Raw genomic sequence first — 72,089 nt, forward strand, 5'->3', positions numbered from 1 at the left:
ATAGTCAAGGCCCTTTTATGCAATAATCTTTCAGGAGGATCTTCTGCTTTTGCAGAAAAGTACACATTTGACATTTTCCAATATGTAATAGGAGTCTGACAGCCATTAAAGCAATCTTAACCTGTACTCAGGAAACTGTAAGCTCTGTGATTTACACAGTCATTTGCAGAGATGTCAATTGCTAGAATTAACATTCTTAAACATTCAGAACCTACGTCCTCTCAGAGAACAGAACGTGAAAAAGACTTTTAGCTTCACCCCCATGTGTCCTGATTTGTTATATTTCAAAAAGTCGTTTTGAGATTAGACCTATTTCATTTGCCATCATTCTTAGATATGCATACCCTAGGCATTCTCTGATCTAATCAGGAAGCAAAACCACAGTAATATGCTTGCTTCCAGCTGACTTTTTTTTTTTTAAAGATTTTATTTATTTATTTGACAGACAGAGATCACAAGTAGACAGAGAGGCAGGCAGAGAGAGAGAGGGAAGCAGGCTCCCCGCTGAGCAGAGAGCCCAATGTGGGACTCGATCCCAGGACCCTGAGATCATGACCCGAGCCGAAGGCAGCGGCTTAACCCACTGAGCCACCCAGGCGCCCCTGCAGCTGACTTTTTAAAAAGGACTGACATATGCTAAATATCCTACAGCTACAATCTTTCAGAGAGGAGTCTTGCTCTGTAAGAAAAAGAAACTAACAGTTCTATGGAAACCTTTTCAATGTAAAATAACTTGTGGGAGTACTCTTGAAAGCATTTGAAAATTGTAATAATCCAGCTACCCACCCACATCAACACTGTTAATTAGAGCCTCTTTATACTTGAAAGGAAGTATAACTTTTAAAAAATCATAAGAAAAATAAGATTCAGCCAAGCATACATACCAACTCCACCTCTCATTGATAACTGTATCAACCGAAATTTAAGTTGTCTTGGACTTTTGGTTACAGCCATGACAGAATGGCTGGTATTAGACTTAGCCTTCCTGATATAAAATAGACAAAATACACAACTATAATAACCATTCTCAGGATTGGACAGCAACCAAAACAGAGCCATGATACATGAAAGAAACAAACACAGTGAGTTTTACATTGACCCTGCTTGGGAAGTGGAATCCAAGAATAAAGTTACATCCTCATCAGGCAGAGGAAACAGACTGGAGTTTGAGACTGCCACAGTGGCTGGGATCAGGAGGTCAGGTAATGGAGAGTACTGAGGTACACAGGAGAGGACTTCAGAAGAGGAACTCCTGAAATTTTACAGAAATCTCCTATCCTTGGTTCCAAGCTGTGTGACCAAAGGGGGAGACTCCAGAGGCCTACCAGAGAATAGCTGCTGAGAGCCTGGAGAGCTAAGCAGAAATTTCAGAGGCTGCACAGTGCTGGAAAGATGATGGAGTTCAAATCCAGCCAGAGTAGAGGGATAGTGATTCCTAGGCTTTCAGATGAGTCGCAGAAAATGTCATGCCCTAGAAATAGAGATCATGCTCTAGGAGGAAGGGCTATACCCTACAAATAAAGTCAAAACTGAAATAAACCGCCCAGAACAGTCTAAATTCAATCTCCATCAGAATTTAAGTGAACTGCCAGTAATTTAACGGGCCACTTGAACTAAATTCAACACTTTTTAGAAGAAGAGAACATTATCCAGAACTTCTACAAAGTATCAACCCACAATATCTACCATGAAAAAAAAATATTTACCAGGTAAGAATTGTCAGGGTAAAGTTACTAATAGCCAAGAGCTAGAAAAAGGTATAGAAATGATCCAGACGTTGTTAGCAGAAAGGATTTCAAAACAACTATAATGAATATTAAAGAAAATCAAAGTAAAGACTGACAATGAGGATGACAAGATGGAATCCATCAAAGAGAATTAGAATTTTTTTTGAGAGAGAGGATGTGTATATGAGTCTTAAGAAGAGACCCAGAGCTCAATCTCATAACCCTAAGTTCATGACCTGAGCCAAAACTAAGAGTCAGATGCTGAACCAACTGGGTCATCCAGGCATCCCTAGAATATTTTTTAAAGAAACCAAGTACACATCCAATAATTGCAAAATAAATATCAGAAGTTAAGAACTTATCAGATGGGTTAGCAGTACAACAGAAAACATAATTAACAGATTTGAAAACAGGCAATAAAATATAACCACACTGAAGCAAAGAGAGAAAAAAAGTAATAGAAAAAAACAAGTCATCTTAAATCCATTATTGGGGAAATACTCTCTTATTTACCTTTCTTTTTCTTACCCTTGCTCCCAAACCAGTTATTCTTCTAATAAAAGAAAAAGTACGGTTAGGAGTGGATTTAAAATAATACTTACCTAGTAAGAGAAATAACTAACATAATAATTAAGAATTAGCCTTGATTCTGCACAGTGAAGGAAACAACAAATTAAAAGGTAGCCTGCGGAATGGGAGAAGACATTTGCAAATGACATACCTGATAAAGGTTTAATAGCCAAAATATATAAAGAACTGATACAACTCAACACCCAAAAAACAAATAATCCAATTAAAAATGGGAAAAGACATGAACAGACATTTCTCCAAAGAAGACATATAGGGCAGGGTGCCTGGGTGGCTCAGTGGGTTAAGCCTCTGCCTTCAGCTCAGGTCATGATCTCAGGGTCCTGGGATCGAGCCCCAAATCGGGCTCTCTCTCAGCAGGGATCCTGCTTCTCCCTCTCTCTGCCTGCTTCTCTGCCTACTTGTGATCTCTGTCTGTCAAATAAATAAATAAAATCTTAAAAAAAAAAAAGACATACGGGGCAAACAGACACATAAAAAGATACTCACCATCACCATTAGGGAAATGATAATGAAAACTACAATGAGTAACACCTCACACAAGTTAGAATGGCTAAAATAAAAAATAAAAAAATAAGCATTAGCAAGGATGTGGAGAAAATGGAACCTTCTTGCAGCATTGGTGGGAATGCAAAGTGGTGCAGCCCCTCTGGAAAACAGTATGGAGGTTCCTCAAAAAATTAAAAACAGAACTACCCTACAATCCAGTAATTGCACTACTGGGTATTTATTAAAAACAAAACAAAACACTAATTCAAAGGGATATTTGCACCCCTGTTTATTGCAGCATTATTTACAATAACCAAACTATGGAAGCAGCACAAGTGTCCATGGATAGGTAAATGGTTAAAGAAGATGTGGTATATATAAATGGAATATTATTCAGCCATTAAAAAGAATGAAATCTTGCCATTTGTAGTAACATTCATAGAGCTAGAGAGTATTATGCTAAGCAGAGTAAGTCAGTCAAAAACAAATACCATGTGATCTCACTCATATGTCAAATTTAAAAAATAAAACAAACAAAGAAGAAAAAGGACAAAGCAAGAAACAGATTCTTAACTGTTGAGAACAAACCAGTGGTTACCAGAGGGGTGGTGGGTGGGAAGATGGGTGAAATAGGTAATGGGTATTTAAGAATACACTAATCGTGATGGGGAAAAAATGGCGGGGGAAGAAAAAGAAAAGAATTAGGCTTGGGCACAGAATTAAACTGAAAGAGTGCCTGGACAATTCAAAATCTCCCTCTTTCCACCCTTTCCACATCCAGAAGCCAAACCATTCCCTCTTCTTCAGCAGGCTCTGGTCCTTTACTGGGCTGCCTGCTCTCCCAAAATTGGGTCTCAGATCTTCCATTAAAAAGGTGCCCATCCAGGGGTGCCTAGGTGGCTCAGCGATTAAAGCCTCTGCCTTCAGTTCAGGTCATGATCCCAGAGTCCTGGAATCGAGCTCCGCATTGGGCTGTCTGCTCAGTGGAAAGCCTGCTTCCCCACCGCCCCTCCGCCCTCTCTGTCTGTCTCTCTGCCTACTTGTGATCTCTGTCTGTGAAATAAATAAATAAAATCTTTAAAAAAAAAAATTTTTTTTAAAAAATAAATGAATAAAAAGGTGCCCATCCAGTATCACATTCCTTCAAGTTTTGGATATTTAGCAAATGGCTATCCTAATTAACGTAACACAATTAGCCTATTAGCCCCTATAGATTATCATTTAACATGACAAACCTGAAAATACAGTACATAACCTAGAGAAGTAAATTACTGAGGTTGGAATTTGATACTCTGAGACATGCCAATAAAGGATGGCAAAACTTTAATATAGAAATCTTATTTTAAATAATAATGGTAATAAGGATGAGAATGATAATAAAAGTAGTAACAATACTTCCTTTTTCACTATGCTAAATCCATATAAAATCTTGATCCATGTGGCATTTGAACTAATATCAGAAAAAATGTAAATGGCATAATCTTAGGTATTTCATTTTCCTTCCTTCAATCTAATATTCAGAAGACCCAAATAATAAAAAAATACATAAATAAACTCCGGAAACTGGTCCTATTAAAGATATTCAATATTAATGTCCTATCACAGTGAAGGAGTTCTACAAAGACAATAAGTACTTTTAATCTGTTGAACAAAGCATTTCATGGACAGTTACTCTAGTTCTAACAAAACACCCTTGCAGCTTTTTAAAATTTGTAATAGATAATAGCTCTCCGATGCCTTTCAGAAGACATCCAGACTCTTCCACACTCCTAGATTCCCTATTTTCCACTTCCATCTAACTCACCCAAGTGTCTCTAACTACAGACCCCCATATACAGTTCTCCTCACATTAGTACTGCACCTGTTTCTTGCATATACTACTCATTTAAAAAAATGTATTCAATGATGAATCTTTATAGAGACTTCAATCCTTGGTCTCGAGCTGTATGAGACTCCTAGATGCCCATCACAGAACAGTTGCTGGGATACCAGAGAACTGAGCTGAGCAAAGATTTCAGAGACTACACAAAAATGGATTTTCAGTAGGCAACTATATTCCATGCCATGTCTACTTCTTTGCCTACCAAAGATTAAGACCCCACTATGTGCCATGCACTATTCTAGGTGTTAGGGATACAGCAGTAAGCAAAATTGACTAGGTCTGACCATTATGGTTAGAAATCTAAGCAAATGGGTAGGGTTGGGAGAGGGATAAGGAATAGTGAGAAAGAATTAATGGGCATTTGTTGAGGCCCAAAGGTAAGAAACAGTATGATGCCCACAAGAAACTAATTTGATTCTTCTGAAATTTATTACTAAAACTTGTTCTCACTTCACTACGCCCACCACCTTCTCTAATTGATCCTATGTATGCTAGATGATCTATTTGATCTTATGTCCTCCCTGGAACCAGGAGTCAAGGTAGTAGATAAAAATCATTAAGGGGAGTTATGGTGAAGTAAAATGAGAAACTGTCTTAGTTATAAATTAAAAATGCAAAAATGAGGTGCCTGGGTGGCTCAGTTGGTTAAGCATCTGCCTTCAGCTCAGGTCATGATCCCAGTTTCCTGGTCCTTACTCAGCAGGGAGCCTGCTTCTTCCTCTGCCTGTTGCTCCCTCTCTAGTGTTCTCTCTCTCTCTCTCTGACAAATAAATAATAAAATCTTTTTTTTAATGCAAAAAAAGAAAAATAGAAATGTAAACCAAAATATAGCAAAATTTGGGAAAATATCTTTTCTAATCTCAAGATAGAAAAAGACTTTATAAATATGATATAAAGTTCTTGAGGCAATTAAAAAAGTCAAAAATCTGATTAACAATTCAAAAACTTCTATGTTTGATGAGAATGGTCATATGTAAATTCAAATGACAAACTGGAGAAAATATCTACAACTCATACCACAGATACATATTCCCTGAAATATAAAGTGCCTATAAGCCAGTATGTAAAAGATCAATCAATATTCCAACAGGAAAATGGGCTAAAGGAAACACAAGTGGTCCTTAAATATATGAAAATATGTTCTACTCAACTCATAAGAAAAATGCTAATTAAACCTACAAAACACCGTGTTTCATTTGTTTGGAAAGACCAGGATATCTGGTGACACATGAGTCAGAGAAAGTGTGAAAATACATCTTCACAGACCTAGACCCCTAACAGCACACACTCTGCCATTTCTAGGGCCTGGCCTTTATCTTCATAGCCCAGAGTAGCTGCAAGCCTGTCTTTTCATGTCCTTTCCAAGAAACATACCTCACTAAGGAGACTTCTCAAAAGTACCACACAACACTTCTGCTTACATCTCAATGATCAAATATTAGTTATGGAGTCACAACTAACTGCAAAGAAGTCTGAGACCCTTTCAGCTTGACTGCATGAGCAGCTACATGTGACAATCTGAAACATAAAGTGCATCTTTGATAGACAACTAACATTCTCTGATACGTTTCTTTGCTGACCAAATATTTATACATACTAATTCTCACATATAAAACCCAGTAAATCCTCTCATCTTATCTAGACCTTGTGTCCAAGTCAAAGTTCAGAAAGTGTGGGAAATGTGCACCTCCCATCTGCTCCAGATGGCTCTCCACAGTCCAGCAATCTAAGAACTTAAAGGCAAGTTAACTGCCCAACTTACCCAACATACAAAAAGGTGGCATAGGACCAAGATAACCACATTAAAATTGTGATTCAGAAAAAGGGAGAAAGGAAAATCTGTTGTGGTCACTGGTCTGCAGCAATATGAAATTCCACTAGGCAGAAATAGAAACTTCCTTTCCTGGTATTTTCTGGGGGCCTCAGTTCTGCTTTCTAGGAAACTCCTTCTGGAGCCTCTAATTTAATTCCCTGGGGTGTGCTTCTTTCTAATCTCTGATCTCACCCTCAAAATGTACTAGGGAACACCAGGGAGCTGCTGACATTTCATAGCTTATTTTCTGTTAACAGTACAAGTCTATTTTCCTCAGGAAGAAAAATGTTCTTTTTTCCCTGGTTCCATACCCTCTTCCTTACTTCCTCTTTTGGACTGTCCTTGACACAACAGGAAAGAAAATGCTGCAGACCTTTCTTTTCCATCATCCCAGTTTTGAATAAACCTCTGATTATTATTTATCTTTTAATATCTTTGCTTCTTACAGCAAAGAAAGGGAACATCAATTCAGACTTTCCTATTACAATTCATCTGTCAGTCTCAAAAAACCTTTACACCTTTTACTTAAAAACATTTGTTGAGCACCTACCACATCTGATACACTAAGGATCCCAGGTTCAAGGAGGTCCTGGTCCCCACCTTGGTGTGGTAGTTACAGGGTATATATATAATTGACAACACTTATCAAAATATACATTTAAGACCTGTTCATTTTATTATATGTAAAATCTACCTCAATAGAAATGGCCATTCAAGGAAAGATAATACAAAGAAATGTTTAAGGTTTGTTATAGCTGAAATGGTAATTTCGAATAAGTTAAATTTAGGACGTGAATGTGACTAACATTTTATAGTTGTTGTAATTATCTATTGTAGCATTTCATCAGTTGCAAAAATTATTTTTGAATGTGGCATATATCAGTACTAAAATCATAAGCTTTTATTTAGCAAATCTGGGTTCAAATCCAAGCTTTCTCTGTGATTTAGGGGAAACAACCCAAGCCCATTTCATCCGCAAAATGGAAAGAATGTCCTACTTCACAGGATTGTTGTGGCAGCTGAGTAAGTGCCAAGGCATAGCAAACATTCCTTTTCCCAAGTTACCTCCTCCCAACATCCTTTTGATGTCAAGTCCTTGGCCAGGACTGTATTACCAATTATGGCTAACACAGAGAAAAACAATGGTTCTTTACAATGATCCATGCTATGCACGCTTCCACTTCTCAAGGCATTTTAAACTTCATACATACAATCCTACAATTCATTCATCATTCTTATTGAATAGCTACTATTATTGGGACCTGTGCTAGCCTTTAAAGATACAAACACAGCCCTGCATTTACAAAGTTTACATTCTAGGAGTTAAGATTATCTACATGCACACACATATAAAAACAGGTGGGAAAAAAGTTCTCTAAAAAAAGTAAGATGGGGGCACCTGGGTGGCTCAGTGGGTTAAGCCTCTGCCTTCGGCTCAGGTCATGATCTCAGGGTCCTGGGATTGAGTCCCGCATCGGGCTCTCTGCTTGGCGAGGAGCCTGCCTCCCTTCCTCTCTACCTGCCTCTCTGCCTACTTGTGATCTCTGTCAAATAAATAAATAAAATCTTTTTAAAAAATAAAAATAAAAATAAACACATACTGATCAAAGAGCTGTACACAAATATTTGTAGCTGCTTTAATCCTAACCGCTAAAAACTGAGAACCCAGATGTCCTCCATGTACATCCATACCATGGAATACTACTCAGCAATAAAAAAGAATAATCTGATACACACAACCTAAATGACTCAACAAATAAGTATGCTGAGTGAAAAAAGCCAATCCCAAAAAGTTATTGTGTAATTCCATTCCTATAACTTTCTTGAAATGACCAAGTTATAGCTATGGACAACAGACTACTAGTTGCCAAGGGTTGAGGGGGTGAGTTGTGGATGAAGGTTGGCTATAAAAGGGCAACATGAGGCATCCTTGGGGTGGAAAAATTGACTCATCAATAATCAATACCTTGATACCGCACTATAGTTTTACATGTCCTCATTGAGGGAAACTACATAAACGGTACAGGGATCTTTCTGTAACATTTCTAACACAGCATGCAACTCCATGACTATCTGGAAATAACAGGTTAACAATTCAAAACAATGGCTTAAGTACTTAAATCAGAGATTGCCAGGCCTCACCATTTCCAGGCCTGAAAATGTATGCTTAGAACAAGTTTCTAGGTGATCTTAGTCTGGGAACCACTTTGAGAACCACCAATTTAGAAAATAACACCTTAGGGCAAGTACTGTTATTCTTATTTTGTGGAAGAAACTGAAGACTCAAGAATAAGTGACTTCACCAAGACCTAGGAATTAAGTGGCAGGACCAGGACTCAAACCAGATCCTATCAGCTCAGTGTTTTTGCCTAAGCAAATCAAGGTCAGAAATAATCTTAATTATTGGATTGCACTGCCCAGAAACAAAAACTGTATAAAATGTAGCTTAGTTGTAAACATCTCACAAACTTTAAGATATACACACACATTCAGGTGTGTACTAGTCTTAGCTCTTACCTGTACTTTGAACAAGTGCTTAAACTCTGTTCCTTAGTTTCCCCAGATAGATGATCAAGGAACTAGTAGTCCCTTCCTACTTAACTCTGGACTCCTCGCTTTAAAATCCACTGGGACTTTTTTTTTAAAATTTTTAAAAGATTTTATTTATTTATTTGACAGGCAGAAATCACAAGTAAGCAGAGGCAGTGCTGCTTACTGCCTCTGGTGGGGTGGAGGTGGGGGACCAGGCTCCCCACTGAGCAGAGCAATCCCAGAACCCTGGGATCATGACCTGAGCTGAAGGCAGAGGCTTTAACCCACTGAGCCACCCAGGCGCCCCTCTACTGGGATTTTAAGGACAGCTACAAGTTAACCCTCAATGAACACAAAATCAGTTGTTTGCTATCCATGCAAGTATTTTATCAAAATGGACACCTAACATAATTTTAATTTCTCAATTTCTGAAACTCCTGAGCAACAAAGAGAAGTTAATGTGCACCACAATTCTAACTAAACAGAAGTTCACAAACAACACTAAAATTTAGCCAGGGTTGGGGCAGGGGGTAACTTCTTAAGCAATTCTATGGGATTTAAAAACTGCTAAGAGTTTTTAGCAAAATCATTAAGTGCCTAAATTCACAGAGATGTTGAAACAATTACATCAAGTGCTTGCCAAAAATGACTTTCCTGCAGTTAGCTCTCAGGAATTTCACTTTAAAATCCCCTTATGAATAAGCCTCCATAATTGTCTCCTATGTCTCCATGGTAAAGTTAACAAAACTTGAGGAAATAGGCTTAAATCGTTCTGAGGGTTTTACATCAGAAATAAGGAAGAATTTTCTAGGAATGACAGCTCTAGTCACCTGAGATTACATTGATGATCATTCTCTACTTAAACACTGAATGTTTAAAACATTGAAGCCAATGGGCTCCTCCCCAAACCTATCGTATCTTACTTTAGGCCTACTTTCCTCCATTAATTACAATTCTCAAAACTAGGGATGTCTAGTGGCTCAGTCATTAAGTGTCTGCCTTCAGCTCAGGTCGTGATCCCAGGGTCCTGGAATCAAGCCTCACACCAGGATCCCTGCTCAGTGGGAAGCCTGCTTCTCCCTCACACTCCTGTTGCTTGTGTCCCCTCTCTCTTGCTGTCAAATAAATAAATAAATAAACAAAATCTTAAAAAAAAATTCTCAAAACTAAGCAAATAGAGCTATTTTGTTAGATTTATGGAAAAAGCTTAATTAAAATAGGATTCAGATATATACTGGTAGAGAGGGGCACCTAGCTGGCTCAGTCCATGCAGCATGCAAATACAGGTAGAGGTCCCAGCAAACCAAGATCTGGTACTGAAAACTAACTCCCATTATTGAATTTAGTAGGAAGTACTAATATTCTGTGTAACTATCCATGAGCTCTTGCCCAGACCACTCTAGATTCCCAACACCAGTGAGGAAAATCTTGGGACTCATTTAACTGACAGATAAGTCAGGCACACAACTCCCCAAAGCCATCCCTATCCCCTACCAAGAGAGCCACAGAATGCATTTCCTTCAGTGGCAACTTTACTCCAATGACTTGCAGAAAGGGCCAGTTCACCACAAATTGAGAACTGTCTCTACTTTTACTACCTTCGAAAATCCCAGGGGGAGTTATTAATTCAATGCAAAAGGAAGTGGAATCCACTTGTTAAGTGAATGGCCAGGAATTAACTTGAAAGTTCTACTTTTTAAGGTTGCATCTAGGCATATATATATATAAATTCACTGTTTTTTTGAAAACCTATAGAAGGCTAAATTTTTACCTAATAGACCACTATGTTTGATTCAAAAAGGACTCAAGACATAACATTGTTAAAAACATTTATTTTGATACAGTCTATGATAAGTCAGTAGAGGTTCCACTTTGCCACAGATTCATCTGAGAAGAGCCCTGTGTCATTCAACTGGTGAATGTCTGAACGCCGTCCCATCTCTTATCCCAGCCAGAGCGCACACCTTCCATGTTGTTCCTGTCCATTGATTGCTTCAAAATCCAGATGACCTTTATCCCCAAAGTAAGCTAAAATGTTTGTGAAAGGAGAAATAAATTAAACCCCAAAGTAAAAATTTAAATACAGTTTAAGAACTAGAAGATTTTATACATTTATGTTTGTGTTTATACTCATCAAATTCAGAGACACTATAAGACAAGGATCATTCTCATGGAGCAAAAAAAAAACAAACAAACAAAAAAAACACCAAAAAACAAACAAACAAAAAAAAACCCAAGAGATATATATTTAAGGAAATACAGGTTACTTTTGAGTGTGGTTACCTATTACAAACAAAAAGGAAAATATAAGTTGGTCTGTCAAAAAGGTAAATAATTAATGATTTTCATTAACATGAAGGACTGATGAACCCACAATATAAAACTCTATCATTATTAGATACCACATCAGTAAATCTGAAAACAACATTTACTGAATGCTTTCAATGGGTCAGTACCATGTAGAACATTCCCAACTCCCAATTATGACCTTTATTTTAAATACACAGAAACTAAGGCTTTGTGATGGTTACCCATCTTAAGTGGCAGTGTGATGTGACCCAGGTGCCTTTTTTTTTTTTTTTTTTAATTTTGGGTGGTCTTACATTGCTTGTTACTATGTAAGCTATTTTTTTTTTTTAAAGATTTTATTTATTTGACAGAGAGAAATCACAAGTAGGCAGAGAGGCAGGCAGAGAGAGAGGAGGAAGCAGGCTCCCTGCTGAGCAGAAAGCCCGATGTGGGGCTTGAACCCAGGACCTGGGATCATGACCTGAGCCGAAGGCATCGGCTTAACCCACTGAGCCACCCAGGCGCCCCGCTTTTTTTTTTTTTTTAAAGTAGGGTCTATGCCCAATGTCGGACGTGAACTCATGACCCTGAGATGAAGACCTGAGATGAGATCCAGAGTCGATGCTGAACTGACTGAGACACCCAGGTGTCCCTGACCCAGGTGCTCTTAACCATTACAACACACACATCCCAGGAGCAATTATTAGTCTTCATTTCAGCCTCAACTCTTACCTCAAACATTCCAGCCACTAACTAGGCCCAAATTCCTAAACCATTTCCTGACTAAGTAACAGGATTCTGGAAGAAGACAAGAGGTGTTTCATTTCTGTCTTGCTGATTACAAATGTGGTTTCCAAACAAACAAAAAACCAAAAAACAAATGTGGTTTCTAGTAATATGTCACATAAAATAAAACTGCATTACAAAATGATAACCTGAACATTCTATGAAGTTGTTTTTTGTTTTTTTTTTTAAGTATTTGCCTTTGCCTGGGAAAAAGCCCAGAATCCATCTAATTCCAATTTTCAAAAGTGTATTAAAATCTCCCATTAAGTGCCAAGTAATTTTTGCATACAGTTAAGAAATAAAAATGAACTATTCATCTATTAAGGTCTCCTCCTCAGTGGTAATGAACATTCAAAATAAAAAGATCTTCCTTGGCCTTACACAATGTGAACAAAGATTTTCTAAATTAACCTCAGTGTTCACATATTTTGCCTAAATAATGTTTTACTAATTACTGTTCTGTGTTCATTAAAGTACTGCATTTTGTATATGGACTCATATCAACCAACATTTGTTGACCACGGATAATGCATTACCTGGGTGAAAGAGGACACTAAGACCAATATGGTCCTAATCCCCAGGAACCCAACAATTTAGCAAGGGAAGCAGACCAGTAAATCATGAACTATATTTAGATACCAGTAAATCATGAACTATACTTAGGTAAGAATCATATAAATAAATTTATATATAAACAATAGGGGCACCTGGGTGGCTCAGTGGGTTAAATAAATTTATATATAAACAATAAACTTGGCATTAATGAACAATAAATTTTATATTAACAAAACACTCACATTAATAAAAATCCTATCAGATACCATTCTCTCTCTTTTAGCGTCCAGTACAAGCAACCCAGGAAGGCCTCTCCAGTCAGCCTCCACAGCGCAAACAGTATGGTATATGAAACACTAGAGCTGAATAACCCTTTCCAGGCACTCAATCAATAATTCCCTAAATTGCAAATATTTCTGGAAGGAAATCAGAAGATGCCCCTAATGACAGGAAAGAATGAAGAAGCACCAGAGAGGAGAGCACCACTAAAACATACGATGAAGAAATGAAAAAGCAGGAGGTGGCTGTTCCATCAGAACGGCAACTTTGAAGGGTCAACTCTTGGAAAAAGTGAAGCCCAAAAGTACAACAGAAAGGCACATTCCATCTCCGCCTCTGGATCCTGAATCACCTGGGGCACAAAAAATGCTATTTCCCAGCTTGCAGATCCAGCCTAGAAGTCCCACCATAAGATGCAATGCTGTATTAATTCCTGTCCAAAAAATCCACCAAGAGGTCAGAGTCATTTAATTAAGTTAATTCAACTCTTGTTGGCAGCTACTTTAGGTGCTTACAGGATATAACGTTATGTAAATAAGCAACAAGCACAATATGAGGCAGAGAACAATGCACACAAATGAGTATTATGAGAACACAAAAACTGGAGAGGTTTCAGCTTAGGGGAAGGGGGAAAAGATTTAAGGAAGGGATGACATTTGAGATTGGGCTTTTCTAGACGTTGAGTTTTCATCAAATGGAAACAAGGTAAAGAGCATTTCAGGCTAAGGGAGCACAAGCACTGGGATAAAGGCACAAAAATATACAATTTATTCTGGGATTAGCATGCAGTATCTTGTAGCTGGAGCAAGTTCTCACAGGAGAAAGAAGTGAGCTAAAGAAGATGACACAGAAAAAGATTAAAAATTACTATTAACAGTTTATTGCTCACATATTACTTGTCAAGTACTCATTTTACTTCATATACAATGTTCTTCCTCAATCCTCATGAAAACTTTATGAAGCAGATATTATACCCAACTTATAAAAGAGGAAACTTCACTCTAGAAGGAGGTATTTGATAATTTCCAGTACTTGGAAAATGTTCACACTGATTGACCAGACAGTCCCTTCTCCAATGTTTTCTAAAGACTTCCCTATGAAAATAACTACTCTGAGGTCAATCAGCTAGTAAACAGCAGATACATTACCTCAAGTCTTTTACAGTTCAAAAGGGAGAGGCTAAGAAAAAAGGAACTTTAACTAGAGATCTCTGAAAGCAGTTTTGAGAAGCCACACCATAAATGTTTAAAGGGAGAGGAAAGTGAAGAAAGCAGTGAGCAAAGATCACTTACTGAAGAACTTTATCAGGGAAAAAGAGTGATTTCAGAAATGGACAAACTGAGGGGCACCTGGTTGGCTCAATCGGTAGAGTGTGCAACTCTTCATCTTGGGGTTGTATGCTCAAGCCCAGATTGGATGTGGATACTACTTAAAAATAAAGTTTAGGGGCGCCTGGGTGGCTCAGTGGGTTAAGCCGCTGCCTTCGGCTCAGGTCATGATCTCAGGGTCCTGGGATCGAGTCCCGCATCGGGCTCTCTGCTCGGCGGGGAGCCTGCTTCCCTTGCTCTCTCTCTGCCTGCCTCTCCGTCTACTTGTGATCTCTCTCTGTCAAATAAATAAATAAAAATCTTTTAAAAAATTAAATAAATAAATAAATAAATAAAGTTTAGAACCACACACAAAGATAAACTCGAAATGGATAAAAGACCTCAACGTGAGACAGGAATCCATCAGAATCCTAGAGGAGAACATAGGCAGTAACCTCTTCGATATCAGCCACAGCAACTTCTTTCAAGGTATGTCTCCAAAGGCAAAGGAAACAGAAGCGAAAATGAACTTTCGGGACTTCATCAAAATCAAAAGCTTCTGCACAGCAAAGGAAACAGTCAACAAAACAAAGAGGCAACCCACGGAATGGGAGAAGATATTTGCAAATGACAGTACAGACAAAAGGTTGATATCCAGGATCTATAAAGAACTTCTCAAATTCAACATACACAAAACAGATAATCATATTAAAAAATGGACAGAAGATATGAACAGACACTTCTCCAATGAAGACATACAAATGGCTATCAGACACATGAAAAAATGTTCATCATCACTAGCCATGAGGGAGATTCAAATTAAAACCACATTGAGATACCACCTTACACCAGTTAGAGTGGCCAAAATTAGCAAGACAGGAAACAACGTGTGTTGGAGAGGATGTGGAGAAAGGGGAACCCTCTTATACTGTTGGTGGTAATGCAAGTTGGTGCAGCCACTTTGGAGAACAGTGTGGAGATTCCTTAACAAATTAAAAATAGAGCTTCCCTATGACCCTGCAATTACACTACTGGGTATTTACCCCAAAGATACAGATGTAGTGAAAAGAAGGGCCATCTGTACCCCAATGTTCATAGCAGCGATGGCCACAGTCACCAAACTATGGAAAGAACCAAGATGCCCTTCAATGGACGAATGGATAAGGAAAATGTGGTCCATATACACTATGGAGTATTATGCCTCCATGAGAAAGGATGAATACCCAACTTTTGTATCAACATGGACGGGACTGGAAGAGATTATGCTGAGTGAAATAAGTCAAGCAGAGAGAGTCAATTATCATATGGTTTCACTTATTTGTGGAGCATAACAAATAACATGGAGGACATAGAATAGAGAGGAGAAGGGAGTTGAGGGAAATTGGAGGGGGAGGTGAACCATGAGAGACTATGGACTCTGAAAAACCACCTGAGGGTTTTGAAGGGGTGGGGGGAGGGGAGTTGGGGGAGCCAGGTGGTGGGTATTAAGGAGGGCACGTATTGCATGAAGCACTGGGTATGGTGCAAAAACAATGAATTCTGTTATGCTGAAAAGAAATTAAAAAAAAAATAAAAATAAAAAAATAAAGTTTAGAAATGGACAAATCAAGGGCACATACAGTGGAAACTTACAAGAGAAAAAACCCCTTCCTCTGAGAAAGGAGAGGCCAGTAAGGCAGAGGGGGTGAAGGAATTTTGTATCGGATGGCACTGTGCTAAGAAAAAAGGTAGGATTAGCTAGGGGAGCCCACATGACCCAGTGGAAAAAGTATAGGCTTCGGAGACAGACATACTTCACCACCGTGCTCCATGGTATAGAAGTGACAATTAGAGATACTGGATATAAAGCACCTAAAACAGTTGCTAACCTATCATAGGTAACTGTTACAGGTATTACTATTACTTTCTGCCCATTCTAGAAACAAGTGGCTTCGAGTAGGAGTTGGAAGAAACAAAATCTAGAAGAGCCAGTACAAAGTCTATTAGGGCAATGCACAAGGTCTGTAAGACAGAGGATCAAGATGAAATCACAGAGCACCCATGCAGGTCCTGGTCATCACTGTGCCACAAATAATCAGTCCTTCCTAAAGAGCAACCCTGCCCACTCAGATTCTGCCTTTATATGTATGTATGTGCACACAGGTACACATACAGCTTTCACAAGTACACATATATACATATACTTGTGAGTACAGGACTATGTATAGTGTGTGTACCTGTGTGTGTGTGTTCACAAGTGTTTATCTAACACTGGCAAGGCTGCTTCTGAAAAAGCAATTCGACAGTGCATTTTCAGGGTCATAAATGTCCACATACTTTGACTTATTATTCCCATGAGAATTTCTCATAAGGAAATAAATCAAAACTTATAAAAACTATCTAAAAATGTTCACTATACTGTAATGTAAACTACTGAAAAACCTAAGTGATCAACAGGTTAAAAATATATGGGATATCAACTGTAATTTTAGGTGAAGAAAATAAAATCCTACATATTCTTGTTAAAATCATCCAAAAGGCTGTACGTATCAGAATGAAGATAAAACAGAAATATGGGTAATTAAAAAGAATTCATTCACCTTTCAATGTGGTAGGATGATAAATGTGTTGTTTTTCTTGTAAATATGTTTCATTATGGTTATAATATGGCACAGCAAATGCAAACTATGAAGGGGAGAGAAAGCAATTACCTGCTAACACAAACTAGACTGGTATGCAACGAATGCAGTTCCCCAAAAGCCCAAAACCATACCGACTAGTATAGCTCCATTACAATAAATACCACTATGACTCTTTTGCTTCCCGGTGATTCAGGACTAAGAGATGAACATTTGCCCTGAAATGTTTATTTGTAAGAGCAGTACCTCAAAACAGTTGGTTCAGGCATTCCAGGATCTGCACCCCTCTTGAATCCTGGGGGAGAAAGGAAAGGAGGAGAAAGAGAATAAATAGCAATTAAAACCCTAGCAGACAAAACATTTATCACCAAAACTTTTCAAATCAGCCTAGGGTAGCTAGAATAATCTACTAGCACCGTCTAAATATACTTGTGTGCTACAGAACAGTCTTGAATTTTAACTAGAATACGAGATTATGTCCAGGACTAATCAGTAGGGAGGACAAATGACCTTACTCTGATTACATACACAATTAGCACTATAGCCCTTAGCATGCACTGTCACTCTTACTCATCACCCAGAAAAAACATGACACAACTGCTAAATCACCCTGGATAAAAGACTACAAAGAGCAAAAAGATTTTTTTAAGAAGTACATTTTTAAAAAACTGAGAATATTTTATTGCCTACAAACCTCTTTTTATAAAGCAATCAAAGATTGGAAGAAAAAGAGTGGGGGAAAAAAACAAGTTATTGTTGAACAACCTAATTAAATCAATACTTCTATTACAACTATGATTAAATAAGCCTTTTATCACTAACTGGATAACATATATGCTAATTTGCTGATTAAAATTAGCATCAAGAACTGTGGGGATATGAAATTTTACTCCATTCTCAAGACAACAAAGTAGGCTGCCAGTTTCACAGATGCTGGTAGGAGACACAACATCCTGAGTCAGAGAGGAGAGTTTATCACTCCCAGCAGTAACTATAGTCAGAATGTCATCATTTTTAGATGAACCCTGAGTTTAGAGAACCAGTCTTTTGTAATGGGCAATGAGCACTGTCTCCCCTTCTCCCCTTTGCTCTAAAAGGAAATACTATTTTTCAAAAGTTGTTCACTCCACAAACATCCTTAAGAAGATAATACAGAAGGGGTGTTTGGGTGCCTCAGTCGTTAAGTATCTGCCTTTGGCTCAGGTCATGATACCAGGGTCCTGGGATCGAGCCCCGAATCACACTCCCTGTTCAGCAGGAAGCCTACTTCTCCCTTTTCCACTCTCCATGCTTGTGTTCCCTCTCTTGCGGTCTCTCTCTGTCAAATAAATGTTAAAAAGAGGGGGGCGCCTGGGTGGCTCAGTGGGCTAAGCCTCTGCCTTCGGCTCAGGTCATGATCTCAGGGTCCTTATAGTCATGATCAAGTCCCACATCGGGCTCTCTGCTCAGCGGGGAGACTGCTTCCCCCTCTCTCTTCCTGCCACTCTGCCTACTTGTGATCTCTCTCTCTCTGTCAAATAAATAAATAAGTTAAAAAAAAAAAAAGAATATGGAACAAAGGGTGGTCAGAACCTCTGCTCACAAGATTCAGAGACATTCAAGACACCATGGAGAATGGTCTTCCAAGAGGTCATTCATTAAAATCTTGTGTTAGTCAATGTCCATTTTTTAATTATGTTACCATCTGTTCTGCTTTACACCACTATATCTCCACAGACGCCCTGAAGCCCTAGAAGTTATGTATAAACCTAAATTACCCCAAAAATTCAAACCAGTTGTAGGCTTTTGTGAGCACTGAGGTGGAGAAGAAAAAGAAACTACCTGGGAACTAGACATGAAATTAAATTTCTATGACGTGAAAAGAAAAAGACAATGATTAACAAGGAAGAAGTACTAAAAAGATAGCTCTAACATTACTCTCAACCCGAGCTGGAAGCTAGGATGAAAATCACCATAATGATATCCTAAGAAAGAGAATATAGCCAGCGTGCACAAAAAGAAAAACTCTAGGGTGGAAGGAAAAAAAAAAAACCATTCTCTTCAAACCAAAGCCCTTGATACAGAGAATGCAGCAAACAGCTACACCTTTCTGCTTTCTGGCTTTGTGAAAAGGAATCACAAAAAAAGGAGAAGGAGGGAAAGGTAGATGTAAAAAATTATAGAGCAGCAAAGAAGCCAAAGGGACCAAAAAAGCAAGATTAGACTAAAGAAGGACTTCTTCCCGTCCCCCCACACACAACAGTGGAAAAAAGAAGCACAAAGATGGGGCAGGATCGAAGTCCATTACCTTTCTTGGCTCAAAGGAGAACTAGACCTGGTGTTTGACTAAAACAGCCCCTTCTACCATTATGTGAAAGCTTGGGGGAGGGGAGAAAGGGAAACAGAGCCTATAAGAGCAGGGTATCATAATTATGTGCTCTAATCTTGGACACCTACACAAGATTGATAAAATCTGGGAGAATATGCTTTAAAAAAAAAAAAAGCATATGAAAGAGATAGGAAAAAAGATCTTTTTAAGTCCTTATACTCAAGTATCCCCAGGTTACCAGCCGGCTTGCATTTCATGGAGAAATCGGGAGCCACAGCTACCTGGAAAACATCCAGCAAAATCAAACACTCTGTCAAGACTAAGAGGGACTATACTTTATCTTGAACCGATACATGACACCTAAAATAAATAGGAAGCAGCACCTTGTTAAAATCAAAGGGTTTTAAAGCATGAAACTGAGTTTTAGGAAATTTCAAACTTGATGCCCAAATGACAGAGCTGGCGTTTTCCCTTTCCACTGTACACCTAAAACACTGTGTGTCAATTATACGTCAACTTTAAAAAATTACAACGAAAAACCTATTCTGGCAAGGAATGCGATAAAGTTCCAGTGTGGAGGCTTCGTTGAAAATATCTGCCGGAACACTTACAAATGTTTGCGGTAGAGCATGGCATAGTGCTTAAGAGTAGGGACCATTACTTGAGTTCAAAGCTCCCCACTTAACAGCTGTGTGGCCTTCAGCAATTAACAATATTTCTCTATGACTCGATTTCCTCACCTATAAAATGGGATCTATAAAAAAATCATTCAAATCTTAATCGTACAGCTGGAGCAGCAGAAAAATGCAAAAACTAATGTCAAAATCATACTTCAACGCAGTGGCATACTGAAGAGATCTACAGACCTCTTTCCACTTAGGACTACCTGAAAAGGTGAGAACAAATATATCCGAAAACCCACCTAGTGACAGAGTGAATGAGTCGCTTTCAAATACATCATGTCGTCTAACTCTCCCAACAATCGTCAAAGGTCACCTCCATTTTTAAAGATGGAAAAACAGAACGGGATTACGTGATTTGTTAAAGACCATAAAAAAACAGTAAATAAAAGACCAAGAGCTCTAACTCGGGTTAGACCGACCCCACTGACTAAACATCATCAAAGGACGTGCACGGCGTGGGTGGGTCTAGCTCTCCCGCCCTAGAAAGCCAAAAATGGGAGTCGAGGCCTCCGCACACCCTTCCCTCCCGGCTCCTCCCAGGTTCTTCTCCTACTGACCCAGGTAAATCACGAGAGGAATAAAGCCCCAGCGGATAGCAAACTGGCCGCCCTTAAAAAGCTGCTGCAGCCTCTGCTTGGCCTCTTTGCTCAACTTCACCATGGCGACAACCGGAGCGGCGTAGCGAGAACCCTCAGCACCAACCGCGGCGTAGGGAATCCGAAAAAGAAAGGAGATGCGCAAGCGCCGAACACGGCATTTACGGCAGGAGTCGTGAGCGTCGCCAGCAGAGGTCGTAATTCACCGCTGGTCCGAACCTACCTCTCCCCTCTACGGCACCACCTACGGATGGCGCATGCGTGCCTGGTTCTCCCGGGTCGGAGTCTCGTCCTTACTTTCCTTACGTTTTAAGAATCACGCTTTTGGGGGCACCTGGGTGGCTTGGTGGGTTAAGCCTCTGCTTTCGGCTCAGGTCATGATCCTAGTAGTCCTAGGATCGAGCCCCATGTCAGGCTCTCTGCTCAGTGGAGAGCCTGCTTCCTCCTCTCTCTCTCTCTGCCTGCTTCTCTGCCTACTTGTGATCTCTGTCAAATAAATAAATAAAATCTTTAAAAAAAAAAAAAAATCACGTTTTTGATGACTGTGGGATACCGAAGGCAGTGTTCTTAAGCTCCCCTCAGCCTGAACGCCCTTTCTCCTCCCACAGTCTTATCCATTTGTTAAAGTGCACCTCCAAGTGTTCCTCGCCTGATACAGGAGGAATATTAAATTCGAAAGGAGTATATTTTAGTCCTGACTCTATGCTGTCTTGCTGTGTAGTCTTGGACAAGTTACTTAACCTCTCTCAGTATCAATTTTTTCAGGCGAATGCTGAACTGCAAGGAAGGTTACGAACTGGTGTCCAGTAGGGCCCCTATCCATGCTTTCTTTGACTCCCGCGCTGTTTGGTTGTTTTTCTCTTTTTTTTTTTTTAACATTATAAATTACTAGACAGCATTTTAAAGTTTGAGAAATTACACATGGAAATCTGCACTTTTACAAAGAAGCTGGGGGATCCCATTGCAACGATCAACAGGAGTAAATGGGAAATGACAAACATGCTCAACCATCTTGTCCTCATTGGTTTAGAATTGCAGGGGTTCTCACCCCTGGCTTCTCATTAGACTCAACTGAGGAGATTTAAAGACCTACTAGGGCTGGGACAAACTCCTAGAAATTCTGATTATTTAGGGATAGGACTTGGCCATTGGTTTGCCATTGAAGTTTCCCAGGTGATTTTTTTTTTTAAGATTTTATTTATTTATTTGACAGACAGAGATCACAAGTAGGCAGAGAGGCAGACAGAGAGGAGAAAGCAGGCAGAGAGCCCTACTCGGGGCTCAATCCCAGGACCCTGGGATCATGACCGGAGCGGAAAGCAGAGGCTTTAACCCACTGAGCCACCCAGGCGCCCCTTCCCCGGTGATTCTACTGTGAAGCCAGCATTCCCAAATTGTGATTCAGTAACTGACTGACCACTGTTGTTATTTGAGCTGTTGATCTTAGATAGGACTTCTCGATTTCTAAGGCTGTAAGAGATTTCTAAGGCCTTGTCCCTGAAGCTTTTCTTGGATTATCCCCCAAGATATGTTATAACGTTTTCTGTCAAATTCGTAAGGTGCCCAGTGGCACCTGAAAATTTCCCTGGCTTTATGGCTATTCCTGTACTTGATTTCATCTTCATGATAATAACCTATGACTCCTGTATCTATAAAATGAGAACTACAATATATACATACATGCATTTTACAGTTAAGGAAACTGTTTCTAATCTTTTTATCCAAATGCCTGATACATAGTAAGGATACATTTCTGTCAGTTGAGCTGAATAAAACTGTCATTTGCCTTCATCAAACATACATTGAGTCTTACTATATGCTAGGAACTAGAGATATAAGATTTTGTTTAAGGGCATTGCACTTAAGAATTTCATGTTTGAGTGGAAAAGTCAAGAGTAAATATGATTCCAATGCAATGTGAATGTTCTAAGTTCCATAATAAAGTCGTACACAACATATGATGGGAAAGCAGATGAATCTGGGGAGGGGAGAGATAGCACTGTGAGCTGAGATGATCAGAAAAAACTTCATAGAGAGCATGGAACTTAGCTGGCTTTGATGAGTGTTTACAGGTCCAGAAACTCTACTTTATCTCTTGGGTGAGAGATTGACTCCTTTTCTTTAGCCTTGGCCCCTCCAGTTTGCCCTCCAAACTTAATATCCTGCTGCAGAACTTCAGTACTAAATCATTAAAAGATATATAAAAAGCACACATAAGAGATTTCTCTCCTATTATAATAATAGTCACCATCTATTTTTTATGATGTGCATAGAGGGAAAGAGAAATAGAAAAATATATTCCAAACTCTTTGTAGTAATAATTATTTCAGGGGACAAGGGAGAAATTATTGGAAATCTGCAGTTTCCATGTATATATCTCTGTATGTGTTAATTGCTCTTCATAATGTGTACATACAACTTTTATAAAAAAAAACAATAAAGGCATATTTTAAAACAAAATAAAGCCCCCCAAGGACTCCCCACTACCTTTAGGCTAAAAGATTAAAGATCCATTGCACAGGGAATATGGTCCTTGAAAGTATCATATTATCTCTCATCTCTGCTGTTACCTCTGCCAGACATACTTTCCCACACCCTTTTCTTATTTAAAAGCCAGTCAAGTATCTCCTCCAAGATGTAATCTTTGACTTGCTCCTGCTCCTGTCTAGGGCAAGTTGAACACTGTTTCTCTGTGCTGCCACTTTTGAGTTGATTTATTATTATTTAAATGCCTATCTCCCAAAGTAGATTACAGGCAAAAACTCTGTCTCATTAATCTTATATTCCCAATGACTATATTTATAAACACTTATAGAATTGGTGAATTAATTTCATCAGGAACTAAAAGTCTTAGTTAATCACACTGCTTAATCGCCACAGAGCACGTATCTAAAAGGTTTATTTGTAAATTTACAATTAGAGATATCCTTAACAAAAGAACTCACATTCTTCTTGCTAGTGAGCAAGAATACTCAAACAATCAATTAGAAGTGATAACTTGGGCACTTGGGTAGCTCAGTTGGTTAAGCATCTGACTCTTGATCTCAGCTCAGGTTTCAATCTCAGGGTCATGAGTTTCAAGTCCCAGAATGAGCTCTATGCTGGGTGTGGTGCTTACTTAAAAAAGAATGATAACTAATACTTACCAGGCACTTACTATACGCATGCACTGTGCTAAGTGCTCACATGTCTTATTCATTGAATCCTTACAGCTCTATGAGGCTGTATTTTCATTCTCATTTTATAGATGAGGCAATTGAGGCAGAGAGGAGTGAAGTAAATTTCCCCAAGTCCAGATAGCTGGTAAGTGGTAGAAGTAGGATCTAAACTCAGACACTCTAAATCCAGAACTTGAATGTCAACCACACACTGGACTGCCTTATAGAAGAGACATAAATACAATACTAGAAGGAAGAGTCATTGTATATTCACAAAGAATATTCTCATCAAGCTGTGACAGATGAAAGAATTCTTTCCATTGTACTGGAGCAGCACATATGATTAGACCAAAACCTAGAGGGATGACCAGTATCCTAAGGAATGGTGACTGGCTGAACCAGATCAGATCCTCTTTAAGTGAGATTTGACTCAGATGGAAAGAAATAACATTCTCACTGAAGCTGGTAAGACAGAGAGAATGGATTACATGAAGCAGAAGGCATGACAAGCCATAAAGTAGAGAATGTTGAATTATAACAATTATCACAGCCCTCGGTTTAAGAAGAACATGATTTCTGGTGAGAGGGAAAGAAGATAATGCCACCTAGAGTTTGTTGTATACCAAACAACCTTCCATTCCCAGCTTTGCTTCAAAGTTGGTAAACCTGGCTATGTCATGGTTCCTGTTCTATGATGTAGAGGAAAATGGAACTAATCAATTACATTGTAAACCTGTGGCCTCAGCTAATTATAAAATAACAGAAGAGAGGTGAAGCTATAAAGGTAAGAAAATAAGGGGAGAAAACTGTCAGGGTTTCACCAGCGCCATCCAAAGAAAAGATTCTACTGTTTTTCTTAGGGGGAAACAAATAACCTCTAAAAAGGATTAGTTGGTTAAGGTTTTTTTGGTTGCAAGGATGGAGAAACCTATGGAAATATGGGTTGTCAAAAAACATCAGACAGCACAACCAGGTATTCTAGAAGAACAGGACCATTCCTTTGAATATCTATTTCCACATTAGTAAAAATGGGAAGAGTCATTATCATTATGGACCGAACTGTATCTCCCCTCCCCCGCAAATTCCTATGTTGAAGCCTCAGCCCTAGTGAAGGGGTTTGGAGGTAAGGCCTTTAACGATGTAATTAAAGTCTGGGCTCCTCGTCTTATAGGGCTGGTGTCCTTATAAGAGGAAAAGATGCCAGAGCGCTCTCTCCACGTGCAAGTGTAGTGGAAAGGCCACATGAGGACATAGGGAGAAAGGAGCTATTGGTAAACCAGGAAGAAAGACCTCGCCTATTTGCCCCTTGATCTGGGCTGTGGAGCCTCCAGAACTATGAGAAAATAAATTTCTGTTGTTTTAGCTGCCCAGTCTGTGCAGTTGGTATGGGAACGGATTAATACACTACCTAATTGGGTTGTCTATGGGAGAATTAAATCAGATAGTATAAATGTATTAATCAAGTACCATGTATTGGGTTCCTCCCCGTGCCAGGCATTTCACAGACCTCCTTTGTAGTCTTGCAAAACTCCCCCTTCCATACTGCCTGGTACATAGTTGGTTTGTGGGATTTCAAATCTTAATATCAAAGTCTTTTTCACAACACATTTATAAGCCATAATTGTTTTTTATATATTTTCCATATATTTTTCCATATATTTTTCTGGCATATTGAGTACAGACAGTGTACAGTAACCCCTGCTATGGATAATTATGTGTGGAGAAACAGGAAAATAAGGTACAGCCCTCCACTTAACTTTATAATCTAGTTAGACTAAGACAAAAATACTAACAAGTTACTTGTCCATGTGGCTAATTTTTGGAAAAAGAATAACATTGAGTCAAGATTAAATATAAGGGCCCAGGGACCACAGCTCTGCACTTGAATCCTGGCTCTATCCCTGGCTGTGTGATCACCTCTTGTCTCTTATCTCATCTGCAAAAGAGGGTCGCAAGAGTGCCCACCTTAGTCAGTTATTGCAAAGATAATATGAGAGACGAGATGGCTGAAATACAGTGTCTAGTGAAGATTTCATTTAAAAATAAGCTGTTGAGGAGGCTGGGTGGCTCAGTTGGTTAAACATCTGCCTTTGGCTCAAATCATGATCCCAGGGGCCTGGGATCGAGCCCGCCATCGGGCTCCCTGCTCAGCAGGGAATCTGCTTCTCCCTCTGCCTCTGCCTACTGCTGCTCTGCCTACTTGTGCTCTCTCTCTCTCTCTCTCTCTCTCTCTAATGAATAAGAATAAACACTTTAAAAATAAAATAAAAAATAAGCTATTACTATTTGTTTTTTGTTTGCTTCCTCATTCTTACTGGCTTCAGATTCAAAGATCCATCTTCTCTAGAAGCTTTTTTTTTTTCCAATTCTAAGGCTACCTATGAGGAGCCTCCTGAGAACTGGCTGCACCTACAACATGGGCAGCCCTAAAGTGGGCAAGGGACACATGGATGCAACATGCCGTAGAGCACAAGCTCCTGGAGGAATATGTTGTACACTGCATCTCCATTAAATCTAAATACAGTCCTTTGTAATGAAGGGAAGCTAACAAACATCTCTTGCTATGAAGAGAAGAATGTAGGCGAGAAGTCACGCAGCTCCGAGCTGCGACCTGCCAGGATTTGAATCCAACTCTGTCACTTACTCAAAATGAGAACCTCAAGAACCAGTTGACAACATATCAGAAAAGCTAATTAATTCACCATGGTTACCAAGAAAATAGGGCCTGTGTTCCAAAATGCAGCCAAATATATGAGCCAAAATGAAAAAGAAAAACCATTTTTTATCATGTATCTTGTCTTCCAGAAACATTATATTTAAAAATATATCCATATTTGGGGCACCTGGGTGGTTCAGTCGTTAAGTCACTGACTCTTTTTTTTTTTTTAAGATTTTATTTATTTATTTGACAGAGAGAGATCACAAGTAGACGGAGAGGCAGGCAGAGAGAGAGAGGGAGGGAAACAGGCTTCTTGCTGAGCAGAGAGCCCGATGTGGGACTCGATCCCAGGACCCTGAGATCATGACCTGAGCCGAAGGCAGCGGCTTAACCCACTGAGCCACCCAGGCGCCCCAAGTCACTGACTCTTGATTTCAGCTCAGGTCATAATCTCAGGGTTGTGATATCCAGCCCCTGCAATGGGCTCCATGTTCAGCATGGAGTCTGCTTGAGATTCTCTCTCTCCCTCCCCCTCTGCCCCCAACTTCCTGAGTTCTCTCTCTCTCTCCCTAAAATAAATACATAAATCTTAAAAAAAAAAAACAAAAAAAAAAAAACAGAATAAAAAAAAAAGCATCACTGGGCCATCACCTTAGTGTAAGACTCTGCCTGGAAAAGGGGATTTCAGAAAACTTACATACTTAGCCCCTGTCCTCAAAGACTTCGTAATCTTATTTGCAAATGGAGTATGCATCCTCTTGATAAGACAAGAGAGTATGGGTTAAGAGCAAAATGTGGGGGCGCCTGGGTGGCTCAATTGTTAAGCATCTGCCTTGGGCTCAGGTCATGATCCCAGGGTCCTGGGATCGAGCCCCATATAAGGCTCCCTGCTCAGTGGGAAGCCTGCTTCTCCCTCTCCCACTCCCCCTGCTTGTGCTCCCTCTCTTGCTGTGTCTCTCTCTGTCAAGTAAATAAATACAATCTTAAAAAAAAAAAAAAAAAGGAAAATGTGTAAGGAGGACAAAACATCATTATAGGAATTTGGAAGAGAGAGAAATCCCAGAGGGCTGGACTGTTGGGGGACAATGTACCAGAAGTGAGCCTGAGCTGATTTCTGATGGCTCGAGAGTAGGAAGAGAAGAATAAAGAAATGCCAGAAAGTGCATGATTATGAGGAGAGAAAATGAAACACAGTAGGTGAAACAGAAAGCTCTAGGCAGGAAATAATGAGACCAAGTTATAAAAAGAACCTAAATGTCAAGTTAAGAAATTTGGATTTTAGCCAAAGAGTAGCTGAAAAGCTGCTAAGCATTATAGAGGGGGAAAAAAATTACAAGGTAAAACCATTTTATTTTTAGGGTTTTTTTTTTTCAATTTCCTTTATTTTGTCGCAAAGGAAATAAATTCACACAGTCTAAATTTAAAAGGTACAAATTTGAAGGTACAAAAGGTCTCCCTCCCACTTCTGTCTGCCCATTTTAATCCCTGGAGGCAAACCAATGTTATACCAGTTTCATATATATCCTTCCAGAGAAATCTGTGCACTTGGAGGCAAAGACACACAGCGCCTCCCCTCCCCTTTTTTGTAGAAGGGATGCATACAGACTTATCTACCTTTTGTTTTTCTTTTTTTTTTAAGTATTTTATTTTTTATTTGTCAGAGACAGAGAGAGCATAAGCAGGGACAGCAGCAGGCAGAAGGAGAAGCAGGCTCCCCGCTGAGCAAGGAGCCCAATGTGGGACTTGATCTCAGGACCCTGGGACCATGGCCTGAGCTGAAGGCAGACACTTAACTGACTGAGCCACCCAGGCATCCCTACCTTGTGCTTATTATTTAAAAATGTAACTTAAAGGGGTGCCTGGGTGGCTCAGTGGGTTAAGCCACTGCCTTTGGCTCAGGTCATGATCTCAGAGTCCTGGGATCGAGCCCCGCATTGGGCTCTCTGCTCAGCAGGGAGCCTGCTTCCTCCTCTCTCTCTGCCTGCCTCTCTGCCTGCTTGTGATCTCTCTGTCAAATAAATAAATAAAATCTTTAAAAAAAAATGTAACTTAAAGATTATTTTGTATGAATACACAAAAAGATTTCTCAATTCCTTTTTAAAAATAGATGGATTGGTATCAAAGAACACACATTCAAATCCTCTACCTTTTGGGCACCTTACTACCTACCCAGTTCCTCCTGGAGGCAACACAATGTGTCTGATTTTACATATAACCCTTAAGAGATATTCTAGGTATTTGGAAGCAAATAAATACATACACATCCTTCCCCTCTCCTTTAAAATAGTGAGTGTATAGTATGAATTCATACTATACACTCACTATCTCAGATATTTAAAACTATTTCTTAGAGATCCAAATGAAGTATCTATATGAATTGATAGTATTGTTCCAATGTCAATTTATATAAAGCTATCATTTACAGTTATGTATAATGCTATCATTGGGGAAACTGGGTGAAGAGAGAGTTCCTGGCACACAGGAACTTTCTGTACAATTTTTGAAACTTTTTGTAGTCTTAAATTATGTCAAAATGAGAAGTATTAAGAATATTCCTGAGATACGTTCATTAGATAGCTCCCTTCTGTCTGTGGACGCCACCAAGTAAGCATGGTTAAAGTCTCCGCTCCCACCGCTATCATGTCTAAGTCAGAGTCTCCCAAAGAGCCTGAACAGATGAGGAAGCTCTTTATCAGAGGTCTGAGCTTTGAAACAACTGAAGAGAGTCTGAGGAGCCATTCTGAGCAATGGGGAACATTTACAGACTGTGTGGTAATGAGAGATCCAAACACCAAGCGCTCCAGAGGCTTTGGGTTCATCACCTATGCCGCTGTGGAAGAGGTGGATGCAGCCATGAATGCAAGGCCACACAAGGTGGATGGAAGAGTTGTGGAACCAAAGAGGGCTGTCTCAAGAGAAGATTCTCAAAGACCTGGTGCCCACTTAACTGTGAAAAAGATTTTTGTTGGTGGCATGAAAGACACAGAAGACTACTACCTAAGAGATGATTTTGAACAGTATGGGAAAATGGAAGTGATTGAGATCATGACTGACAGAGGCAATGGCAAGAAGAGAGGCTTTACTTTTGTAACACTTGATGACCATGACTCTGTAGACAAGACTGTTATTCAAAAATACCTGGGTGGCTCAGTCAGTAGAGCTGCGGGCTCTTGGTTTTTGGCTCAGGTCATGATCTCAGGATCTCATAGGCCTCCACCCTGAGTGTAGAGCCTGCTTAAGAATCTGTGTTTCCCTTTGCCCTTCCCCCTCCCCACTCCTGAGTGCTTTCTCTCCTTCTCTCTCTCTCTCTCAAAAAAACCCCAAAAACAAAAAACAAAAAAAAAAACAAAACACCATACTGTGAGTGGTCACAACTGTGAAGTAAGGAAAGCCCTATTTACACAAGAGATGGCTAGTGCTTCATACAGCCAAAGAGGTCAAAGTGGTTGTGGAAATTTTGAGAAATCTCTGCAGATGGTTTTTGGTGGGAATGACGACTTTGGTCATGGAGGATACTTCAGTGGGCGGGGTGGCCCTGGGTAAGGTGGTGGTGGCTATGACAGCCATGGGGATGGCTACCATGGATTTGGTAATGATGGAAGCAACTCTGGAGGTGGCGGAAGCTGTCATGACTTTGGCAGTTACAACTATCAAACTTCAAATTTTGGACCCATGAAAGGAGGAAAGTTTGGAGGCAGGAGCATGGGCCCCTGTGGTGGTGGAGTCCAACACCTCGGCACACCACGGAACCAGGATGGCTCAGGCAGTTCCAGCAAAGCAGTAGTGACAGCAGTGACAGGTTTTCATTGCTGTCAGGAAGCAAAGCTGAGCGGGAGAAGAGAGCCAGAGAGTGACAGGGAAGCTCCAGGTTACAGCAGATTTGTGACCTCAGCCAAGCACAGTGCCAGCCGGGCCTCACTGCTGCAAAGAAAACATGTTTCAGACAATACTCATGTGTACAGGCAAAAACCTCGAGGACTGGATTTGTGACTAATTATATAACAGGTTATCCTAGTTTCTGTCCTGTGCAAAGTGTAAAGCATTCCAACAAAGGGTTTTAAGGTAGGTTTTTTTTTTTTGCACCCATGCTGTTGATTGCTAAATATAATAGTCTGATCATGAGGCTGAATGTCTTTAAAAAAATATTTCATAGTGATCATTGCACATAGTGATCATTGCATAGTGATCGGTACACAAATAACTTTCCTTTTTATAGAGGCATAGTAGCATTTTAATAATTTATTTTACTTGTCTCTAGGAAGGCTAAATATTTCAGATAAAATTAGTAAAAATTAATAGTGTCCATCTGAGGGCGCCTGGGTGGCTCAGTGGGTTGGGCCGCTGCCTTCGGCTCGGGTCATGATCTCAGGGTCCTGGGATCGAGTCCCACATCGGGCTCTCTGCTCAGCAGGAGGCCTGCTTCCCTCTCTCTCTCTCTCTGCCTGCCTCTCCGTCTACTTGGGATCTCTCTCTGTCAAATAAATAAATAAAAAATCTTTAAAAAAAAAAAAATAGTGTCCATCTGAGTGTGTGCAGTCCTTGGCTCCATGGTTAAGAGTGATCTATATGCCCTATGTAACCATGATAAAGATTCAGTGGGAAAGGCCCAGCCAGCCAATGAGGAGCACCCAGCTCTCATCCTAGTCCTAGTGGTTTGACCTTGACCTTAATCCTCGGGTCTTGGCTCTCTTATCTGCAACATTGGGATTACTGCCCCCAGTTACCTCCCAATTATCTTGAGGGTCAGATGAGATAATAGATGTGCCCCTACTTACTTAAGTCAAACCCACTGTGCAGATAAAAGGTTTGGCAAGTGCAACTATCACTTACAGCCTATATCATAAGCCTTGGTCTACAGTCAGAAGGAATTCTCTCATGGCTGATTCAATCTCTGAGTGTCAAACAGAGCTGCATCCTAAGTCACCTTATTTTTCATTTAAGACAGAGTGACTTTCTGGGCCCTTCTGTTTTCTAATCCAGTCATTAATCATGGGCAGAAGGTGTACCACACAGGAATAACAAGAAGGGACAGAATGCCAGGACAAGAACTGAGTGGGGAACACTCATCATAAGCCCAGAGGAGAGCTGCAGCAGGTCCATGATGGTGGGAAAGGGCATAATGGAGAAAAACCAGTGCTCAAGAGCCATTCAGGACCTAAGAAGCAACTTGGTTGCCTAGCAGTACCAAATGGTACTCTGGAGTTAGTGTCTTGGAGAGGACACTTGCTAAGAACTGTGCAGGTTCTGAAATTAGTTCTGAAGTTAGTCTTTCATGAATGCTGGCAAAAACTCAGGAGACCCTTGGGTCAGAAACCAAAGTGTTATTTATTATATGTGGCAAAAGAAGTAGCCAGAGCCTTGTGTTGGTTTGCAGGGGTTCCCTATGCCCCCCAAACTTCATACTGATGACACAACAGACCCATCTAGGATGCCTGTACATGTTATGGGAGAGGGAGGCTGAGCTGGGGAAATCACTGTTATTACATGAGCAGAAGCAAGCTTGGTCTTCATCTGGGAGGGGGCATTACATCCTTCCTCAAGGCTCCTTGCTATAAACATAGCCCCGAATGGCAGGGGTGAAGAGCCATCGGGGCCATGCATTCTTGGCGTACTCAGAACATGCAGAGATGCTCAATGCTATGCAGTCTTCTCTCTCAACAGCACTTTGAAAGTAGGAGGGAAACTTTAGACAAGGTTGATTCACAAATGAGGCTGAACTATATCAGAGGGAAAGCAATTCCAAGAAGTCCAAAAGTAAGGAGCTGGAAAGAGCAGGTAAGTCAAGGGCCAAAGAGAGACTGAAGACAGGGATGTGGGATTTATCTATGGTAGAAGTCTAAGAAAAGAGAAAACCTGTGAGGGAGACAAGATAGAGAGCTAATGTGCCCAGAAAAGCAGTTGGGAAAAGTGCCTGATCAAGAGAGTAGGACAAGATGGCAGAGGCAGGCAGGTGGTGCCGAAAGTCAGGCAGGACAAAGACCAGCGCAGTGTGAAAGTAGAGTCAGCACGCTCACACTCAGATGTCCAGGGAAGTTCTTCCAGCTCCAGCCCCAGGTCAGGCGAGGAGCCCCTCCTGCACACTCCCGTAGCACCCTTGGCACCCCCAAAGGCCACCCCACCGTGGCACCTCTCCGTGGCTGGCATTCAGTGCAAGCACTTGGAAATAATGAGTGAGTTATTCATGGGGTAGTCTGTTTCCGGTGGCATTATGTGGCCCATTGTGACAGATTCTGCAGATAAATCAATGGAAGATGAGGACTAGGAACAAAGGCAAGTCACTAGAAAATTGGCAAGTCATGGGGCAAATCTGAAGGCAGACTTGTCCAATTAAAGGTACACAGAGCACATCTCCAGCAACTGGCTAGGGACCAGGAATAGCCAAGACAATGTGCTGTTACTCTCTGTGACCCCCTCTCCCACCCTCTCCCTTGTATGTGGCTACAGACAGAGAGGCAGAGGCATCCACACTGCCTCAAAGAGAAGCAGGATTGTTACAGCTGAAATGAAAAGACATGGAAACAATTTCATCTTTTAAAAAAATGTCCACCAGTGACCTTATGAATTAAAATTTCAAGGGTGGGGAGGAGGGGGGAAGCAAGGTACAGAGCTCACACCAAAGCAGTGGCATCTGGGAGAGAGAAAAGGAGGAAGAGGCCCCTGCATCCCGAAGATCTGGGGGAGTACGTGGAGTAGGAAAGGAGGTCAGAGATGGGGGCCTAGAACCCTGATTTGGAGAGAAGAGGGCCTGCTCCAAGGCTCCAGGTTGGGGGAGTCATATCAGGATATCTCCACGCTCCCACCTTCTCACCTCAGGGTCTTTGCATTTACATTGCCTCTGGCTGGTTTCCCATGGCTCAGCCCCTCACTACCTTCACATCTCCTCAGGAATATCAGCCTCTCATAGCTGACCTTTCTATCTAAAATACAAACTCCGTTCCCCAATCTCTCTGATTTTAATTACTTTCCTAAAGCATACAGTACACATCAGGGGATACTGACCACCAGAATTCCTATGATTTTCTTTTCCTGATGAAAATGGTAAGAGAAAGAAACAAAAAGGTTAAAAGTTCTGCAATATCTCTTATACCCTTTGCTCTCTTCTAAGGAATTTTGTAAGCTTGCTACAGGGTTGTAATTCCACTGGAAGGTAGAAGTTCCCCTTTCAGGACCTCAGATGAAGAAAGAAAAGCTGAAATTAGATGTCACTGCAGACAGTAACTTGGGTTTTAAAAGAGAAGGTTGGGTCAGCTCGTCCTTTTGGAAACAGTGGCCAAATCACATCCACAGACCTAGCCCACGGAAGACCCTCTGTTTGCCGCTCCTGAGAAATGGGTCTGATGGAGAGCAGCGATTCTCCACTGTCCAGACTTTTGAAACCAAAGTGACCTCAGCAAGGGGCAAAGAATCAGTGTGGTTAACATCTTATTAAATAACCATTACTCTGATTTCTAATGGAAGTAGTTCACAGTAGGAAGTATGTATAATCCCTCAGGGGAAAAAAATAACCATTTTTTTAATTGCAGAAAATTTTAATTCATGAGGCCATTTGTGGAAATTTTTTTAAAAGATGAAATTTATTCTCTCCTGGAGAGAATCCCTTTCTTTACTGCCTTTTATTTTTTTTTTTTTTTTTTTTAAAGATTTTATTTATTCATTTGACAGAGAGAAATCACAAGTAAGCAGAGAGGCAGGCAGAGAGAGAGGAGGAAGCAGGCTCCCTGCTGAGCAGAAAGCCCGACGTGGGGCTCGAACCCAGGACCTGGGATCATGACCTGAGCCAAAGGCAGCGGCTTAACCCACTGAGCCACCCAGGCGCCCCTCTTTACTGCCTTTTAAAAAGAACCAATTAATGAATGAGTTTTTTAAAAAATCTGGCAAGGAGAAGAGATGCTCCCTATCTCTGGCCACATGAACCTAAACACCAAGCCAGCATCTACAGATCAGCCTATGCCCTTGGGAGCACAGGGATGGAGAAATCAATGTAATCATTCTTTTCTTTGCTGTGGGGGTGAGAGCCTTCTGTCAACAGGGGCTTTGATGGATGCCTGTGGTTTTCCCAGCAGAAGAAAATCCACTTACACCTCAATAATTTGCTGAGTCATTCCAAATTTTCACATGGGAACACATCATTGGTGCCCCAGGTTCACTCCTGACCAGAATCAGGACCCTTAATACCCAAAGGGGTGGAGCCTAACACTTCACTCAGGTGGGATCAATAGTCAAACTCCTGACTTCTCCGCCCTGTGGGCTGATTACAAACTCCTACTTTATTAAAAAAATATATATATATATATATATATATATATATATATATATATATATTTATTTATTTATTTATTTATTTATTTATTTTGGGGGGGGTGTTCAGAAGAAAGAGAGTCTTAAGCAGATGCCGCATTGAGCTCAGTGTCTTCACGTGGAGCCCCATGTAGGGCTGGATTTCACGACCCTAAAATCGAGTACGGGACAGGCAGGGCTAGGTAGGGAAGACAGATAGAAGGCTATGTGTTCAGGCTCACAGAAATCCCAAAAATGCAGAGGTGCAAGGAAACCAGAGATAAGAGAACACATCAGACCACCCTGCCCCTAGGTGTCTGGGTGGGATGGGGGAGGGTCTTATTTAAGACAGTCTCCTGTGGTCAACGGAACATAAACAGACCGTAAAAAGAAGTAAGCCGTTAAAGATGTTATCACCAGTCCTGCTTACACAAAGGTGCTGTCAGTCAACAAATTAAAAAGATTTAAGTTCCCTGGTTAGCTTTCAATAAAAGACCAACCCTAAAAGCCCTCACTGGTAACCCTACTGGGACCCCTCTCACTCCTGAGAGCTTTTTTTTTTCTGTACTCTTGCTTAATAAAAATCCAATGGCTTTACTCACTCTCCTTTGTCCGGAAGATTCATTCTTCAACTCCATGAGACGAGAACCCAGCTCTCCTGCTCTGAAGTCATGTCCTGAGCCAAAAACCAAGTCTGACACCCAACTGCCTGTGCCACCCAGGAGCCCAAAAATTACATCCAAGTCATCGAGAACAAAGTCGTGCAGCGAGGTGTGCCAGGCCCTGAGGAAGCAGCCCGAGGAAAGCCCACACGAAGAAGACTGAGGGATGATTAAAGGATTCGTCACAGTTCAAACTTGGTTCAAATTCAGTGATTGCTTTGGATTCTGAGCCTCTTAGCAAAAAGGAAGCTCATTTCCATAAGCGGCAACTCTTGCCACTAATGGGGTGACCTGGGGCATATTTGGAACAAAGCCTCCAGCCCATAATGCAGTAGCTAGGATGTTCTGAGGGCACAGGGGTCGGCGCCACCGAGCCCGGGGGGAGAGCTAGCTCGCCCAGAACCAAATCTCTCTCTAGCTCAACCCACAAGACCCAGAAAGCAGCTAGAGACCATGGCAGGGGGGAAGGATGGCATGGTTGGGAAAATGGCTGCTGATAAGCAGTGAGAGCTGCTCGTTGTCCTCTGCCTTCCCTCCCTAATACACAGGCACAGATGTGCATGAGCAAAATGTGACACTCTGAGCACTATGCACCCATCTCCCTCACAGTAGGACAGAACAGTGCTCACGCTGTGTGAGGAAATGTTAGGAGTTAGTTGGACCGTGAGATAGTCAGGGCCAGGGTGCCCAACAAGAGAACATGGAGTCAGGACAGCTAAGATCAAAGAACACTGACATCCTGTTTTGCAGCTTAAACAAGCCCACACTAGCATTCTGTTTTGCAGCCTTTGGAGAAATGACTTCTGCAAAACGTCCTAAAATAAGACAACCACAAAGCATTTGTCCCTATCCGGGGCAAAGAGCAGTTAAGACATCAGCCCCCAGATGTCAGCAAAAAAGACCATCAGCACATAGACATTAGCCCAATAGGTAGACAGATACGTGTCCAAAGCCCTGATTGGCACAACTCAGCACACCCTGACTGCTTAAGATAGTTCCGCAAAGGAGCTCACGGAAACCCCTAAACTTAGAAACTCCAATGGTAGCCCTCTTAAGAGGTTCCCTGCCCCTCTGGAGCCCCTGCCTCTCTGAGAGCTTTGTACTATCACTCAATAAACTTTGCTCTGCTGCCCACCACTTTTCGCCTGGTCTACCTCTTCATTCTTCCAAGTGGCATGACCAAGAACTGCGGGCACTAAAAGCTGAGAAATGCTGTAAGAGAAAGAGTAGGGCTCAGCAGCAGGGGGTGGGACTTCCCCGACCCCAGTCTGCCCAGCCAGCTAGCAAGCCCCAGGGAAGGGTAATTTGGAGATAGAAAAATTCATTAACCTCTAACACCTAGTTCTTACCTTCCTAGGAGAACCGTAAGCAGGGTAAATAATCTTGAGGGTGACGTATATCTTAACGGAGAGAGTGTGATAGGGTGGTAATATTTGGGGGAATATATTGTGTTTTTCTCTTTTTTGTTTTTTTTTTTAAGATTTTATTTATGTATTTGACAGACAGAGATCACAAGTAGGCAGAGAGGCAGGCAGAGAGAGAGGAGGAAGCAGACTCCCTGCTGAGCAGAGAGCCCGACACTGGGGCTCGATCCTGGGACCCTGAGATCATGACCTGAGCTGAAGGCAGAGGCTTCAACACACTGAGACACCCAGGCACCTCCTCTTTTTTGTTTCTTGATATGTTCGTTTATTCATTCATCCAAAGAAAGGTAATTAAGTGCCTCTCTGTTGCATGGGGATCTAGAGATAGATAAAAAAGACAGGCAAGGCTCTGGCCTGCCCAGACTTTGTGTCCTAATAGGAAAGGCAGTTGGTAAAACAGCCGCGAATACTTCCTTGGTGCCTTCTGTGTGTCAGGCCCTCCATTTAGGAACTCATGTGTTTCTCACAGTGTTACCATTGTAGCATATGTAGTATAGATATAGTATGCTACTATTATCCTCCCCATTTTACAAATTAGGAGAGGGAGGCATCAGTGGGCTGAGTAACCTGCCGGGTGTGCACAGCTAAGAGTAACAAAATAAGGATTTGAACACAGGAAGGAAGATTTTAGAGTCCATGATCTTAATCGATACAGACTGGCACATATCTGGGTCTGGGCCTGGAGCAGGGGGGATAGAGACACAGAGAGAACTAGAGAAGGCTGTAACCATTCACATTCCCAGGGGATGGGAGACCCCTAAGTAAGTAATCTGGAAAGGGACTTAACGTTTTAGTAGAGAAAGCCGGTCAGTCCAGAGCCAGGTAGAAGGGCACAAGAGTACATGCTATGAAGAAAGCAATGGTGCGGGCATGGGGTAGGCAGGCTGCCCAGGGCAGGTGGCGTTGACATCACCCAGGGCAGGTTCCCAAGGCCTGCCCAAGCCAAAAGCAAGTGTGTGCATGAGTGACTAGGCCCCAGGTTTCAGCCACAAACCCCAGAGAAGAGCCAGGACAGGAGCAGTCACATTTCAGCCGTCACTGTCCCAGGGCAGCTCCCGCCATGGCAAAGACCAGCTGCACTGAGTCATCCTCGGTGCAGGATCAGCCTGTCTTCCCTCAGGTGCCCTAAGTACCTCCCATGTACCCTCACCAGATGCCATGGAGAAGGGAAGGGAAGGGGAGCAGGAACCCCAAAGACTGGGCCCTTTACAAAAACAGACTAAACGTTTACCTCCAACGTCTATTTAAATAATGGAACCTGAATAAATTTACCTGACTTGCTAAGCATAAAGCCCTCTGGGCACCTCAGGCCCTATCTAGCAGCACGCACAGACGTTGGTGATGTCACTGCTTGCCGTAGAGGCTACATCTGGTGCGGAGAGAAGAAAGGACGAAGGGTGATCACAAGAGAAGCTAAACAGATCCTGTCTTCCCTTCAAGGCAGAACAGTTCCAGCTGCACAGATGGTTAGTTACATCGAGGGTTAGGAATAAAACGCATGTATTAGATGCATCTCTGGAGAGAACAAAAGGATTATTCATTGTTCCATTATCATTTTTTGGAAAGTTTTACACGTGACTTAGGAGAAGCCATTTGCGGTATCGCTGCACGCAATTACCCAGCACAAATGTGGACGAACCCAGCAGCTACTTCCAGGCTTCCGAATGTGGGTCATGAACACACGTGCATCAAAATGGACAATGCGACTGAGTGGCTTCCCATATTCATCATTGTTTCTCTGAAAGGCATTTATTAGCAACTGCCTGCACGAGGTTCAGGCAGCCGGGGTTTTATATACAGAAATTAAGCAGTCATAGTCCCTACCCTCTTGAAATCTAAGCTTGCCAATGCTAATTTGAGCAATCACCTAAAAATACAATGAAACGAGACTCATCTGCAATTATTCTCTGTCCCACATGCACCTGTTCTGTGGCTCTTTCTCACTGTCCACTTGGGGATTCTGTACCTGCTGTTCTTGCTACCTAAAACTCCATCTGGGTTAAAGTAGGAACATGGAACATCAGGTTGGGGCTATATTCTTTTGGGACTGAATACTGGGGAGATTGCTTTTCTTGTGCAAAAGAAAGAGGCTCTCACTGTTGAATACCTACACAGTTTCCATTATTCTGCCATACCCAGCTTTTTTTTTTTTTTAATGCATTTCCTACTATCATTTGCAGCTAGAGGAGGGCATGTAACACATTTCTGGCCAATGAGATGTAAGTGGAAATCACCACATAGGGCTTGTGGGATAGTGCTTTTTTAAAGAGCTACTTTGTTAGCCTTTGCCTTTGCCTTCTCCCCTTCCAGTCGTCTCGCCTGGAAAGGGGATGAAATGCTGGATGTGCAGGAGCCATCTTGTGACCACAAGGGGTCATTCAGAAGGGCCAAAGTCCCGGCCTAAGGATGCTAAACAGAAACATAGAAAGAAACGGGGTCCCTTTGCACCAGTTTGAATTGATATGTGAGGAAAGTAAGACTGCCATAAAGCTGACCCCTAGAACCCTGGCTGGTTCTAAGCGTTGTACAGGTGAGGTTGTATAAGTTAGGGCACCACTGTGACTAAAGCTCCATTTTTTATAGTATTTTCTTCCTTTTTTGAGCACTGGAAGTTCTCTGGGGAATTTGGAATAACATTAGCATGGGCGGAGTTTTGCCCCAGTTCAGTTCAATCTTGAGCATCAAACAACAATTTTGTGAGGGTCTAAGATGCACATCTTAGAAGAACAACAAACAAGAAAGAAAAGGAGGTTAGAGTAGTGTGAAGAACAGACAGAGTAAGGAAGAGAGACTTGAAAGGTGGAAGGAGGAGGGGCAGCAGCACTCTGCCGGGTCAGGAAAGGCCTCCCTTCTATGGGGTGCAGTCACTGGGAGGACCATCATAACCACCTACCACAGACTGGGGAACTTCAACAACAGAAATTTATTTTCTCACAGTTCTGGAAGGTCCTTGAAAGTCCAAGATCAAAGTGCCATCAGGGTTGATTTCCAGTAAGGCTATAGACAATGTCTTCTTGGTGTGTCCTCCCAAAGCCTTGCCTCTGTTCGTGGAGACTTAAAGAGAGAGAGGGAGACAGGGAGATCTGGTGACTTTTCCTCTTCTTATAAGGACACTAGTCCTTTTGGATTAAGGCCTCATCCTCATGGCTTCATTTAATTCATTTATCTCCCTAAAGATGTTACCTGCAAATACAGTCACACTGGGGATCTGAGCTTCAACATGGATCTTAGCAGAACACAATTCAGCTATGACAAGCGGCTTATGAACAGAATCAGAAGGAAGAGACAGTGAAGGCAAACTGAAGCCTAGAGGAAGAGCATTTGAGGCGGGAGAACAGCAAGCACTAAGCTGTGTGGCAGAGAATGCTGGCATGGCCAAGGGGCAGCAGGGAGATCAGCCCAACTGTGCAAGTGAACAAGGGGGAGATTGCCAGGGAGAAGGATGGGGAAGAAATGGAGGCCACATCCTGGACAGTCCTGTAGATCATTAAAAAACCTGGCCCTCACACTGAGAGAGAGGAGGAGCCACTCAAGAGGTCTGAGCAGAGGAGCAACATGATCTTACTAATGTTTTAAAGAGTTCTCTCTGTCATTGTGTGGAGAATGGACTCTAAGTGCCGGGATGGAAGCAAAATGTCAGTTAGAAGGCTGTTAAAATAATCAGGAGAGAGATGATGGAGCTTGGACTTGTGTAGTTGAGAAGTGGGCAGATCTGGGATTTACAAAGGGAGAGATGGTGGGATCTGCTATCGATCAACAAAGGTGCAAGAGAAGAGAGGAGTTTGGAACACCTCCAAGATTTTTGCCATAGGCACTGGAAGAATAAAATTGCTATGTACTCAAGTGGATTAATGGTGAGAAACTCAATTTTGAGGGATGAGATATCAAGAGTTGAGTTTCAGGTAAGTTAATTTCAAGACACCTTTTAGAAACCCAAGTGTGGGGCATCTGGATGGCTCAGCTGGCTGAGCACCTGACTCCTGATTTTGGCTCAGGTCATGGTCTCAGGATTGCAAGACTGAGCGTCATGTCAGGCTCCTGATCCTGTCTGGATGCCCTACAATTTATTTATCCATTCATCTGTTGAAAGACATCTCAGTTGCTTCCAGGCCTTGGCAATTAGGAATAAAGTTATTCATATTAAAGTTTTTGTGGACATAAGTTTTCAACTCCTTTCAAGGATCATGATTGTATCATGTGGTAAGAGGATGTTTAGTTTTGTAAGGAGCTGCCAAACTGTCTTCCAAAATGGCTATGCTGTTTTGCATTCCCACCAGTAGCGAAGGAGAATTCCTGATGTTCTACATCCTTACCAACATTGGGTATTATCACCATCTGAAATTTAGCCATTCCAGTAGATATATAATGGCATCTCATTGTATTAATTTGCAATTCCCTAATGACATATGCCACATGCCAACCCCTAATTTTTGCTGTATCCTATTCAATGGAAGAAATTCACTAGGTCCAGCCCACACTGAAGGGGAAGGGACTACACAAGGTCATGGATACCAGGAGATGGGGCCACCTCAGGGGCTGATCACCATAATTAAACTAAGAAATGAGGGGAGGAGAGGAATTAAAGACAAATATAGACACTTTGGAGGAGTTTTGTTACTAAAGAGAAGCAAAGAACTGAGAGGTTAGTTGTAGAAGTTTGTGGAGTCAATGTTTTCCTTTTCTTTGTTTTGCAACAAACCAGATCATTCTTACCAATAAAGGTGACACTTTGGATATACTGCTATATAACCAAATAAAATTCTATTTTATATCTTTATTCATATACTTCCTAGAAGTATGGTGAAAATTGCTAAAGTTTGTAAATAAGAAACCTGAAAGGGAATTTTTTTCTTTTCAAGATTTTATTTATTTATTTGAGAGACAGAGAGCATGAGAGAGAGAAAGAGAGAGAGCATCAGAAGGGGGAGGGTCAGAGGGAGAAGCAGACTCCCTGCTGAGCAGGGAGCCAGATGCAGGGACTCTATCCAAGGACTGCAGGATCATGACCAACTACGCCACCCAGGCACCTGGGAATTTTTTTTTATTTTTTTTTTTTTTAAGATTTTATGTATGGGATGCCTGGGTGGCTCAATCCGTTAAGCATCTGACTTTGGCTTGGGTCATGATCTTAGGGTCCTGGGATTGAGTACTGAATTGGGCTCTTTGCTCAACAGGGAGTCTGTTTCTCTCGCTGCCTGCCACTCCCCCTGCTTCTGCTTGCTCTTGCTCACTCACTCTCTCTCTCTCTTTCTCTCTGGCTCTGATAAATAAAGATTTTATTTATTTGTCAGAGCAAACGAGAGGTGTCCCGAAAGAGGATTTTTTTAATCATCTGTTTTGTACCCACATGGGGATCAGAAAGAAGCACATCCACACCCCAGTGCTCTCAGGACACATACAGGTTCACCTTCTAATTGCCAAAATCAGCCACACAAGTTTATTTAGGCAGATGAAACCAAAAGACTTCAGCATGGGCAGACATTCTCTCTTGGCTTGAAAACAAGTCTACAGCTGCTTGGAAAAGGCAGGCTGCTGGGCAGAGACCTGCACGTGCCAAATGGCCCAATGACCAATTAAATTGTTACGGGACTGGAGTGATCATTTAAATCATGACTAATGTCTGCAGTTCCTTTAGCTTCTGACTCTCCACTACAACAACACAATAAAATATGCACTCAACACAGAGACAAAGTAAATGAACAGGCCAATTAATTCATGAAAGAAAATGCCCTAGATCTGTGTCTGATGTCAGTTCATTGAGAACAAATGAGTGTTAGGATCTCCTGGGTATAGGGATTGGGCAACAGCAGAGTTTGGAGGAAGGTGATAAACAATGTGCTTTCTTTCCCTTCCACATCCAAAACCAACACAGAGGTAAAACACAAAATGGAAATTGAAGTGTTTGCTTTACTACTGGTAACACTGTATCCTCGGAGTTCAGTCTGTTCTAGTCCCATCCCAGTCTAGACCATGAGTCACCATAGCCTTACACTGATCCTGTGCAGTGAGGGAAGCAAGAGAACAGGAGTCCTCAGTTTATAGCCTTCCAGTGGATTTGCTCTTCTTTGAGGAAGATGAGCCATTGGCTGTCACCCACCATGATGTACTTGGGAGCCCAAAATTTTAAATGAGTAAAATGCAGGATCATGTTTTTGCAGTTAATGAGAAATACTATATTTCATTTAGTTAGGACTATCGGAAAGCCACAGAGATAAAGGTAATGACACTTACAATGTATCCAACTGTGTACTGAACCAAGAAAACCCTCAATGGCTTCCACGTGGTCCCTTCTTCCCACCCATCCCCCTCTCATCAGAGAAGATAATCTTATCCTCTTCTATTGAGAAGAGGGGGCAGGTGGAGAATGGACGGTCACAAGCCTACCTTGGATTGCATGCTCTCAAAATTCATGTTAGCATTGGATTTTATTGAAATTCTTTCCTCTTCTAGAAGGCCATGGGGAAATGGTGGGCAGAGGCATTATCTAGCAGAAGTTCCTTCACAGAGAAAGGTGGTGGTGGAGGGGGCAGGGTAAAGTTCCCCTCTAGCAGCAGCAAAACTAGCCAGAGAAATGCCTAATACCTCCTCAGACCCCAGGATGCCTTCTCTGCAGGCAGAGAGGCACAGTGAGAGGCAGACCAAGAAAGGAAATCCAGCAGGTTTTTTCAAGTCCTTACCGTGCATCAAGGCCTCGGCCAGGTACTGCAGGGATAAATTCATACTCAAGGTGACCCAGGAAAGTTACAGCCTGGGATAAGTCCCCATCACTGCCACCATTATGAGCCTCTGAGACTTTGATAGCGTGAATACTCAACTACGTTGGGGGGTAAATGGTGAGTATCTTTTTCTGCAGTCATTTTATCCTTACCCAAACATATTCCAGGCACTATATTGAGTTCTGGGAGCCAGCAGAGAAGGAAACAGAGGCCTAATGGTGCTTATATTCCACCACCATGACAATTCTGCTTTTGGGGAACACCCTAAGGCCGGTTCTACTCCACCAGAGAAAATTCTAGCTGATCTATAAAGTACCTTCTACTCTAGAATTCCACTTTAATTCTCTCCATCTCTGATTTTTACCTGCTGGTGATTCTAGATTCACTGCAGGTACCCCTCCTCCAAGGAGCCTTCCCTGACCCCTTAGCTTGTTGGGCTCAGTCGTTCGGGCTGTGCCCTTGGCACACTGTTTGGGCTTCCATCGCCCAGAACGGCACTTTCCATTCCTTGAGGGCAGGTGCAGTTTCTCATACCACTTTATTCCCCCAGCACCAATCACATTGCCTGGGATGGTCGGCACTCAGAAAATACTTGTCACGCTAAACACTCCCTCCAACCAAAATAATCTCAAGTGTCCCAGTTTCTAGGAAGCTCCAAATCTCAAAATTCCGAAAGCAGGTTAAGGACAAGGCTGGAGAGAGCGGGTCCTGGGCAGCCGTGCTTCTGTGGCTTGCAGACCACCCTGAGGGAAGACATGGAGTACTTTGGTGGTGGGAGGAGGGGGTGTACGTACCTAATATTATCTGATGCCAGGAATTTCATCTAATATGCCCCGAGGTAGATGCATACCACACCCAGAGAGGTGTTCCGGTAGGTGTGCCCCAGAGTCCGCAGGCTCCGAGCCCCGGGCGCCGGCAGGGGGAGTGCGAGAGCCACCGGGTACCCTCAGCGGGGCGGGTACAGGGCCGGGAGGGGCGCTCGGATAACTTTTTGGTTGGTTGCCGCAGGGTGCCCGATCGCCCAGGCCCCTTTTAAACTTGGTCTCTCCACCGCCCTCTCTTTTCGGCCACGGCGCGCGACTCGGTAAGTACCTTACGGCCCGCTCAACGCCGAAACAGGCCACGTGGGGGGGGGGGGGTTTCTCTGGTGGCACTTACTAGACTCTTCCCTCCTTGTCCCCGTGCTCGCCCCGTCCGGGTGTCCGTGACCCCGGTTCGGCCTCAGCTAGGCTCCCCATGGGAAAGGCCCCCCGATCCCGGGGAAGGAGCCCCCGGCGGGGGCCACCACCTCTTAGGTGGGCACGTCCTCGGGGATCCGGGGACCCTAGTCCCCGAGAAGCACCCTCGCGGCGCCTAAACACCCCCCAGTCCTGCCTGTGGCCCCGATGCTCAAGGGTTCCAGGCCACAGAAGCTTCAACCTCCTATTTCAACGAAAAGAGAACTATCGGAGAACGCAGCTGGGGGCCGGGAAGCTGAGCCGGCTGGGTGTCCGCGTTGCCGCCGCACTCGGGACTCCAGCCTGCCGGCCCTTGGCAATGACTCCCGACATTGCCAGTTTGGAGAGTGAGCGAGATCGTGGATCTGAGCGCTTGCGGTTTCCGTGCAGAGCAGCGTGCTTACAGTGCCAGCCACAAACCGAGGGGACTCCCCACGCGCAGCCGCTCACTACAAACGCCTTTGCGTTGCCACTTTGCAAGGTAGTTGGGCTTTTCCAAAGGTCTGGGATGAGTCTTGCCAAACCTGATAACTGCTGTGAGCCCTCATCAAGGAGCCTGCAATGCTCTCCCCCAAAGTCATGGTTTTCTCTACTGGGGGAAAAAATCTGAACCATTGGGGTTCTGATTTGTGTCCACTAAGACATTGGCACACCTTGCTGTAGAAAGGGTTAGTCTCCGAATTTTGTAGAGATCTAAATTTAGAGTTGAATGAAGAACTCGTTGTAGATATCCTAGGTATCACTTAGGAATCTCCCCTTGAAATATGAGGCTTGTGAGGTTCACATGTTTGCCCTAGAGTTATGAAAGGCTTTAGCACTTATTAGAAAATAATTCAATTTTACTGATTAGGAAACCCAGTGGGACATCCATTTTATCATGCTTTTAGAGGGGTAGTTTTGCAAGCTGTGCTGTAGGGACCCTTTTGCGGCCATATATATGAGCCCATAGCACATGGCCAGGGTTCCCTGCCCAGCATCCCCCCCATCTGTGACTAGCACTGCCACACCAGCAAATACAGTGGTCAGGCTTTGTTTTACAATTGCTTTATGTATTGGGGCTTCCTCTTGAGCCAAACTGTTTCAACATTTCCATCTGAGACAGAAACATGGGCCAAAGAGCCAGGCAGCATGACAAGGAAGCAGCAGCTTGAGCTAGTATCTATTTAAGGATCGTGGAAACTGAACAGGAGCTGGAGACTGTTCTCAACTTGCTAGCTCTCTGCTTCTGCGTAAACAAGTCCCAGGCTTCCTTTGGTTTTTAAATCTGTTTGGAGTTTGTTTCAATGTTTCCTAGGTACAAACTGTTGCCAGTAGTATTTACCTTTTTTCTAAAATTGCTACTATTCCAGGCTAATGTAACAAAGAGATCAAGCTGTCACTGACATGAATTCTGTGGAATCCCAGAGGATAGGAACTTCACTGTTGATTTTACTCCTGGCTGAATGTTACCAAGGAGGTTCCCAGTGTGAGGAAATTTTGGAGAATATCACCTTTTTACAGAAGTTCTATTCAAAGGAAGCTTTTTCTTCATCAAATGTAGCTAGTAGATAACTACAATTAAAGACACTCTACAAAACAAAAAGCCCCAACCCATAAAAAGGGACATGATATTCCTAATGTTGTTCTTCTCACTTTTCTCCCAGGCTCAGTCCAGTTCAAGATGTTGACAAACTTCAGGTATGGACCAAATGGAGAGAATTTGGCTTGAGTTATTAAATGCTGAATGGAATTCTTGGCCAAGGATGAGAACCCTAATCTGATTAGATATGCTTCTCTGATGGGTTAAAGGATTTACCTGAGGCCAACAAAATAGGACTTGGTTACGGTTACATGATCACATCCCTTCTCCCTGCTGAAAGTATGTTTTAATTAGAAAGGGGGAAAGCCTCTAGTATATAGGTAATACTTTATTATGCCAAGAAATGTTATTTTTTTAAGTGGATTTTTAAGTATTTGACATTTAATCTTTGAAAGTATCTTTTCCAGTGGTGGCCATTTTGCATTTGAGTCTTCCAAAAGGTTGAGGTAGATTGTTAGCTTTAGTAAAATAGGGTTTGAGTTAAGCATGCACTTTTATATCAGAACATTGCTGACTGGACAACGTATAGTATGTTGGGGAGTTCTATTTATTTACTTGAAAATTTTTCTAAACATGGTGTAGAAACCACTGGTTATTTCTTACTAGCACATTTAGTACTTGTTGCTCTAACTACCTGCTGTGATACTTCTTTTACAGGGCTGCTGGCCTGAAGGAAGCTTTTCACGTAGATAACGTGTATTTGCACATGTGGTAATATATGTGTGTATATATAATGTTTTTCCTTCCTTTGTCCATTTCATGGTAGTAGCAGAGGTGAATTTTGAGCAGGTGCCAAATAGCTTTAAGAACATCTACCTGCAGGCACCTGGGTGGCTCAGTGGGTTAAGCCTCTGCCTTCGGCTCAGGTCATGATCTCAGGGTCCTGGGATTGAGTCCCACATCGGGCTCTCTACTTAGCAGGGAGCCTGCTTCCTCCTCTCTCTCTCTCTCTGCCTGCCTCTCTGCCTACTTGTGATCTCGCTCTGTCAAATAAATAAATAAAATCTTTTAAAAAAAAAAAAATCTACCTGCCCCATAGAGAATTTTATAGAATATAGTTCCATTTCTACCAGCAAGTATCCCCAGCCTAAAGCTTGACACCACTATCTTGACAAGTTTGTCAGTTGTGCTTTATAATTTGCAAAGCTTATTTTTAAATCTCATTCTTTTGACAGTCCTGAAGATACATTTCAAAGCAGCCTCTTAAAAACTTGGTTTTAGGGCCACCTGGGTGGTTCAGTGGGTTAAAGCCTCTGCCTTCGGCTCAGGTCACAATCTCAAGGTCCTGGGATTGAGCCCCACATTGGGCTTTCTGCTCAGCAGGGAGTCTGCTTCTTCCTCTCTCTCTCTCTCTCTCTCTGCCTGCCTCTCTGCCTACTTGTGATCTCTGTCTATCAAGTAAATAAATAAAATCTTAAAAAAAATACTTAGTTTTATATGCTTATAAATTTTTCCATAATAGATCATTTTAATGATTACATTTGATCCTTTTGACAGGAGACATGGTTTCTTAAGGATCAGCGAGGGGATGGTTGCAAAGGAGCATGAGGGAGTTTTGAGGAAATGTTTTATATCTTGTTCATGGTGGTGATTACATTTGTCAAATTTTGGGGTGAGTTGCTAAATGTAAATTACACATCAATAAATGTGACTTTAGAAACTTCTCTGGCATCTAAATGACCTTCCCAATGAAATCTATGGCAAAGCAGTTTTGGATCAGTGTTGAATGATTTCCTGAGGGGTTAAAAATGGCAAAACATCAAAATCATTTTGGGGATATAGTCACGTAAGTAACTCGTGCACACAATAAATATCCAAGTAAAATGGAACCAAAAGGTTTATGTTGGCTTACTCATCGAGGATATAAAATTTCTCTATTGGTATTCCAAGCAACAACACATACTCTGGTCTTGACAGCTGCATTTTAAGTCAGCTGCCAGGCACTTTGCCCTCAGTCTCGACAGTCCATTCTAGTGGGCCACATGGTGACAGAACACATGAGTGTGGAATTTCTGTTACCTTTCTATGCCCTATAACTGGGTTGGCACTGCTTTGGGTTCCTCGTAGCTTTGTTTTCCCTATCACCAGTTTCCGCGTCCCAAGAAAATTTAAAATGTCTTCAACCGACGCCAGCCAGGGAGTTGGAGCAATGAGGTGAGGTTTTAGCTGCTGAGTAACTGGGCTTGGGTTGATTTCAAAGCTTGATGCATCAGCCACATGGTTTCCTCCTGAAAAAAAAAATCAGCCTGAACTCAGGATATTCAAGGATGCTTTCGCAAGGAAATGGACCAAGTTTGGTTGTGAGTCATTGTTCTCTACTATAGGTAATAAGTAGGTCTAACCACAGAGCCTGTTGAGCCCTGCCCTGTGACCATGTGTTCTGATGGCTGCATGATGCCATCTTGCCGCAGGCACAATCAACCCCCTTCAGATGCCTCTGTGCTTCCGGGATGGATATGTACCCTGGTCCATCTCCCCCAATCCCCTTCCCTCTACAACGGCAATACTATTGCCTGATTCCTTAGTTAAATTAAGTCCAGCAAATGCCAAAGATGGGATTAGGAGTTGGAGCCTGCCCCACAGTCCCGCAGTGTAAGCTTGCCCTCCTGGGCATAGCACATGCCCGCATGCTGAGCAGAGCTAAAGCGAGACTGGGATGATGCCAATAGGACTACTTGTCATTTTGTGCCCAGGTGCCCTGAGAAGTGAAGCAGATCTGGAGTTGAATGAAATGTTTCCAAAGAGGGTTTATTAATTCTGATTGAGGAGGTTGGGCTTAAAGAGAATCTTTATGACTATAAAAGAAAATGTGACTGCAATGTGACTTTATGCTAATGGTTATGATTGCATTGAAAATGTAAAATCTTAACTCCAGTCACTATCTTCCCCAGATGTGACTTGCCCAGTATCATGGTTATGCTCTTGCTCATGTTGGTTCAGGTAGATTGAGTCACATAATTAGAGGTCAAGAATGGGCATATCCCATTTTTGACAGAGGTACTCTACAGTATTAAGTCCTGACTACAAGTAGTTTATGGTTCTTAAAAAGCAAGCGAAACTCTGTAGTTCAAGTGACTATTCCAAGCTAAAATAAGTATTTTTTAAAAAGATTTTATTTTTTTTAATAGAGACAGCAAGAGAGGGAACATAAGCAGGGGGAGTGGGAGAGGGAGAAGCCCGAGCCAAAGGCAGACACTTAACAACTAAGCCACCCACAATTAATGGCTGAGCCAGCCCTTAAAATAAGTATTTTTGAGGTTTCTAAAGCCTTAAAATTTCATAATTTGGCAAATATTCACTGTGTTTGTTTCTCTTGTGTGTTAAGTCCTGTGATAGACAACTCCTCCCTGTACAGCACTTGCATGGTGTGACTTACACACATCACTATGTAAGATGAAGCCAGGGACAGAATATGCCCCCATCAACTTCTGTTAGAAGGAGTAACTTCACTTAGTATCTGAGTCAGTACATGAAAGATCCAGTTGTTAGGACAAACTCTGAAGAGACTATTTTTACACACACACACACACACACACACACACACACACACACACACACCATCACTACTGCATTCCCAGAATGATTTAGGGCTTCTAACAAACAGTAAACAATACAATAATTAGAAGAGGGGATAAAAGCTCAGCAAGAGGAGAGCAGGATTATAAAACCAAGCCATTAGACCTCGTGCATTAGGCTCTTGCCAATTTGGCTCTGAGCTTCCTGGGAGCTGACAAAAAGAGCCTGTTGGTAAATTTGTCATTAGGCCCTTGAATATGAATTTAAAATGGAAAAGAAGGAGGAAGTGGGATCATTTGCATTCTCAGCGCTCTGGAACCTAAGTGGAAAGAAGTTTTTTTCCCCTTCATGATCTCAAGCACCTTGAAGGAAGAAGTAGTACAGAAAAGGTGTCCATATGACTAAACAAGGATCTAGAGATCATGGAAACTGATGGACTTGACGCAGAATAGTGAGGTTGGTCTGCCAGTTACCCCAGCTCATTATCAAGGCAAAGGGATAACACCTCTTGAGAAAAAAGCCATGCTGAGATTGTGTAAACAAACACCAGATACGTGTTTGAAAGGCTTATTTTCATTTTGCACTCAAAGTTGTCTTTCCAAAATTTACCGCATATTCATGAACTGAAGAGTTCTGATTCCAATATTATATTATCACAATCTGGGACTATGCAACCATGACTAGAGGGCCCCCAAGTGGAGCTTATCTACACTGCAAGGGGCCAATTTCTTGTACTCTCCACCACTGCCATCTGCATTTCCAGAGGGACAGCGCCACATCAATCTGTTGCAGAGATAAAGTCCAGTCGAATCAGTTTGATCTATGTCATAATGATTTGTTTCTAGGAGCAGAGCCTAATACCATTGATTTTCCCTTGGACAAATGCCCTAGCATGTTACCTCCATGCAGAATAGAGCACACTGTATCATTTACAGACCTTCTCCGGTAGAGAAATATGTGCAACTTTGGGAATCATCACAGGGTCAAACTGCACTCCTAAACACAGTAGGCACTGACCACAAGTCACTGGAGCACTTGAATGACCACAAGTCACTGGAACACTTGAAACCTGGCTACTCCAAACCAACATGCACTGAGGTGTAAAAAATACCAGCTTTGAAAGAATTAATATAAACAAAGAATGGAAATACCTCAATTTTATACTGACTATATATTAGATAATATTTTGGATACTGGGTTAAAAGAAATATGAAAGTTATATAAATGCAATTTGCATCATATTTCTGTTGGTCAGTACTAATCTAAAACAAGAAACAGAATATTCATGGAAACAGGCAGATAGTGGTTCCAATCCATAGAGAGAAAGGTGTTGCCATCCTACTATAGGACCTGAAGGAGAAGCAAGAGTAAAATTAGATTAGCACTCACAATACAGCATTCCCACGTAAACAGCTCTTCTTTTCAGGATGCTTAGAAGATCTGACATAAATTCTACCCTCAAGCAGCTAGCACTTCTGGGGATTGTAAATAAAAGGTTTCAGGGGGTACCTGGGTGGCTCAGTCATTGGGCATCTGCCTCTAGCTCAGGTCATGATCCCAGGGTCCTTGGATCCAGCCCCACATCAGGCTCCCTGCTCAGCAGGAAGCTTGCTTCTCCCTCTCCCACTCTCCCTGCTTGTGTTCCCTCTCGCTGTGTATCTCTGTGTCAAATAAATAAATAAAATCTTTCTTTAAAAATAAATAAATACAAATAAAATAAAAGGCTTCAGGATGTATTTATTAAACACTTTTGTTTTAATACTATGTGCAAGTACTTGTGTGTTCATTAGAAGAATCAGGGACCAAAGGACTGGGTATTGCTACATCTCATCAAAATACAGCCTTCTTAGTGAAGAATCCATATGAAAAACAGTTCTGATTTACTGACCTAGTTAGTTTGGGGTGTATGTGTGTGTGTCTGTAGTAATCTGTCTTTCACATTCAATGGAAGGTAAAGACTGGGGAGGTGGCACCATAAGTATTACCAGAACTTACATAAAACACAATTTTTAAAAACTACCTTATGTTAAGCAAAATGTTCCACAACATTCTTCCTTTCCCTCTTTTCACTTAGGTCTAAAAAGCAGGTCCATGTAAAATCCCCTTTTGTAGTTTCCTTACTACTAATAATGACTTTTTATCATTTTGTCTTTTTAAAAAATTCTTTATTTAAATTCAATTTGGTTAACATATAGTGTATTATTAGTTCCAGAGGTAGAGTTTAGTGATTCACCAGTTGCATATAACACTGCGTACCCATTACATCAAGTGCTCTCCTTAGTGTCCATCACCCAGTTACCCCATATCCTCTCCAGCAACCCTATTTGTTCCTTATAGTTAAGAGACTCTTATGATTTGCCTCCCTCCTGGCTTTTATCTTATTTTTCTTTCCCTTCCCCTATGTTCATCCGTTTCTTAAATTCCACATATGAGTGAAATCGCATGGTATATGTCATTCTCTGACTGACTTATTTTGCTTAACAGAATGCCATCTAGTTCCAGCCACATGGTTGCAAATGGCAAGATTTCATTCTCTATGATGGCTGAGTAATACTCCCATACTCCCTGAATTGTTAATTTTAGCCATTCTGACAGGTGTTAGGTGTTATCTCATTGTGGTTTTCATTTGTGTTTCCTGATGCCAAGTGATGTTGAGCATTTTTTCATTTGTCTGTTGGCCATCTGGATCTTCTTTGAAGAAATGTCTGTTCATATCTTCTCCCCATTTCTTGACTGGATTTTTTGTTTTGTTTTTTTGGGTGTTGAGTTTGATAATTTCTTTAAAGATCTTGGATACTAGCCCTTTATCTGATAAGACATTTGCAAATATCTTCTCCCATTCTGTTGGTTGCCTTTTAGTTTTGTTGACTGTTTCCTTTGTCATGCAAAGGCTCTTTTTCTTCGTGAAGCCACAGTAGATCATTTTTGCTTTTGTTTCTCTTGCCTTTGGAGACATATCTAGCAAGAAACTGCTGAGGCCAAGGTCACAGAGGTTGCTGCCTATGTTCTCTAGGATTTTGAGGGATTCCTGTCTCACATTTAGGGCTTTCATCCTTTTTGAGTTTATTTTTGTGTATGGTGTAAAAAAATGGTTTGGTATCATTGTTCTGCATGTGGCTGTCCAATTTCCCCAACACCATTTGTTGAAGAGACTTTTTCCATTGGACATTCTTTCCTGCTTTGTCGAAGATTAGTTGACCATAGAGTTGAGGTTTATCATTTTGTCTTTGAACAGTAAGTGGTGGATTTTTCCCTTAGTTTTCACATTTCTCTTAAGCAGTGATTCTTTAGAGGGGATGGGGTATTGGAGGCTATTTTGCTGTCCTTGAGGGACCTTTGTATTCTCTGAACACACTGGATTCTCACAGTTGGGTGGGTGAGGGGTGTTACTGGCCTCTTGAGAGCAGAGGTCAGGGATACTGCAAAATACCCCCAATCCAAAGGCACAGTGCACCCCCACCCCCACTCCAAAGGCTTATCTAACCCAAAATGCTAGTAGTGCGGAGAGTTAGAAACTCTGTTTTAGAAAATGCCATTCCCAACAATGCCCACCTTGAAGGTGGTACGGAATATGACCAGGCCAGTCCCAAACCGTGACTTACCCACACACAGGCTTTGAGGCCTGCAGAGGCTTATTCACTAGCTTCGTTGTTTTCTCTTCCATGTGAACTTATCTATCACAGCACTTACAAAATAGTAGTTCATTATTATCTTAAGCTTGGAGCTGTATGTAATGGATTTTATTCTAAGCCTCTCAAAATTCTAGTTTTAACATTGATTATAAGTGGCCAGAAACTCAAAATTTGCTCATCACAAACTTGTGACTTGCTTTTTCTTTTTTCTTCCTTTCTTCTTTTTTAAAGATTCATTTATTTTAAAGAGAGAAAGAGTATGTATGCGGGGAGCGGTGTGACACGGGCAGATAGAGAAAGTTTTAAGCAGACTCTCTGCTGAGCCCAGAGGCTGACACAGGGCTCAAACATACAACCCATGAGACCACGGCCTGAACCGAAACCAAGAGTAAGATGTCCAACAAACTTCATTACCCAGGTGCCCCAAATTTGTGGTTTTCTTTTTTTTTTTTTCCTTTTTAATTTTTTATTTTTTTTTCAGCATAACAGTATTCATTATTTTTGCACCACACCCAGTGCTCCATGCAATCCGTGCCCTCTACAATACCCACCACCTGGTGCCCCCAACCTCCCACCCCCCACACCTTCAAAATTCTCAGATCGTTTTTCAGAGTCCATAGTCTCTCATGGTTCACCTCCCCTTCCAATTTCCCTCAACTCCCTTCTCCTCTCCATCTCCCCTTGTCCTCCATGCTATTTGTTATGCTCCACAAATAAGTGAAACCATATGATAATTGACTCTCTCTGCTTGACTTATTTCACTCAGCATAATCTCTTCCAGTCCCGTCCATGTTTCTACAAAACTTGGGTATTCATCCTTTCTTTTTTTTCTTTTTTTTTTTTTTTTTTACAGCTTTATAAGCATATATTTTTATCACCAGGGGTACAGGTCTGCGAATCGCCAGGTTTACACACTTCACAGCACTCACCATAGCACATACCCTCCCCAATATCCATAACCCCACCCCCCTCTCCCAACCCCCTCCCCCCATCAACCCTCAGTTTGTTTTGTGAGATTAAGAGTCACTTATGGTTTGTCTCCCTCCCAATCCCATCTTGTTTCATTTACTCTTCTCCTACCCCCTCAACTCCCCATGTAGCATCTCCTCTCCCTCATATCAGGGAGATCATACAAATTTGTGGTTTTCTTAACCAGAGTTGGTCAGACTGCAAGCCTTCACTTGATCACTGAGACAGAACTTGCCCAAGTCTATCAGATCCCTAACCAAGCCTTAGGATGCATAAATCACCCCAAAATGGTCAAAATTTTCTACTTCTGCGAGAAATAACTCAAGACTTCTTGAGGAGCCCTTAACATGTCAAAAGAACATTCTCGATTCACCTGTAAAACAAAAACCCATATCCAAGGAATTGATATCAAACATCACTGACCCTGCTCCACCCTCTCTAATTTTAACCTTGACCAAAATATTCTGTCTAATGTTAGAACCCAGAGAACAAAAAAACCTGAAACCATTGAATTACTCTCCTGCCAAAAGTGAAGCAAGATCCTTTAAGTTGTCTGGGGTAGAGTCTGGGTTCAGTTGATGAGCCTCTGCTATAAGCCAGAGCCCTTTCAAATTACCTGTCACTGCAAAGACATATTCAACGCAGTTGCTGTGAGATGGAACAGCAGAACGAGGCTCCCAGTAGCAATGTGGGGCTAAGGCTGCGAACACTCCATGCGAGATGGGGCCGGGGTTACTGGAGCTCTGAGCAGTCAGAGGTGCTGCCTACCTATCAGATTCAAGTGCCCTCCTTTGCTGACTTCGGAGAACAGCCATTTGTAATCTGATACTTTCTCACATAAAAGAAACACAGCACGTGCCCTGTGGCTACAGACAGTACCGAAATGAAGACCAACATGCCAAACCGCTGAGTCCGCAGGGCCAGTATGACAAGGACAAGATGGATGAGGTCCATGAGGTAGTTCAGGGAGCACTGCACATGGTTCGCAGCCCCTCCCTCTGCCTCTGGAACGTTCTCCTAAAGAAGCTGGGTCATGGTCAGGTCAAAGGACCAGAGACCTACAGGGCAGCAGTGTTGGTCTAGAATAAGTATAAATAGGTATCAGAGACCTTGGTGAGAATTTCAGCTCTGGCACCGAATGGCATTGTCAAGTTGGGTAAATGAAGCTTTCTGGGGCTCAGTTTCCACGTGTGTGAAATGGGAATATTTAGAGAACTACCTTGGGGCACCTGGGTGGCTCAGTGGGTTAAAGCCTCTGCCTTTGGCTCAGGTCATGATTCCAGAGTCCTGGGATCCAGCTCTCTGCTCAGTGAGGAGCTTGCTTCCTCCTCTCTCTCTCTGCCTGCTTCTCTGCCTACTTGTAATCTCTCTCTCTCTGTAAAATAAATAAATAAAATCTTCAGAGCACTACCTCACTGGAGGATTAGATGAGACAGTGTTGTGAAGTGTGTAGCATCATGCCTGGCCCTCTGTGCATGGTAGTTACTGTCATAATTTGTGGTATTATAAGTTTATTAAGTATTTTGTTGAGTTACCATCACCACAGCATTACTACCTAGCAATATAACTTCATTCAGGGTGTATTTTTGCCTCTGCTCCAAAAATGTTTAGGACAGAGAGCAGTATCTTGAGCTTCTGATCTGGTTCCAATTCCAGACTCTCTGTTTTTGCTCCCGGTTTAGCACAGCAGGAATTAGCCTCCTCTCTCCCTGTATCCCCCTCCCCACACTTTCGGCCACATAAGGAGGCTCTGTTTATTTCAGAAGACAGAATTACTTCTATATTGAAGGCATAAAGAGGTACAGCTCTTAGATTAAAAAAAATACTTGTGTATCTTAGAGAAAGAGCATGAGAAATAGGGGCTGAGGGACAGGGAGACAAAATCTCAAGCAGACGCTGCGCTGAGTGTGGAGTCCAGTGTGGGGCTCGATCCCAGGATGCTGAGATCATGACCTCACTGGAAACCAAGAGTCAGATGTTCAACTGACTGCACCACCCATGCACCCCTAAAGTTCTTAGATTTTAAAAGGCAAAGTAACTTTTGGGCAATGTTGTTGCCCAAAGTCTTGTTGTCATCAGAGTTCTATCACTTAGGTTCCCTCAAAATGGAAACAATTATTTACTGAGCCAATGCCCAAGATGAGCCTGGCCTGGGGATGCCTGGTGGAATGCCAAGGCAGGCCACTGGCCACCCGTCCTGAGGAGAGGACCAGTCACCACCACCACCAGACATGACCATGCTGACCATGTCAACACAAGATATCCTTATGGGCACTGGTGCTTTGGACATGTGCAGTGTCAACAGCACACGACCCCAAGATCATGTATAATTCTGCCGGGGATAAAGATAAAGGGCACCTGCTGGCAGTGGGTGTGTGGGAAATATGCAGTATCCATGCCGCTTGGCATTGTGGTTCTGTGTCACTGCCACACCCACCCTTACATGAGGGTCATGAAAGCATCGGAAGTACAGCCAAGGGAGAATAATGATGACAATTGGGGATGAGAGTTAATATTCACCCTAGCAAGGAGCCCCAGTGCTTGTGACTTCCCTAACCGGCAGGCATTCTCATTATGACCCTGTCTTACAGAGAAGGAAATGGTGAGCAGGGAACTTAGATGACTTGTGGACATCATCAGGCAGCCTGGCTCCAGGTCCTGAGCTGTCTCCTTCATTAGTGTTCTGTGTCTTTGGAATCCTCATCAAGGATCAGCAAAAAGAACTGCTATTGCAGTAGAGAAAAGCGAGAAGTTTGTCATGCTGAATGCTTCTCTGGATTACAGGCATTGCCGATGACATTCTGCGTTCTCCATATGTGATCATTTCTTTTGTGTCAGGAAGCGTCAAGTGGACTTTTCCCCCGTTTTGAACTAAATAGTTTATGATCACACTGTGAATTGCATAAATCATAAGTGGCCAATCTGCTCTCAGTTGCTCATGCAATTAAAGGTTGGAAGTACTAGTCAAATATCCTAATAGAAAATAATCTACCTGTCAGGTACTTCACTTAAAGTATTTTAGAAGTGAGATGAACTCCAGATGAAAGAATGTGTTTCTTTTAGTCATTTAGAATTCAGAGCACAATTTCTCTCTCCTACACACACACTTCATCAGAGGAATGAGGTTCCCAGGCCAACCCATGGTTCTATAACCTCTTGAATCTGGATCTATAAAACTCTCATTTATCCTCTCCCAATGTTCCAAAGCTTCTGTGAACCAAGGGGTTCTGGGTCTCCATGACAGAAATAAGGAAAATACTCTTCTACCCCCAGGCTCTCACCCCACTGTGCTCCAACAGTGAGAAGGTAGAGCTTTGAGCCCCTAGAGGTCAGGGACCTTGCCAAAGCCCAGGACATAGAGCACAGAGGAGATGTACAGAAAGGCTTATTGGATGAACGAAGAAGATAGATTTGGTTGTTGATCCACACCTCCCACCACTCACCACCACATTTTCCACTTCCTCCATTTCTGACCTGGGCTTGGGGAATCCACTGGTTCTGAGGCCTCAGGGAGGGGTTTTGAAGGTGGTGTCTTTGGATTTGGGGTAGGGAACAAGGCTTGGGTTGAAATCTGATCTCTGGGTTTCCATGTCTCAGAGCAAGGCCCAGATTCTGCCCAGGTTGGGAATCTTAAGGTCTAATCACTGGGGCCAATAAGCTGTTAAGGGATTTCTATTGCCATCACCATTGATTCCAGCATGTCACTGTTGGATTCACCATGCATCAACTGACCAAACTTAAAACAAACAAACAAACAAACAAAAACTCCAGAAACAATTAAACACCCTTACTAAATCAGGTAAGTTCTCATTGCTATGGATGAATGACATGTAGTTAGTGGCAAAGTTCCAAGACCAAGCTCCTAGGGCAGACAAGCTTGTAGACCTTCAAAGTTAGGCACCTCATCCTGGGAAATGATTTCCATCCCCTCCCCTAAGCAGCTGAGGAAGGTTTGGGTCCCTCAGAGCTGTCCTCTTTCCTGTCTCTCCATCCCAGTTCCATAGAGAAAGGATCCAGGTTAAAATGCTCCTTTAACTTAGATGCCTTCTGTAGCACTGACATGCTTGACACCTAGGAAAGAACTACTTTCACTTCTCCAAGTTTCCATGTCTTCGCATTTTTGCCTCTGTACAACTATCTGTCTAGCCTAGAGTGTTCTTTCTTCATGTCACCTGCTCTGTTTGTTCTTCAGGAATCTCTTAGTTGTGCCTCCCTCTAGGAATGCTTCTCTAACTCCCCAGACCAGGTTTGGTGTCCCTCTTATACATTCTCAATCCTCTGCTAACCCTCCCTCACCTTGCTCCTCTCACTTTGTATTACTGCCAGTTGTTGACTATTTACACAATGACCTGCAATCCAGACTCTATGCTCCATGGGGCTAAGCCTTTGTGTGATGAAATGACTCTCTTATCCCCAGTTTCTAGGACAGCTCTTTTCATATAACATGTTCTAGGTGAATGAATGATAAAACTCACAATGACACCATGATGAGACCATCAAGATTTCTTAGCATCATCACAGTCTGCAGAATGCCATGTCACACCAGACTCACTACTCACCGATTCTTGCCAGGATCACACCCGAGAAGAGCAAGACAATGGAGATGTAAGGCTGAGGAGCCTTGGGGTCCTGCTTGCCTTCTAAGAGAAATGTGCTATTGGTCCAGTGGACAGAAGAGCCATCTGGGAGGAAAGATTGGTTCACGTTTCTTTCAAAGACATAAACATGTACCTGGTTCTCTTTTAGCAACACATGGTTTGAAGAAGAGTTTTTGCTTCATGAAAGTGAGAAAACAGCCATATCAAATGGACTTCCAGAAGCAAAGACAGAAAAGACACAGAATATCAGGCAGCCTCCATGGAGCCAGCTGGATACGATTCCTGTGGTGACCAAGCCAGAGTGCTCCCTGAGCCTGGGGAAGAGCGTGGTGTCCATCAGGCCAGATAAAGCTGACAGGGCCGTGAGGAGGCTAACCAACCCCTTGGTTGTAGGCATAGCCAATGGTGATGCAGTCAAAGCCCAGTACAATCATGTAGAGGAAGGCCAAGCCCAAGCCCGCCAGGAAGACAGTCTGCCTGGAGTACGCCTCCCACCCGTCCCAGCATGTGCGCAGCCACCTTCAGGGGTTTGGGAGGCAGAGGGGAAGCCCTGTGGCTCTGGCCTGTTGTCCTTCAAGGTTAGACTTGTGATCCTTGAACCTTCCTAAAGTTTTGGGTTTGCTGATGAGTCCATCTGTGGTTTCCTGAGAGTCCATTTCACCTAAAATAAAATCCAGTAAGCTTGACGTCAGTGCCCTGCCCCAATGCCTTCAGCCCATCCCCACCCTCATCTACTTCTCTGTTGAGCAGTTCCTGTGGGTGACAATGGCTTCCTGTCCCGAGCAGCCATGTCTTTCTAACAGAGAGTCTCTCTCCAGCCCCAGAAACACAAGGGCAGGCTATACTGGATGTGCCCAGGCATCAGACCTCTTGGTGGAGAAATACCCTAGGTCCTTGGTGGGACAAATCTGAGGTAAACCCTACATAGTATCTCACAGGGCCCTAGCAAGACTGAGTGCCAATCGCAGTAACCTGTAGGCCAATACATTCTTTATTGGCTCTTCTCCCTTCCCTGCCTCATTTCCCATCCACCACCCCCTACCCACTGCCATGCTTCCCGGGGTCACCTGCCAAATAGATTACTTTTCACCCCAAATCTTCCTCTCAAGAATTGCTTTGGAGAGAACCCAAACTAAGACACACAGTGAGGTCAGGAAGGTGGTCACTGGCGGGAAAGAAAATACAGCAGAGAGTGAAAGACAAATTTTCACAGGCTTGGAACACGGTAATGAACTTTTAAAAACAGTGATGGATACTTCCTTTGGTTAGGTTTCTGGAAAAAAAAAAAGATACTCATGAAAAGAAAATGATAATAGCATTCGGTCTTCTAGCATGGAATCAGCAATGGCTGTAAGCAGATTTAAAAAGAAAGAGGCCTTTGTGAGAGGCATTTAGCACAGACGAAGACAAGCTCTGGGGGAAAAAAAAAACCACACACACACACACACACAACAAAAAACATGGGAATCAAAGAGGGCTGTGAAGGAAGGAGAGGGGATCAGGCCAAACCCACTGTAGCCCAAGAACTAGCTCTCAGTTGTAGCAAAGAATTCATTGCCAGATCCTCTTTTTAAAAAAAAAAATAAAATAAATAAAAATAACAACAATTACACTGATGAAAAATCAGCCAACACTGACTTGTTTCACTACATGTTAGGGAGTAAAATGGGGCTTTGCAGAAGTGATCTTTTCACCACAGCATTCCGGCCATTGTTACCCACACTGTACAGACAGTGAGACGTGGTCTGAGTCAAATGACTCTGCCTGGTTATACAGCTAAAAGGGACAGATGGAGAGCTACAGCACAATTTATCTACTTATCTATCTTTCTAACTACTTACCTACCCATCCGTCATCTAAATGGATGTATCTATCTCTATAAATACACATATTTTATTCATACAATGAGATCTGGTAGGCTTCAATTGCAGAACAGCTTGAAAGAAAGGATAATTAATTATAAGAAGTCCAGAAAAAGACACTGATCTCAGAAGCAAGGCCTGAACTCTGCCATGCCAGGCAAACGGGCAGCACTGTAAGCAGGGAGGGAGAGCTCTTCATCTTGAGGTCATATTTATTGGCATGTCCCCCTTCCTCCCATCTCACCCTAATGCTAAGGAATCTCTGTTTTAAAAAACACTACCAAGGGGCATCTGGTGGCTTAGTCTGTTGAACATCTGACTCTTGATCTGAGCTCAGGTTTTGATCTCAGTGTTCTGAGTTCAACCCCCATATTAGGCTCCAAGCTGGGTGTGGAGCCTACTTAAACAAACAGAGAAACAAAAACAAAACAGGAAAACCCCACTGCAGATAGCAGAGATGGTTAGTTCATGACACTGTCTTGGCCAAAGAGCAGCCCATACTCTCTGAGATGGCTGTCTTTCTAACTTAGCATCTTTAAGGAGGAGAACTATGAGTGAGAGAGGAAGAAGAAATTTGCCCCCAGGACCATGAAATAGATTGTAGAGGTCAAATACTGCACAGTCCCATGGGAGTGCTACTCACATCAGAGTCTCTCTAAAGCCCCTGGAATGGGGCAGTGTACAACCTGTGTGACTGCACATGATGGCCTCTTCTGCCCCCACCAATGAGATCAGCCATATGAACTATATGACCAATCGCACAGTTGGAACCTTCTCATTTTTTCACGGTTTCTAAGGCACATTTGCAGACAAAATGTGGAGATTAAAATCAGACACAAGCTCTGGAAAGAAGAAATGAAATACTGACATAAAGGAGAAAAAAGGACAATCGCTGTCTCTGAGTTTATCTGACTTTGAATCTTCACAGCCTCCCGTTGCCTTTCTTGGAAGTGCCCCCCTCTTTGTTGCTGGGGTTTTACAGCCAATTGGGGAGCTAGCTGATAAACCCTGGACAGAAATAGAAACTCCACGAGAAGTGAAACCAAGTTCTATCCAAGAATGAAACCACAACTGATCACATGAGATGCCCATGTCATCACCTGGCCAACGGACAGTGGAGCAAATATAGTGATGATCTGGTCCAGCTGTCAGAACACTGCATTCATCCCCGTAAGTGAGGGGAAGGGAAAATTACAACTCAGTGGTTGAGTCCTTCTTTCCTCCTGGCGAATTTAACAGGATCCATTTGCTAGATTGGCTAGCCTTGCAAGGGGTGAACTGTGGTGGAAACAGAAAGGATTCTTTTCAGGCTAACTATGAATTTATCACAGGATTTTTAACCTGAAAGAAGCCTTCAAGATCAGTTCTGTTGAACTTGAACAGTTAAGAGATAAATAAATTGAGGACAAGGATACTTGGAACTAATTATTCTAACTCCTGTCTCTTGTCTTCTCTTTTTCTATCACATCCCGCTATCCTAACAACAATAACAATGATATTAACTAGTCATAATGTTATCATGGCTAACATGTTGATGAGGGGGAGGAGGATGAAGGACAAAACTAGTTGAAAACTACTTAGTGCCAGGTGCCTACTTCTAAGCCATCTCCATACATCTGGCTCACTGACCCCTCACAACAACTCTTAGAGACTGACAGTAGCTTCCTTTTACGAATTAAGAAGTAGAGGCACAAAGAGGTGCGTTTATTTGCTCAAGGTCACAGAGAAGATGAGAGGGGAGCTGAGATTCAAATCCAGGTAGGCTGACCCCAAAGCTCACTCTCTCAACTGTTCCACAATTGCTGAAGAACATATTTGCAGGATCACTTAAAAAAATCATAGTGAGTTTCAAAACAGAATCTATGTTTTATTTTAGATTTCTTTAAAAGCAATTAACAGAGGCTAGGAAGATTTTCTTTTACCTAGAGATAGAGGACACTTTCAACACATGTTAACCAGCTTTTATCCACAGAGCTGTTTTATTTTGGGTAGTGTTATTTAAACCATAGGACATCCAAATAAGTGTAGTTTAAGAGAAGACATGATTATAAGGGGGTTCTACTATTTGTTAAGGAGTATATTTTAATAGACTTCCCTGTGATAGCTTCCTTTATCTTGGCTACCAACTCATGAACGTTTTCTAGCAGAGACTACCAATTCCACAAATATAGGGTTGGACAAGATCTCCAGTTTTTAAGTTGGCAATTTGAATATATCACAACGTGAATGATCCAAGTTTTATAAATGGAAGAAAAAACAAAGAAGATGCCAGATTCCTCCATTTAGCTCCATTGTTGAAAAAAATTCTACCTCTCACTATCCGTGATAAGTGATAATCCATAGTCACATTTGCAGATGCGTTTTTTTACAGGGAAAGTAGAAGCTTATCATTGGCCAGAAGAAATCTTTTGGGCGCCTGGGTGGCTCAGTGGGTTAAGCCTCTGCCTTCGGCTCAGGTCATGATCTCAGAGTCCTGGGATCGAGGCCTGCATCGGGCTCTCTGCTCAGTGGGGAGCCTGCTTTCTCCTCTCTCTCTCTATGCCTGCGTCTCTGCATACTTGTGATCTCTCTCTGTTTCAAATAAATAAATAAAATCTTTAAAAAAAAAAGAAATCTTTTAATTCACTTATGTTGCAAGTCTAACATTTCCATGGAACTTCTGTACCGTGTTCTGAAAGTGCAGGTTATATATCTTTTTGATAACAGCAACGTCATTCATTTTTTCCTGTGTACAGATGTAGGGCTGAGTGCTTTACAAATCCCGTATCTCACAGAATTCTTCAAACTGAGCAGGCATGGGTGACTCAGTCCATTAAGCATCTGCCTTTGGCTCAGGTCATGATGCCAGAGTCTTGGGATCGAGTCCCACATTGGGCTCCCTGCTCAGCAGGGAGTCTGCCTCTCCCTTTGCCCTCTCCCCACCCCCCCTCATGCACATGCTCTCAAATAAATAAATAAATAAATAAAATCTTAAAAAAATATATATATATAGTCAAAGGACCAACTTTACATAAGTTAGCTTTTCCAAAGGCATAGCTTCAGACAGTGTCTTTCCAAGCCTCCTAGCTGGAATGAAATGTTGATGAGCAATCAAAATAGGAAAAACTTTAAAAATCTTACATTCTTAAAAAAAAAAATCCTACATCCTTACTTGCTATAAGAGGGTTAACAAGATCTTAGAGCCAAATGCTAAAAATAGTCTACATTTGAATGACTAAGTCTCCAGATACTAGTTCCTAATTTAGATTACTTGGTACAAAAGATATCTTTTACACATAGAAACTGCCTTTAATTAAAAAGAATAACACAAGTATATTATACATAGGTAATATCAGAGTATTAAAAAGAAAGTGTATTTTCAGAAGTTTAATATTAAAAATCTGTGATGGGTAAGAATCTAAAAACTACAATGTCTTAAATATAATACTGAAGAAGGGTACAAAGCTGTATGTGCTTTTTTTAGTTTTGTAAAAGTTATGCTCTCTTTCTATTAAGCTTCTATCTGCATTTTATTTCACTAAATAAATCAAAAAAGCTAGTAAGATCATAAATTTCCTTATAAGTATGTGTCATAGTTAAGAACATTACCTTTGTTTCTTGGTTCCCTGCCAATCAAATCACCAATTAAGACCTCAAATATTAACACAGAGCCAGCACCACTAAGCCAAATATTGCTGTTAGAAGAAGACTGTGTCCATATAATTCTATCAGGAACACAGAAATGGCAAAGTGCCGCATTCCATCCCCCTGCAAGGTGATGAAGCAGAGCATGTTTTAATTATTGACCTAAAAGATGGAACAAACCTAAAATCCAGGGAGATGCCTTTCTCCCAAAGGACATGTAGTGTGCAGGATGTAGAATCTGAATGTCAAAATTCTACTTTTATGCAGTGCAGCTGCAACATTTTTACAATGCAATGTAATTATATTTTAAAAAGCTGGACAGAATATATTTTAAAATCTTAAAAGCTTCAAAGAGCCAAGAATCCCATGACAAAATATCAGATAAATACTTTTAAGAACAGGATAGCCCCAAGAAGCAAGTCCAGGTCACCCTGAGACATCTGCTGACTGCAAAAAATGAGCTGTAAAATCTGTAAGATCTGCAGTTTGGGTCATATCAGAAAGTCAGATGCTAGAAATCCATGCCCACCAAAGGTGAGACAGAGACAAAATAGTTCCCCCTTTAAGCTGAGATCCTATACAACTCTACCCTAAGGGTAAGACAGGGTAAACCACAAGTAAGCCAACTTGTGCCTGGACTTGTAGTCCAGCCTCACTTCATCAGGATAGCCCAGGAAATCACAATCCTTGAACTTGGATTAAACTGGTCCCAAATGGCTGGTGCCCACCATATATCTGGTAAAAGTTAAAATCCTCTCTAAAGAAAGATACTATCATCTTAGGCTTCAAAATTTTTAAATACAATGCCAGCACATGATCAAATATAACCAGTCATACAAGGAAATGAAATACCATGAGCAAGATCTACATAAATAACAGACAACAGAAACAGACCTATGGAGACTTCAGACGTTTAAATGATCAGACATAGGCTATAAAATAATAATCATTATTATATTTAAATAAATTAATGCCAGGTCTCATCATCTGAGCAGGGGACTGGAAACTATAAAAAGTGGCAGAGCCTGTTTGAAAAAGAACTACATAGAAATTCTAAGGCAGACAAATATAACAATAGAAATTAAAATTTAAAATGCAGTTGAGGGGGAGGAGCAAGATGGCAGAGAAGGAGGAGACCTAAATATCATCGGGTCCCAGGAGTTCAGCTAGATAATTATCAAACCATTCTGAACACCTGCAAACTCAAAAGGAGATTGAAGAGAAGAGCAGCAATTCTAGGAACAGAAAATTGACCACTTTCTGGAAGGTCGGATGTGCAGAGAAGTGAGTCGAGGCGATATACGGGAAGAGAGACCTTGGGAGAAGGGGCCGGCTCCCGGCAAGTGGTAGACCAGTGGAGCACAAAATCAGAACTTTCAGAAGTCTGCTCCACTGAGGGACACTGCTCCAGAGGCTAAGCCGGGGAGGGGGGAATGGGGGGTGCGAGGGGTGGGCGGTGGTTGTGGAGCCCTCACGGGGTCAGTGTGGGCTCAGGTCCCTCGGGGTCACAGAAAGACCGGGAGTGTCTGAGTGTGGCAGAGCTCCCAGGTATCGGAGTAGGGAAGCTGGCTGCAGAGACAGAGCCAAAGAGTGGGCTATCAGCTCAAGGTTACCTTAAACCGTGATCTGAGGCACAGTTGGGTCACTGCTCTTCGATCAGGGACCCCACAAGTCGTAGATCCGGGGAGACTCACCTTCCTCCTCTGTGAGGAGTGGTGCGGGATTGTGCTGCAGGAATCTGCTGGGTTTGGAGACTCCAAATGGGGCCCTGAGCCAGAGACAGAAATGCTCGGTCACATGCCAGGTGAGCAAGGAGTGTGGCCAGAGACCAGGGAGATGGGAGAGACTGACTGCTTTTCTCTAAGGGCACACTGAGGAGTGGGGCCCCGAGCTCTCGGCTCACATGGGGCCAGAGATTGGGAGGCCACCATTTTCATTCCCGTACTTCAGAGCTCTACGGAAAGTGTTCAGGGAACAAAAGCTCATGAGAGGAACCCACGCCAATTACTTAGCCTGGCTCCTGGAAAGGGGAGTGCAATTCCACCTCCAGCAAAGACATCTGAGAACCATGGCAACAGGTCCCTCCCCCAGAAGATCAGCAAGAACATCCAGCCAAGACCAAGTTCACTGATCAATGAGAACTGCAAGACTTCAGAGCTATGGGAAAACAGCACATAGAATTCATGGCTTTCCCCCCCATGATTCTTTAGTCTTTCAAAATTAAATTTTTTAAATTTTATTTTTTCACACTCTATTTTTAAAACTTTTCCTCCTTCCTATTTTAACATTTTAAACTATTTTATCAGTATCTTTTAAAAATCTTTTTAAATTTTCATTGTTATTGTCATCTTCTAACCCTTCACTGTATTTAACCTTATTTTTTATATACATATGGGTTTTTCTTTCTTTAAAATTTTGGGATACAGTTTCTTCTAATCAAAATATACCCTAAATCTAGTGCATGACTTTGTTCTAGTCTCCAGCCTGATCACATTCTTCCCTCTTTTTTCTTTTTTCAACCAACTTCTTATCTTATCAATTCTTTTTTTTAGAATTTTTTAAAATTTTCATCTTTACAGTCATATTCCATCCCTTCAATGTTTTTACCCTTATTTTTCTATATATATAAGTTTTTCTTTCTTTAAAATTTTGGGAGGCAAAAAAAAATTGGGGGGGGGCAGTTTCTTCTAACAGACCAATATACACCCAAAATCATGTGTTTATGTATATATTTGTATATATATAAAATATAACTTATTATATATATGTAAATATATATATATATTTTTTTTCCTCCTTTCTTCTCCCCCTGGTTTTGGGTCTCTTCTGGTGTCATTTCTACCGTTTTAGTATTTTGTTCTCTCATTTATCTATTCTTATCTGGAAAAAAATGACAAGGCAGAAAAACTCACCACAAAAAAAGAATAAGAGGCAGTACCGATGGCTAGGGACCTAATCAATATGGACACTAGCAATATGTCAGAACTAGAGTTCAGAATGACGATTATCAAGGTGCTAGCTGGGCTTGAAAAAAGCATAGAAGAGACTAGAGAATCCCTTTCTGGAGAAATAAAATCCCTTTCTAGAGAAATAAAAGAAATAAAATCTAACCAAGTTGAAATTTAAAAAGCTATTAATCAGGTACAATAAAAAATGGAGGTTTTTATTGCTAGGATAAATGAGGCAGAAGAGAGATAGTGGTATAGAAGACCAAATAATGGAGAATAAAGAAGCTGAGAAAAACAGAGATAAACAACTACTGGACCACAAGGGGAGAATTTGAGAGATAAGTGATAACATAAGATTAAACAATATTAGAGTAATTGGGATCCCAGAAGAAGAAGAAAGGGGGGGGGGCAGAAGGTATATTGGAGCAAATTATAGCAGAGAATTTCCCTAATCTAGGGAAGGAAACAAGCATCAAAATCCAGGAGGCAGAGAAAACACCCCTCAAAATCAATAAAAATGGGTCCACACCCTGTCATCTAATAGTAAAACTTACAAGTCTCAGTGACAAAGAGAAAATCCTGAAAGTAGCTCAGGACAAGAGGTCTGTAACATACAAAAGTAGAAATATTAGATTGGCAGAAGATCTATCTACAGAGACCTGACAGGCCAGAAAGGACTGGCATGATATATTCAGAGCACTAAATGAGAAAAATAGGCAGCCAAGAATATTATATCCAGCTAGGCTGTCACTGAAACTACAAGGAGAGATAAAAACTTCCAGGACAAACGAGAACTAAAAGAATTTGCAGACACCAAACTAGCCCTACAGGAAATACTGAAAAGGATCTGAAAAGCAAAGAGAGAGCCTAAAAGTAGCAGACCAGAAAAGAGCAGAGACAATATACAGTAACAATCATCTTACAGGCAATACAATGGCACTAAATTTATTATCTTTCCATAGTTACCCTGAATGTAAATGGGATAAATGCCCCAATTCAAAGACACAGGGTATCAGAATGGATAAAAAAACAAGACTCACCAATATGCTGTCTGCAAGAAACTCATTTTAGACCCAAGACACCTCCAGATTTAAAGTGAAGGGTTAGAAAACCATCTACCATGCTAACGGACATCAAAAGAAAGCTGGGGTGGTAATCCTTATATCAGATAAATTAGATTTTAAGCCAAAGACTATAATAAGAGATGAGGAAGGACACTATATCATACTTAAAGGGTCTGTCCAACAAGAAGATCTAACAATGTTAAATATCTATGGCCCTAACATGGGAGCAGCCAATTATATAAACCAGTTAATAACAAAATCAAAGAAACACATCGACAATAATACAATAATAGTAGGGGACTTTAACACCCACCCTCACTGAAATGGACAGATCATCTATGCAAAAGATCCATAAGGAAATAAAGGACTTAAATGACACACTGGACCAGATGGACATCCCAGATATATTCAGAACATTCCATCCAAAGCAACAGAATACACAATATTCTCTAGTGCACATGGAACAATCTCCAGAACAGATCACATCCTGGGTCACAAATCAGTTCTCAACTGGTACCAAAAGATTGGGATCATTCCCTGCATATTTCAGACCCCAATGCTTTTAAACTAGAACTCAACCACAAGAGGAAAGTTGGAAAGAACCCAAATACATGGAGGCTAAAGAGCATCCTGCTAAAGAATGAATGGGCCAACCAGGAAATTAAAGAAGAATTTTAAAAATTCGTGGAAATGAAAATGAAAACACAACTGTTCAAAATCTTTGGGACACAGCAAAGGCAGTCCTGAGAGGAAAGTATAAGTATAAGAAAGGAAAGCCTTTCTCAAGAAACAAAAAAGGCTTCAAGTACACAACCTAACCCTACACCTAAAGGAGCTGGGAAAAGAACAGCAAAGAAAGCCTAAACCCAGCAGGAGAAGAGAAATATTAAAGATCAGAGCAGAAATCAATGAAATAGAAACCAAAAGAACAGTAAAACAGATCAACTAAACTAGGAGCTGGTTCTTTGAAAGAATTAATAAGATTGATAAAACCCTGGCCAGACTTATAAAAAAGAAAAGAACCTAGATGTCCATCAACAGATGAATGGATAAAGAAGATGTGGTATATAATGGGATACTATGCAGCCATCAAAAAACACCCCCAAATCTTGCCATCTGCAACAACATGGATGGAACTAAAGGGCATTATGCTGCGTGAAATAAGTCAATCAGAGAAAGACAATTATTATATGATCTCTCTGATATGAGGAATTTGAGAGGGATGACAGGGGGTCATGGGGGGAAGGGAGGGAAAAAAATGAAACAAGATGGGATCAGGAGGGAGACAAACCATGAGACTTTTTTTTATTTTAAGATATTATTTATTTATTTATTTGAGAGAGAGAGAGAGAGAGGATGAGAAGGGAAGGGTCAGAGGGAGAAGCAGATTCTCTACTGAGCAGAAAGCGTGATGTGGGACTCAATCCCAGGACTCCAGGATCATGACCTGAGCCAAAGGCAGTCACTTAACCAACTGAGCCACCCAGGCGCCCACCATAAGAGACTCTTAATCTCAGAACAAACTGAGGGTTGCTGGGGGAGTGGGGAGGGAAGGATAGGGTGGCTGGGTTGGGGATATTGGGGAGGGTATGTGCTATGGTGAGTGCTGTGAATTGTGTAAGACTGATGATTCAGAGACCTGTATCTCTGAAGCAAATAATATATTATATGCTAATTTTAAAAATCAAAAAATGCAATTGATAGGTTCTATAGCAGATTATAACTTAAGAAAAATCAGTTAACTGTAGATATGTGGAAAGAAAAATCCACAATAGAACACAGAAAGATAAATCGAGGGGGAAAATGGTAAGAACATAGGATGAAAAAGAAGAGAAAACCATAATAAGCCAGACAAATAGGAAACACAAAATAACATGGTATGTTTAGCTTAAGTATATAACTAGTCATCATTAAATATAAATAAATTTAAATGTTCCAGTTAAAGGATAAAGATTAACAAACTGGATTTTAAAATACAACTAGAGGGGTGACTGCATGGCTCAGTCGGTTGAGCATCTGGCTCTTGGTTTCAGCTCAGGTCATGATCTCAGGGTGATGGGATGAGCCCTGCATTGGACTCAGTGCTCTACGCAGAGTGTGCTTAGGACCTTCTTTCCCTCTCCCTTCATCCCTCCCTGTCCCTCTTTAAAATAAATAAAAATAAATCTTATAAACAAAAAAAAAAATTAAACAAAATACACAACTAGGTGCTATTTACAAAAGACATATTAAAACAAAAAAAAATCAGATTGATCCAGAGGCAAATAATACATTATATATTAATAAAAATAATTAATAAAAATCAGATTGAAAAGATGGTACTGATATACTATGCCAACACTAACCAAAAAGAATTCACTAAATTAGTATCAGACAAAGTAGAGTTTAAGTGGTGGGGGGAAGCACTGCTTAAAATAAAAGGATCATTTCATGATGACAATGGCTCAATCCATTAGGAAGATATAAAAACTCCAGTTTTGTATGTATTAATAACAAGGACTCAAGATACATGTCTCAAAAATGTGTAGAATTAAAAGAAGAAAAAGACAACCTTTGTGGGAGATTTTAACTCACAACCTGCCTCTTGGTAACTGATTGAAGAAGAGAAATATAGTATGTGGGTGTTTGTGTGTGTATGTGTGTGTATTCTACTTAAAGATAATAAAAAAAATTGTACCCAGCAATATCAGAATACATAGACTTTTAAAGTATGTGAAACATTTGTAGGAACTGGCCACCTAATAGATCATATTAACAAATCTTAATTTCAAAGTATTGAACCACACAGAGGACATTCTCTGACCTTAAGGCAATTAAGCTAAAAGTCAGTAAGAAAAAAATATGAAATTCTTCATCTGTTTGTAAATTTTAAAATACATTTTAAAAAATCCATTGGTCAAGCCAGCAATCACAAAAGACATTATAAAATATTTTTTAAAAAGCACATCAAAATTTGTCAGATGCAGCTGAAATACTGCTTAAAGAGAAATTTACAGTCTTAAATACAGATATAGAAAAGAAAGGAGAATTTGATGAGCTAAGTATCTATATTAAGATGTCAGAAAAGGAACAGCAAATTTAGCCCAAAGAAAATAGAAGAAAAATGATAAAGAGCAGAAATTAATAAACGAGAAAAATGAAGGTACAATAAAAATGCTTAATAAAGCCAAAATTTGACTCCTTGGAAAAATGAATAAAATAACTTGTGGTTTATTATATAGTGAAATACTATATGGCAATGAAAGGTACCAACCCAGGGCTATTTGTAACAACATGGATATCACAAAAATAATGTTAAACAAAAGAAGACACAGTACAGTATATATGGTAGTACTGCATTTACAGAACGCTTAAACCAAACTTGAACTCAACTCATTTAGGGATGCCTACAGCAGTGGCAAAATCACACTGAAGAGCAAAAAAGTGAAAAGCAAGGAAAAGTGAGGCTCATGGCTATTTCTCGTTGGTGAGGAAGGAGCACGATTGAGAAGGGCTCCATGAGGGATTAATTTTAGGTGTGGGCTACATCCTTGTTTTTTACTTGGGTGGTGGTTTCATGTATTCACTTTATTTCTTATAAGCATTCCTGACACATGTATGTTTTATGCACCTTTCTCTCTCTGTGCTAGAGTTGGTAATTCAAAACACTTTTTAACAAAAATATACAGGCATCTTGTATCAGATATGTTGAGACATTCTAATGGCCTATTCCAGTTCTCAAAACCATTCAAA

General features: G+C 41.6%; 1 protein-coding gene, 1 long non-coding RNA gene, 1 other non-coding gene and 1 pseudogene across 4 annotated transcripts; 3 read left to right on the forward strand and 1 right to left on the reverse strand.

Moving 5' to 3' along the window:
* Nucleotides 1-10,843: 10,843 nt before the first annotated feature.
* Nucleotides 10,844-20,612, reverse strand: TOMM7 (translocase of outer mitochondrial membrane 7). 2 transcript variants are annotated; one of them, XM_047695725.1, is made up of 3 exons: nt 20,414-20,612; nt 17,112-17,160; nt 10,844-11,059 (listed from the first exon to the last, which is right to left on the reverse strand). In XM_047695725.1, the coding sequence occupies exons 1-3, from the start codon at nt 20,514-20,516 to the stop codon at nt 11,044-11,046; spliced, it is 168 nt and encodes a 55-aa protein (XP_047551681.1). In that variant the 5' UTR covers nt 20,517-20,612; the 3' UTR covers nt 10,844-11,043. The 2 variants fall into 2 exon arrangements, with proteins under 2 accessions (XP_047551681.1, XP_047551680.1); XM_047695724.1 differs by lacking the exon at nt 10,844-11,059 and adding an exon at nt 16,815-16,911 and having other exon boundaries at nt 20,414-20,599.
* An 8,269-nt stretch (nt 20,613-28,881) lies between these two features.
* LOC125080499 (heterogeneous nuclear ribonucleoprotein A1-like) lies at nt 28,882-30,259 on the forward strand (annotated as a pseudogene).
* A 14,065-nt stretch (nt 30,260-44,324) lies between these two features.
* On the forward strand, nt 44,325-46,941 carry LOC125080422 (uncharacterized). Its single transcript, XR_007121375.1, has 3 exons — nt 44,325-44,432; nt 46,209-46,242; nt 46,802-46,941. It is a non-coding gene; the product is annotated as an uncharacterized LOC125080422 (long non-coding RNA).
* On the forward strand, nt 46,299-46,369 carry LOC125081552 (small nucleolar RNA SNORD93). The gene has a single exon (XR_007121748.1). It is a non-coding gene; the product is annotated as a small nucleolar RNA SNORD93 (small nucleolar RNA).
* Nucleotides 46,942-72,089: the final 25,148 nt, after the last annotated feature.

This window comes from Lutra lutra, chromosome 11 (assembly GCF_902655055.1).
Source record: "Lutra lutra chromosome 11, mLutLut1.2, whole genome shotgun sequence".
NCBI lineage: Eukaryota > Metazoa > Chordata > Mammalia > Carnivora > Mustelidae > Lutra > Lutra lutra.

Bases quoted from the DNA above. Each gene is read 5' to 3' on its own strand.
- TOMM7 (XM_047695724.1), bottom strand. From the start codon at position 20,516: ATGGTGAAGTTGAGCAAAGAGGCCAAGCAGAGGCTGCAGCAGCTTTTT. The intron at 17,161-20,413 runs GTCAGTAGGAGA...TTTCTCCCCCAG, and splicing joins TCCTCTCGTGATTTACCTGG to GATTCAAGAGGGGTGCAGAT. The intron at 16,912-17,111 runs GTACTGCTCTTA...TCCCCTTCATAG, and splicing joins CCTGAACCAACTGTTTTGAG to TTTGCATTTGCTGTGCCATA.